At 37.3% G+C, this 72,089-nt stretch overlaps 1 long non-coding RNA gene across 1 annotated transcript in view; it reads left to right on the top strand.

Moving 5' to 3' along the window:
- Positions 1 to 71,771: 71,771 nt before the first annotated feature.
- The window catches only part of LOC113342318, a 1,326-nt gene continuing 1,008 nt past the window's right edge, over positions 71,772 to 72,089 (top strand). Inside the window, exon 1 of the long non-coding RNA XR_003356603.1 lies at positions 71,772 to 72,089. This exon is cut by the window's right edge and continues 22 nt beyond it. This is a non-coding gene — a long non-coding RNA (uncharacterized LOC113342318).

Consider the following 72,089-nt stretch of genomic DNA (forward strand, 5'->3'; position numbering starts at 1 on the left):
ACAGAAGGAGCTGTGTAATTATCTCAAAACTATTACTGACAAGATGTCAGAGAAAACTCAAGAGAAGGGAAAGGAGAAGGAGAAATCCTCAGACGACGATCCTGAAGTAATTCCAATCCATACAGTAGAAGACGACGAAGTACGCAAAACTGCTGCAGATAACTCATCAGCGAAGGGATCATCAAACTTCATGACTCGCGAGGATCTGGAGTGCCTCTTGGAGAACCGTGGAAAAGACAAGACATCGCATGTCCATCGTCATCAACCTCCTTATCCTGCCGCTACGTAGAGGATTCCACTCCCCAAAGGTTACGTTTCTCCAACTTTCACCTTGTATGATGGAATTGGCAATGCTCGGGAACATGTCTCTCGTTTTCTCGAAGCCCTGGGAGAACATGAACATAATCATGTCGTTCGTCTCAAGGAATTCTCAAAATCTATGAAAGGCAGGGCATACACCTGGCATAACAACATCGCACCAGGGAATACCAACTATTGGGGAGAAATGGTTAATGCATTTTACAGGAAATACTTATTCGTGTCAGAACAAGTCACCCTCTCCGACCTTGGAAGAATGTTTCAGAGGGTCAGTGAAAATCCCAATGTTTATGTGAAAAGGTTTAGAGTCCAAGCCCTGGATTGTCATGACCCAAACGTAACGGAGCAACAATTGGCGGACTTGTGCATCAATGCCATGCTCCCGGTCTATAGGGCCTTGCTGGAGAATTTTCAATTCCAAACTTTCTCAGAGCTTCACGAAGCTGCGAAAAGGTCGGCAACCACTGCAACCCGCTCTTTTGGAAAGAACAAAGTCTACAAAGACTGAGGATTCAAAAGACACTCGAGGAAGCAGGCGTTTGGTCAACAAGCAGTACAACCTGCAACCTTCAACAAATGCTGTCGCAAAAGGGAGTAAGTGAAAAGCAGAACCACAGCACAAGCAGACTTCCTCCACCCCTTTAAAGGCACACAAGAAGGAGAATTCGAAAGTCCATCCTCAGCATACGGAAGATCCAGAAGCACCTGATTTTCCCTGTTCAATGAAAGAAGTTAATGAACTACTCGATGCCTGGATCCAAGATGGTGCAATCAAATTGCCTTATGTCAAGAAGGAACCAACTGAAGAAGCCATGGAAAATCCTTGGTATTGCCGCTTCCATAGATACGTCAGCCATCCCACAAGTGATTGCAAAATTTTGAAGCGCATATTCAAAGAAAAGGTCGAATCAGGAGAGATCAACCTGGGGACTGAGGGAGTACACAAAAAACCCCTCCCAGTCAGAACTTTTACCATCTCTGAACCTCCTATCAATGAAGTGGTCCAATATATGATCGAACATGTCTGTGAGTTGTTGTATCTTTCGAAATCTCAAAGGAAAGACATGTTTGCTGCACTGAATCACATCGTGTCCGGAAAACGTCTGCTGACCCAAGAGGCCACCACCGAACCTTCAACCACCGACAAAGAAATGTATGACCGGGGACTGCTCACCAAAGTGCACATTAAAGGAAATGAGTTCAAGAGGGCGTTCGTCGATGTTGGTACCGCTGTCAACATCATCCCTTTGAAACTCTTAGAGTTGATGGTATTACTCGACAGGAAGCCACCCACGCTCCCATAGCAATCAGGGACCACGAAGGAATATCCAGATACGCATACGTCTTCATCATTCTCAAAGTTACGGAAAGATTGATCTGCACTAAGGACAAGTTTTTCATAATCCGGGAAGACCCTAGATACGACATGGTCCTTGGAAGAACTTGGATTCATGCTGGAAGGATAATGATGCCTTCAACACATCCTGTCATCGACAAGGATTCCGAGTCGGAAGACGAAGCAGAGGACGCACCACCGTTTGGGCATCAGGAAGAAGTAAAAACTCTGATGGGACTTACACAGGAACTTGGAGAAAATCCGCACACCTTTGTCATAAGGTTTCGAGCTCAGGAAAGTCTTATTCCTCCTCATGCTCCAATATTACCAATGTTCAGATACGCTACTATGGTTCAGGGACTTCTCCCCATGAACAATTTAGCAGTCATCAAAAGTTACGAGTGGGTAACTTTACCTCAGCAATATTACACCCAATGGTTGGGTTCAGAACTTCTTCAAATCGGTCACTCCATCTAGAGGTTTATTGTTGAAGACCTGGATAAGCATGATCAACACTATGTTGGATACTCTCTTCCGCGCGAGTGTCCATATGTGCCACAATCGTGGAATTCCATCAAACAGGGAATTCCGAATCAGCGGAAGATATTCAAGGAACGATCGACCAAGCATAACAAGTTTCATGAAGGGGACCTGGTTCTCAAAGCAGTTCAACGCGGTCTTCATTATACAAGGAACTCCAATTGGGAAGGACCATTCATGGTCGCTAAGTCTGTGGCCGGAGGATACTACAAATTGATCAACACAGATGGCAGAACCCTGCCAGTAATTCACGAAAATTGGCTCCAGGCGTTTATCTGAAATTATTAGACATTTGAGGTATTGGGCGTTCGAAGCATTCATGGAGTTTGGATTTAACATTTAGGATTTTATCTCATTTGTATTTCAATTCCTCAAAAACGTTTGCAATACTTGCAAGTAGTATTTGAATTCAGCAATCTATCAAAATTCAGTTCATATTTCGTAAAAGAAAATCTCTATCAAATCTACAAAAAAATCCTTAACCATCAGTCAATCCAAAACCATCTAAATATCAAAACCCAAGTATAAACCTCACATCTCTCAGAAGTTCAGAAGTTCAAGAGATAATCAAAGGAAATCAGCAAGAAAAGGCTTTCGCTCATCAGCATCCTTCAAGATTTGCAAAGCCGCCCTGTCCTTGTTCAACTCCTCGGTCATCTTGGAAATCTTGTCCTCCTTCTCCTTCACAGCATCATTGGGAAAGGGTCTGTTCTTCTCACATGAATCCTTGATAACGTTTATTTGCTTGAGAAGCCATTTCACGTTGAGGCCAAGTCTCTCTGAATTCTCCAAGTTAAACTCCCAATCAAAGAGTATATCTGAAGTCACAATATTCCTAAGTCTGGCACGCATATCACTCACGACACGCAAGATAACGCCTACTTGCATGGTTAAATCATAAGCACGCCCAGGATTCCTGTCAACGATCATGTGGCCAAACTTCTTCCATATTATCTCGTACAAGCGTGCATATCCAATGGGAATGTTGAATCCACCGATCAGTTCATGATTTGGGAGTGAAGTGTCAAATGGAGGATCAAAAGCATCCTTCAGTTGGATATTCATACACTATTATACGGTTCTCAGTCACTGGAGCGGCTTCCACAACCAAAGCAATAATTCCTTCGGTATTCTCCGTTGCTGTCTCGGTTTCTCCTATCACTGAGGCAACAACCATCTGGGTTTCTATAACATCAGTAGCGACCTTCTCATGGCCTTGAAGTTCAGGGATGGTTGTCTCTTCATCAATAACTCCAGAATGGTTAGAGTTATCATCGTTGGCTCCAGTGTCCTCAACTTCGGTATTTAGCACCTAATACGAAGATTACATGAGGTTAGAGTCACGAATCCAAAGGATATTATGAAAAACAGTATACCAGCAAGGCAACATCATCAAGGTTCATCATAATACATTCAAGGCACGCGCAAATAACATAAAAGTCATGAAAACACGTTTTACGATGAGTCCGTCTGAAGAAACTGAACTCTGCTCTGTACTAAGAGACGAACTGGGAGCAATCTACAAGGAATTTGAGGATGGTTCACATACCATTATCTTCGTATGGATGTCCTCTACGACATGTAAAAATTTAATGACAATCCGATGAACGAGCAAGTAGATGTGGCCAAAATATCAAGTGATGCGCAATCTGAAAAAGTCCTGGAAGTCTCCTGGAAGTTTACTATTTCTCCTTTTTCAGGCCCTGAACGTGCTCAAAACTTAAAAAGCTTCTTTCATAAAGCTTGGAAATTTTCCGTACTTGAATTTTCACATGCAGATCATCAAAATACGATTCCGGACGAAGATTCTACGACATTTCTACTAAAAAGATGGGTTCCGAATTTTCTGACGACGAAATTTAACTGAGTTTTCATATACGCACATGGATTCACATTCATTCATTCAAAAATCAGCACTTTTATACTTACTTTAGGGGTATCCAAAGCATTCAAGGAGTTGGGATTGTCCGTGTCAACGATGGGAGGATCATTACTTCCATTCAGCTCCAAATCCTTAGCACCGCCTGTGTCTCTATTCTCAAGAGACGGTCGAGTGGCAGCACTTTCCATCTCCATAACGACATCCTTCTGAACATATTCTCAAACAATTAGTGTTTCATCAATAAAGCATCATAATCGAACATGTGAAGAGATACTTACAGCTTCTCCTTCATCGCTCAAGTCAGGAATTGCTTGCTCAAAGGCGGAGAACCGAAGACCATCAATACTTGATGGAGAAAAATTTTGCAACGGAATAACAATATCGGTTTCAAGATCCTAATAATATGGGCGAGAAAGAGTCACAACGAGGAAAATATTGGAAACTCACTAAAGCACCAATTGGGGACTTTACGGTATTAGGTAACAGCTTATAACCTTTATGCCTGCCTTCTCCGCCATGAATAACCGCCTCAGTCTCCGAGAAATCTACACCGATTCGAGGTCATATATTACGACCGTCCTGTGTTGAAATCCAGTAATATAATCAGAATACAGTTCTTATAATTTCGTGAAGATTATATGAAGAAACATACCTGAGAGAATCCTGGAGACGACTTTCGTTTATCACCAGAAAGATACTTCAATCTTGGTCGACTGGAAATCATCTCAGCCGAAGGAAGATCCTTGAATGGAGGTCTAGGAAATCTTACAAAGCCACGCAAACGCCCAAGTTTCTGATCCCATAATTCTACATAACCTGGGGGTTACATAGGCGAATCTATCAGAACCAGGAAACCAGTAGCTACTCCCTTCCACGTGAGTATGATCCAAATGAGTCTTGAGTTGCTCAACTGATGGCTTCCTTCTCCGTATGGTTGGAACACACTGATCCATACCCATTTGTCGAGCTGCTCTATCAATATTATACTCCTCCACTGAAAGCTCTCCAAACGTGGCTGATAGCAAATGACTAGGGGTGCAACTCAACATGAAAGATCTTTCGCCATCACTCAGATGCGCACCAGACGTCAAACTCGTGCTTTCTCCAGTATTGAAAGTCATCGGCTGAGAAACATAATCAGGGACTGACGCCCACGGGCGAAAATTGAACTCATATTCTTCATCTAACACATCAATGAAGCGTATTTTAGAACGAGGCTGCTTTGTGGACCAATGCATGATCCTAGCATTATCTTTCTCAGGGAAAGTATGGCGCGCATCAGTATTCGGTCCTTGCAGAACATTACGTGGAATAGGTGCATAATTCTTAATGTGCTCCCACATCAAAGCTTGAAGAAACATCGTGTTGGCATAAAACTCAATCTTCATAGAGCTGTTCGACACACTGGAGTCTATAATCAAGGAGTCCAGGTTGTAATACAAGGAGCCTAAGAATAAACTACCTAGCGGAAGTTGCCCACCTTGAGCCATCTTAATAGCAAAGGGAATCACAAAAGGCTTCAACAAGTTTCCACTATCTTCAAAAACGTCTCTGGACAACCATAAACATAAGAAAGCAGCAATGGGTAACATACCGTCGATGGGTTTATCAGAAACCTCGTCTTTGGGACACCAGTGTGTCAACCAGGAAGCATAACATCCTTTACTACCAGCCTTATTCGCTTTCTCCATTACAGCTGTCAAGACATGAGAAACGGCGGTCTCCTCATCTGAAAGATCCCCAGGAAGATTGACCGTGATTGGGAGATGCATCAGAGCTGCCACGTCTTCCAAGGTAATGGTAAACTCTCCCCAGCTACATATGAAAGTGTGAGTGGGAATGCACCAGCGAGCAAACAGAGCCACAATACCACTTGCATCATGATAAATGAACAACTCTCCAGAAGCTTGAATAGCTCTCGTCACCTGCGCCTGGTCGAGCATAGTCCTCACATGAGGAAAACCCAACATATGCCTCGCCCAGCCGGCAAATTTCTCCAAAGGTCGTCGAGAAAGCTCAAACTCTATGATTGATGAGGTGAAGATCCCTCGTTCAAGACAAAATTGAATCACTGTCTTAGGATTTACCAATTTTTTCTGAGTAGCAGTTCTGGGATTTACCAAAAGACGATACACTGGGGATTTCAAATGTTGCTCAACTCCTGGAATATCTTTTTCAAAGAATGCATCATCTATGTTCGGGACATTCTTAATCCCAGGGGTTTCGTCTTCGTCTCCCCCAACAGAAGTTTCATCCATGCATGTCTCATCTCTAGAGATATCATCATCAACGCACATCTCTTCCCTCGAGGCGTCGTCACCTTGGGAATTGGTCATCTTTGCTGAGTAGCTGAAAAGGTTCACACTACATTCTACTTCAGTATGCCGTCCAGAAATAAATCAAGGAAATACAAGCAAAAATGGTAACTCTTAACTCTTACCTTTTATACTTCCACTAACAATAGTGATAGTAATGCTAGAGTTAACACCTCAAAATCGTCCGTCTCTTCGAAAACTGCAAAAACGAACGAAACTTTATTTAATTTCCGAAACTGATTTTTCATGAAATCACGGACACAATTTTCATAATGTGAACATTCAAAAAACTGACCTATGAAGTTTATAACAATAAAATATTTCATCATAAATGTATTGTCAATCTTCGAAGGTTCCTCAAAACCCACGTTTTGATTTTTCGAAACAACAATTAATGCCAAATTGCTCACATAAAATCTCAAGGATTTTATCTAATGAGAGCAAATGCATGCAAAAACAATATATCATCATATTTTGCACAATATATGTCACGGCTGCATATATATAAAATAAATAATAAATAATATATTTTCCTTCGTATCGTCGTTATTTGTCTTTAAAACGAAGGTTTATTTCGAAATATTGTGAAAGCTCACAATTTACACATATGATAAAGTTTTATATGTACATGAAAGATCATAAACAAAATTTTATCACTGGACACATGTTCATAATATATATTTTCCTTCGTATCGTAGTTATTTGTCTTTAAAACGAAGGTTTATTTCAAAATATTGTGAAAGCTCACAATTTATACATATGATAAAGTTTTGTATTTACATGAAAGATCATAAACAAAATTTTATCACTGGACACATGTTCATAATATATATTTTCCTTCGTGTCGTCGTTATTTGTCTTTAAAACGAAGGTTTATGTCGATTTCGTGAAAATTCAATTCTTTTATGATAAAACCTTGGTACACATGAAAGCTCATAAACTAAGTTTTATCACTGGACCTAGGTTCATACAAAAAAAAAATCTCTTCTAAATCAGGGATTATTGTTAGTTTTCAAAACTAACGATCAAACGAACATACGTTTTCGAAACGAGGTTTTTTCATAAAAAACTCACACCAAAACGTACACAAATATATGATTTCAACATGATCAGTCCATGAAATTCATGCAAGCATCAGCAAACATCAAAAAAAAAAAAAAAAAAATTACCTGGTCGGTCGGCCGGAAAATGGCCGGACTTCGGCGGCGGCTCCGACGTCAGGAAATTTTCCTCCTCCCCTGCGAACGAGCGTGAAGATGATGAAGGGATCAAAGCACTGGCCGTGAAGAAAAAAAGGATTAATTCCTTTTATATCAATTTTATTTCCAAAACCTAATTTTCTAAGGATTTCCTTATTGGGCCCGGCACGCAAATCCTAAACGACCATGGTACCATCGTCCAAACCAGTGGTTCAACACCAATTTATGCTCATCAAACGACGCTCCAATCATGACATTGAATCCTTCACCAAGTCGTGGTTTTCTCATGCTCTCTAAATCCGGTAATGTCTCAACTTACGACAAAGTTCAATTACTGGTATTATTATTTATGGCCGGAAAATCACCATTTAATGCTGACTAAGGAACACATCTTTCCTCAGTAAGCAGGGGACTTAATGTAGATGGTGGATTTTCGACAAGGGGTAAAATCGTAAGCTCATAATTATACGAAACTCTGATCCAGCAATCAGACGTGAGTATTGAGACACGGGTCTCTCATTGGATTCTCAACGGAGAGTACTTTCTCTCAGAGTACATGTAGATATGTAGTCTCACGACTGGACAACGACATATCTCATGAATAATGAACACTTTCAGTGATTATTTCTATATAGTATCACGAGATGGACGGCTCCTAGACAGCTTGCTCTGCTAGTATAGAGCGATAACGTCTTCAGGAACAAACAACAAGTTTACCCTGACTATATAAAGGATATGACCTACCGAAAATCTCATATCGGGATAACTAATGCTCCTAGACAGCTTGCTCTGCTAGTATGGAACCACAAAGTTAATTATTCCTAATTAAGATTAAGTCTGCCGTGACATTCACTACTGAATTCCCAGAATAATCTATTATTGCTCCTATTCCATGGTCGAATCCACGACTGGTCCCATGGAATGGCAATAACAATTTCTCCTATTCCATGGTCGAATCCACGACTGGTCCCATGGAATGGCAATAAACAATTGTTCTGATTCTATGATCGAATCCACGGCTTGATCTCATAGAATAACAATAACCATGTTATCTCATTACTCCTATTTCATGATCGAATCCACAACTGGTCTCATAAATGGTAATAGATAAAACTTAATTACTCGGATTCTATGGTCGAATCTACGATCCCATGGAATGGTAATGCTCACTTTATTATTCTGAATTCATAGTCGAATCCTCAGCTGATCTTATGAATTAATAATAAACATCTTATTACTCAGTTTTGTGAATTACTCTCCATAGAAATCCACAATTAGTAATAAATAATCAACAACCGGGCGTCTGAGCTACCTCTAAGTAAGCCCCGATTCAAATGGTGAAGGTGTATTCAACGACGATACACTAACAATCACCGCACGAACGAGTATTTCAAAATACAACGAAACGATGAACCTATGCAAAATAGGGAAGAAAATAATAAATAATTAAAAATATTGACCAGGGTGCTGGGAGCACGGACACACGACCGACCGACCGTGTAGTGGTCAATCCCACGCCAGTTTTATATTTTTAATGCAGTTTTATTATTTTCCATGATTTGATGAAAATTCTCTCATTTTATCAAATCTCCTTCGTCTCGAGGAAACTCCTCGGCTTCATGGTGTTTTCATAAACCCATGAAAATAATATAAAATTAAAAAAAAATAGTATGGGGCGTGACCATTGGCCAACCGGCCATGTCTTGGTCCCATCCGGCCCCACACATTATGGTTCCTCATTATTTTATTATTATTATTATTATTATTTCTCTGATTTCATGAAAAAACTCCTTGATTTCATGGTATTTTGCAAAAATTAGGAAATAAATAATATAAAATTATGAAAAACTCGCGGGACCGGTCCCTAGCCGGCCGGCCATGCCTAGCCGGTCCCACACGCCCCTTTATTTTATTATTATTTATTTTATTTTCCTTGAATTTATCAAATTCCTTGATTTCATGGTATTTCTCTGAAATTAGGAAAAATTCTCTCAAATCATGAAAAATACATTAAAAATATATATAAAATTATGAAAACACGTGAGATCGGGCCCTAGCCGGCCAGCCATGCCTCCCACGGCCCCACACACCCTTGTTTTTATTATTTTAATATTTTTGCTTCCTTGAACTCATGAAAACTCCTTCACTTCAGGGAAACTCCCTAAATTCATCAAAACTCTTTAAATCCATGATATTTTCATAAAATCATGAAAAATATTATAAAATTAAGGGAAAGGCACCACGGGACCGTGGTCACGACTGGCCGACCATACCTTGGTTTCACGGTCCCATGCCTCCTCATTCCTTTATTTTATAATTGTTTTCCATCATCTCATGGTGTTTTCCTCAATTTCAGCGAAACCCTAATTTTGGCATATTTTCTCGAATGTACGCTCAACTACACGTCAGAAAATATCAAAATTCTCAGAACTGAGACACGGACATCTTGGGGACACGAGAATGTTATCTTTATCGACCAATATTGGCTCTTTGGCTTACAGAAGCCGGTCCCATCAATTTTCACAGTTTTGACCTAATTTGCACAATTGCACGTATTAGGACCAAGACTCTTCCAAATACTTTGGATTTTCATGAAGTGATCATCAGGCGGTCACGTGACTACCCAGGGCCGGTTTCATGACCCCATGGTCGGTCCCTCACTCCGTCATAATTAATTAGGTTTTCTCACCTAAGGCTCAGACGAGCATTTTCGAATAAATGATTAAACTAGCATTTAATCATTCTTTCACCAACAAATCGTCAACTCTTCAGGAGTTCTTTGTATTTTCTCACGTGAGCATATGGAAACTACATGGTTGATCCACGGTCCCATATAGTCGTTCCCTCCTTCATCCCATGGTTAAACTTCTGACGAACCATGAATTGATCATCAATTGATCAAATTAGGGTTTCTGAATCCAAGGATCATCATTCCAGATTCCAACCTTAATAATTTTACGACGACCTCATGGTCATTAATTTTATTAATTATGCTCGGTTCCAAATCCAGTATTCTAATTAATATTTTTGGTACGCTGCCAATAATCCATCAGATGAGCAACACATGCTCAGACGATCATATATTCAACAATTCATCACATGATCAACACTCGCTCAGATGATAAATATTTGCTCAAACCAAGGAATATTGGTTCAACAATCAATATTCAACGATCCATCGAATGAGCAATACTCGCTCACTTCATCGTAAGAACTATACCTCTGTCTCATGACATGTTCAATTCATGAGTTTCAGAACATCATGTTCAACTCAGCAACTACATGGACTCATCGTCCCATCAAACCATAAAGTCATCAATTGACTAACATACCACGAGACGTCAATCGTGTCACTTTGGGGGAATATCACTTAGGGTTTTGGTCTGGCGGTCTACGACACGTGTGTTCAAACACATGATGGAATGTGAGCAAGTCGTGCAATCAGTTGAAGGAATTGACGAGGTAGTGGGTGGAAAATCGACCAAGTCTCCACACGTTGAGCAACTGGTTTCAAACACGATCTCCACTTCCCCAATCCTTGATTCCATCGAATGTCACACTTCATGGGGTCATGGTGTCTAAAATTCCAGCAATATAAAATAAGTCTCTGAATCATGATTGAAGGATCGGCATCAACAGTATCATCAATCTCACGTCTCATCAACTCATCAATTGAGCAACTACTCTTAATTGATCAATTTCAATCATTCAGAGCTTATCATATTCAGAATTCATACACCCACAATCTTTGATTACCATTGATTCCACACATTTCCCAGCTTCCCTCCTACAGATCAACCCATCCTCTCTTGTGACCGAATTTACTCTGGAACGGTCATTGTCTTGATTTAGGCCGGAGTACTACAGATTGATCTCTCGAATCTAAAGCACCCGCTTTGCAGCGGTGCATCTGTGTGAGGTTTAACATTTCGCTCGGTTCGAGGAGTCTCCTCCGTACGGTCGTCTCCTCAATTCCTTAAAAACCATCAAATCATTTTTCCCCATCTACAATATCACAGGTTGTCCGTAAGTTCAATCAATTAGACAATCCAACCTTTGGTTGTTGATATAAATTGATTGACACTTGGATATTGGTTTTTGATACCGTCCAAGTTATTTCTTATATTCAATCAGGCTCGCAAATTCCTATTTGTTTTATTGCGGATTGAATTGAGAAATTGAGATATAACTCTTTGATATACTTTTCTTAAGATTGAGTTTGACTGTGTAGTTGATTCTCTTGAAAATATATTGGAGTTAGTCCTTACAGATTGCTAAGCGAAATATTTGGTGTGGTTGTTAGACCCCCGCTTTTTCGGAAACCTTTTAAGTCATGAGTTGAGCAGAACTCTTATATCGACCCAGATACTCCTTGGAATGTGACAACATCTTTTGATGAGATTGTTTCCTTGATTCTGATTTTTACAGAAGATCACAAACAAAACAATATGATCTAAAATCATTTGTTTGTGTGCTTTTAAGCTGATCTTTGCTACCTTCAGAGAAATAATCCTTGTCACAATAAATGACAGCTTTTCTTGATTGGATATTAGTCATAGGATTATGATTTGAAACACATCTTTTGATTCTTGTAAGTGGTTAAACTATTAGAATCCATATGTTGTTTATTAATTAAGATATTCTGAGAGATAGAATCACATATCCTTGTCTTAACTTATAAATCTTTTCTGACTTTAGGATCATTGTCAGAATTTTCAGATTCAGTTTCAAGAGAAAATGGACAGTATTTTCATCTTGACATAGACTAGATGTGATTATCATCATGTTAGGAGGTTCATGAATTTCAAAAAAAAATATTTGAGGCACAGCTTCTTCATGACCTAATTTTTATCAAAGAATCTTTGATAATCCTTTCGACAGATGGATAATGTATATTATCTTTTAGATTATATTTTTCATCAAGCTTTATGAAAAATTTAATCCCATCACTGTCATCTGAATCTGACTTGTGTGTCACAGGTGTTTGTTTTCTTATTAACACATTGTGGTTAATATTTCCTGAGTTATGTTCAACCAGTGAACTAACAATATTGAGTTGTTTATCAGGATTTGAAAAAATTGACTTTCTGAAGTATATCATCTTCTTGCTCTATGTTAACTGAATCAGTCATTAGATTCAATTCTTATAGGTTGGATCGCACCAAACACAAATTTTTAGATCTTTTAGTGTTTGTGTTAGAGCACTGCTCGGTCGAACTCGCATGCGTTGCTATCTCAAGCGTGTTTGTCAATGTTAGTGATTAAAAATATAAGTCTTGATTTCTAGTCTATTATAGCAAAGTCTCGGACTAGGAAAGAAAGTGTAGTTGAGCTCAAGAACTCCATGGCGATCATCATAAAAGATGAAGAACTACTCAAGGAACTGGTGGAACGTCATCGACTAAAAGGTATGTGGACACTTGAACTTATCTATCACTCAAAATTCTATCTACTTTATCTCCTATCTTGAGACAAAAGTCGTTTTGCTATATAGACTTTGATTATACACATTTGCTATTTCGAGCCGAGTTTATCTCGCTTATCTATTTCTCGAAATATGTGTTGGTAAGCTTTCGCTTTGGCCAAGTTCATCTTTACCTAGTGATGGAAGTCATGTTATGTTTCAATCACTTGAAAATGGCTTTGACGAAAAATGGTTTGTGAATAACAACTATATAACGTCCTCTAAGAATGTTTCAATGATTGAAATGAGAGTTTAGATTATATAACCAATGTTGGATATAAACATTGTGTGGTAACACATACATGTATAAGTCCTTATTCCTTGAACCAAAGTATACGTACTTTGCTACTCAGGAAAATCGGAACAGAGTCCGCGAACCCAGTCCGCGTACTGTCGTAGGTTCTCTTCCCGAGAAAATATGTTGGAGTTTGTAAACTATTTACAAACTTATTCCGGGTACTTAAGTCCGTGTACCTAGTCCGCGTACTTAGGTTGGTTATATTCTAAAAATGATTATTCGTGAACTTATACTTATATTAACTAAGGAATGCAAGTTTACAAACCGTGGCTATAAAGTTCATGAATCGATTCGAGTGAATCAAATCGTTTTTGCTTCGATTGTGTCTTGTATACTTCTATAAGATCTAAGTAATTGAATGACTCTCTAACTAGTTCATTTGAGTCATTTGAACTAGTTACGGTGAAGAAAAATATTGTTGATATGAAAGTGCTCATATGGCTAACCATTTGATTAACTACTGTTGAACCAACAAATATACATGTTTGGGTACGGTTACACAAACCTAAAACGTACATTTCATTTGTGTGTAACAAGCTAAGTTTTTGAACTAACGGTTGAAAGATATTAGCTTGAATCTAATCAGGTTTTCATCTAATGGTTAATATTGAATGCTTTGTTACTAAGCTAACATTGATTGCAAACCCTGATTTGAAAGACTATATAAAGGAGAACTCTAGCAACTGGGAAACCTAATCCCCACACCTCCTGTGTGATACTAGTTGTATAAGCTAGAGTCTATTCTCCTTTAACCTTAGGTTTCTATCGAGACCCTGTAGGTTAACGACTTGAAGACTTCATTGGGATTGTGAAGCGAGACCGATACTACTTTCTTGTAGTTGTGTGATCTGATCTTGATGTTTCTATCGTATTGAGTACAACCGTAACGATTGGCTTGAGATTGATATCTCCGATAGGCAAGATATAAAAGTAATCACAAACATCTTCGTCTCATCGTTTGTGATTCCACAATATATTCTTTCGCCGCGTCGATTAAGATTATTGTGAGGTAATTGATAATACTAGGTGGTTCTTCGGGAATATAAGTCCGGGTTATTAATTGGTTCCTGTCCACCTTGATTTATCAAATGACGGAATAAAGATCATAGATATTTCTGTGGGAGACATATTTATCTATTACAATAGAATTTTTTGTATGATACATATTTGTTTATTAAAGTCTTCGACTTTGGGTCGTAGCAACTCTTAGTTGTGGGTGAGATCAGCTAAGGGAATCAAGTGCGTAGTATCCTGCTGGGATCAGAGACGTAAGGAGCACAACTGTACCTTGGATCAGTGTGAGATTGATTGGGATTCAACTACAGTCCATACCGAAGTTAGTTTGTAGTAGGCTAGTGTCTGTAGTGTCTTCAGACAATGTGTGTTCAATTTGGACTAGGTCCCGGGGTTTTCTGCATTTGCGGTTTCCTCGCTAACAAAACTTCTGGTATCTGTGTTATTTCTTTTCCGCATTATATTTTGTTATATAATTTAAATATCACAGGTTGTGCGTTAGATCAATCAATTAGAGTATCCAACCTTTGGTTGTTGATTTACATTGATTGACACTTGGATATTGGTCTTTGGTACCATCCAAGTTATCTCTCTTGTATTTAATTAGACTCACAGATTTATATTTGCTTGAGTAAGAACTAAATCCAAAGATCGAGATATTATAACTCTTTGATATACTTTATTAAGATTGAGTCTAGTTGATTCTCTTGAAAGTATATTGGAGTTAGTCCATACATATTGCTAATCGAAATATTTGGTGTGGTTGTTGTACCCCCGCTTTTTAAATTGGTATCAGAGCAGACAAATACGTTTAAAGACCTTATAAGTCTGTGTTTGTAGCGATCTGACTCTATGGACAGGAATTCTATCTCCATAAACGTACCACCAGTCTTCGATGGATCAAACTTCGTATTATGGAAAATTACTATGCGTGCTTTTCTTCAAGCTCGTGATTTTCAAACATGGGTACGTGTTGTTAATGGCTATGATCCTCCGGTTAATACAGAAGGAGATGTATCTATACCGAAGGATATATGTAGATATAGTCCAGAATAAATTCTTGCTGCAAAGCATAATTCTGACGGATTGAATGCTATCATACATACCATTACCCCAGACCTTCAGCACCATGTGACTATGTACACAAATTCTAAAGAATCCTGGGATATCTTAGAAACCGTATTTGAAGGAAATACCAATGAGAAAGAAGCTGTGCTTCAAAACCATAGTTCTGATTGGAAAAACCTTCGTATGGCAGATGAAGAAACGTTTGATGAGTTTAATCACAAAGTGTCTGAAATTGTTAATGCACCTTTTGCATTGGGTAAGACTATTCCTGAAAAGGACATTGTGATGAAAATTCTCAGATCGCTACCATCTAGATACGATTCTAAGAAGCAGCCATCGTTGAAGGAAATAATCTCGCAACGCTTTCTATAAATACTATGGTTGGGAAGCTAAAGATCCTTGATCATGATCATACATCCAAGGCTAGTAAGGATGTTGCTTTCAAAGAACTAAAGAACACTAAATTACTTGATAAAAGTAAAAGTGTTTATATCTCTGAAGATGATCTTTCTGAGGATGATTCATCAGATGAAGATCTTGACAAGTCAGTCTCGTTGATCACAAGACAGTTTAGGGATCTTCTTTTGAACAGAAGTAAACGGTTTTCGAGAGATAAATCCAAGTCGTCAGATAAACCTCATAATCGTGTTCCTCCTAAAAATAGGGATATTGATGAAACTGATTACGAGGATATGCCTCAGTGCTTTAAGTGTAAAGGTTTTGGTCATTTTGCAAATGAGTGTCCAAATCGAAATAAATACACTGGGAACAAAGGTCTTGCTGCAACTCTTGATGAAATGTCTGACAACTATGATTCTATTGAAGACGAAAAATCAAGCGTTGCACTTATTTGTGAAAATATTGATTTTGATAATTGTAGCAATACACACATCAATCTTGATATTCTTTCAGAAGAAAACCCAACCAATCTGGAAGATAAAATTGACCCCTTCTTTGGAAACTCTGTGTATGATGTTTCAAGTTCCACTATGTGTCTAGCTGCTTGCACATCTCAGATGCCTGAATTATATTCAAGATTGACATGCTCATATTGTTCACTCAAAGGTCATGAACTATCAAAGTGTTACAAATACAAACTGAAAAGACGAGGTTACCCAAATACACCACAATCATTTATTTTGATCACAACCTATACAAGACCCACTGTGTATAAACCACTTGGAGCAACAATCACTCAAGGAATATTTCAACACAATGTCCGAACTGGCCTAACACGTGAATAATTATATCTAGGAAAGTGGAGAAATTCAATACACTTTGTGTGATCGACTATGGATATGAAATCGAGACAATACAACAGCAAAGTGTTCACTTGATAATAGTAAAACCTTATAAGATAAATATCAAGTGCCTAGTTAACACAAGTGTAATTACTTTAATTATAATATAAAAACAATTATAATGCGGAAATAAAGTAAAGCATACACCAGAATTTTGTTAACGAGGAAAACTACAATCTTGTAGAAAAACCCCGGGACCTAGTCCACATTTCAATACTCAATGAATTAAGACGCTACAAAAAGTAAACCTGCAACTTCGTGTAGAGTATACTAAGTAAACTAAAATCCTAGTTACTCATCTTCAGCAGTATTCTTTTTTTGATAATATCTAGCAGAACCGAAGTTCTCAATAGATATTTGAAACCCAATATCCTAGCAGAACAGAAGTTCTCTTTAGGACTAGATCTAGTGTATCTTCTTAATGATTCACAACAACTTGTTTTTCAAATCTTCAAAGTCTTCAATCTTCGATTTAATCTTCAAAGTAACAACCTGCAAAAACAAACTTGATTCCTTATTAATTTGTCGCACAGAGCGGAGTCTGTTAATAATGGCAAATCAATGAATCTATCTTAGGGATCTAGAAAGACTTAGATCCATAGAAACGTTGACCTTTGATCTAGTTTGAGTGAGCCTTATATCAGAAGAGAAGGTTCTCAAGAATAAACAAACTAGGTGCAATCAAAGATTCAACAACCGTTACTCAAACAAATCAATCGAAAACAAAAGACAAACTGCAATTATCTAGTTTCCCACCAACGGTACAAATTGAGCTTCTAAATCCCAAAGAAGACTTTAAACTGAGCGGCCGTAAGAGATTTCGCCTAATTAGGTTACTCTCATCTCCGAATAGGCGGCTTCACCAGTAACAGTACAACAGAGGAAGTTTACTGTCACGAAGGATTAGTTTGCCCGAAATGCAAACTTCAAGTATGTATAGACAAAGAAGTTTGGACACCAAGGAATTTCCAAAACCGAAAATATTCTCAAGATATTCATTAAAGCACAAATTCGGTTTTCATAATTCCTGGAAATGCTCTGTCCAAAAATAATGATCGAAATCTCTCGAAAAATCTAATTAGTAAATGCACATTACTAATTCTTATATTTCCCTACAAAATGAAATTAATAACCTTAATTAAAAGATTCTTAACTTATTTATGTTTCGATCCTGGGATTCTCTTCCCTTAGCCGTTAAGGAATATCTTTGAACAATTAAATAAATAAACATTCACATCACGTGTTCAAAGTATGTCGACATCCTTACTTTGTAAATTCTTTTTCACACTTACAACCTTGAAACCGATTTGCCACACTTCCAAACAAGTTTAGAATTGGTTCATCTGACTTTCAAGAACTATGTGATTGATCAAACCAACATTCAATCACAATTATGGGTTTAATGGTTCTACCAAACCAAGTTTCGGTTCTACCTCCATGTGAGTATTGTGCATAGTCACACTAGCTTACCAAAATTCGGTTGACTAGGTACTAGGATCGGTTCCCCCACGTATATATGGTACCTAACTTATATGTGTTGCACATGTCCATAGGATCGGTTCCCCTTTCTGCTATAAACCTTGTTGCACCCCATACAAGGATCAATTCCCTTTTGTGATGTACTGCACCTCTTACTAGGATCGGGTCCCCTTTCCCATATTTGGTCAGAAAAAACACAAACCCGATCATACCATCTCAGGTGATTACTTAAGATCGGTTTCACTAATAAAAGTCATACCAATACATAAGTCAGGCCTTTGTGAATAGTTCTACCAAGAACACAAACAAGTTGTGAGCGGTTATACTCAACCACACATATTGGTTGTTCATAAAGTATGCAATGAATAACAAAACCGATAACACCTGGCAATTTCTTTTTCGGTTCACAAACAAGTTTATGGACTTACTTCCTTAGAACACATGTAAACATTGTTCCCTAGGATGAACTCCTCACCTCATACCCATACGTAATCACAATAGCATTCAAATGATTATGGCGATGTCTTATCTACAAAGTTTAATGGTTAAGTAATAAACCTCGTATTGTATTTCTTAATACTATGTATAACTAGAGTGTAATCATGCTTTGAAGTTTTGTTTTCAATATACACGACTTTAAAGATACAAGATAGATATGGAACAAGTAAAGTCATAGTTACTAACCTCAAGCTGAAGGATAATGTCTTTGTTGTCTTTAATCCATCTTCAGATCTTTGTGAGTAACTGGAGCACAAAACTTCTATCATTTCTAGTCTAATTTATCGAAGTTGACTGGAGTTTTACATAATAACGGCTCAAGTTTTGGAACTAAATATAACAACCAATCTTGACATACCAACACTTGATGGGTTCAACCGAGCAGTGCTCTAACAATCTCCCCCTTTTTCAATTTAGTTACAAAACTCTATTACATATGGAGATAAACGAATTACAAAAATAACTCATTCTACATACGCTAAATTCACATTTCAATAGAACAATAACCTGGAGATATTCAAACCTTGAAAATGCCGTTGTTGACATTATAATAACAGAGATAATACTCCCCCTAAGGAAGATAGATATATATTCAATCCGCACGTCTTTGTTTTACCAATTGATATGACATGTTACTCCCCCTTAGTCTGTGCTTTCACTCTTTCGTTAGATAAATGTTCAAGCACCAGTGTTCTTTTTCTTAGCGATACCAATCAATTTAAAATCAATCCCAATATCACTTGTTTACTCCATATTATTTCTCCCCTTTTTGTCACAAAAATGACAAAGAAACGAAAAAATAAAGGATAACACGAAAAGAATCTTACAAATCTCAAAATAGACTTGCAACCTGTAGAGTTAGGCGCGAGGGTTCCACACATCATGTTCTGATAACCGCAATTAAAACTGAAACTACAAGTAGTTTTATTTTGATATGTTACCAAGGAAACAATTATCCGAAACAATTTTTCCAATTTAGTTTAGCAAAACAAAAATCAACTAGTCACTTTAGTCCCTTTGCTAAACCGACTGTTAAAAGGCGACCGCTTAATTCGATAAGACCAAAATAAAGATAACTCTATTTTTCTCATCAGGTTCTAATTATCCATAAACTTAGACCTTTCAATTTTAAACAAGAAAAGTACTAGGTTAGTTAACTAGCATATCTTGTTAAGGCATTCGATTAGACTTGAATAACCGAAACCTTACTTCGATAAGTCTAACTAAGATCATAATTAACTTAGTTTCTCTTATTCGGAATCGAATTGGACTAAAAAATTATCCCGTACACCTTTTATTTCGTTAAGCCATAAACAATTTATACAAACCAACATAAATCAACTTGCATAATTAGTTACCTCAACCGAAAGCAATTGAAACAACATAGACATTAAAAGTACCGCAATTGCACCGAAATTTTGTAAGCCTAAACAATTGATACCACACAATAAAGCAAGATAACAATAGTTTTTCTTAACCGGAAACAATTGAATCACATACACATCCATACACACATCATGGAATAAAACATCAATTGTACAGAAATTTTGTTAAGCAAAAGCAATAAATATATGCAACTAAAAACATGCTTTTCTTAAACAGGAAAACGATTAACTAACAAATTCATTACCTCAAGCTCCGCATCCTCTTCTCGTTATTGTTTTGTCATCCTTTCGCAAAGACATAAGAAAAGCAAAAGCAACCTTTACCAGAGAAAGGTTGAACTGGTTTTAACTATTACGTGCCAATAGTAATAAGCTAATACCAAAAACTCATATGTATTCTATATACACAACTTGTAAAAAATAAATTGATAATAGTATAATCGTGAATCACATATGGGATTAATTGTCATCATCATTTTATGATTATTTGATTAAGCAACCCAAAAGGTTAGATATGAAACTCGCTAAATCAAAAGTCACAAAATCATAAAAACGTAACCGTTATGAGACTTAATTATCTCATATAACGATGACAACATGGAGCTACATTCATTTGATCAAGAACGTTTATCACAATATTCTGAATGTCATGAGTATTGAAACTTATCATTCAAGTCTCATCATTGTGGCTATCCTTTGATACCTTCCTGGTTGTCTTTAGAAAAGACTTTGGAATCCATTTAGAAATGGGTTTTACAAGAGCAGCTTTGTTCTTCCTATTATTTCTTTCTGAAATCCAAGATGAATCTCTTGAGGAAACATTAGGGTAACTGAAATTTTGAAAACTCTGAGGGTTAGCCTTTCTCCAATTTGGAACATCAGATCTGGTCTTTACAAGTTATCTCTTCTTTTATTGTTTGAGCGATAATGAGAAAACTTTGTAGAAGCCTGACCAGCAAACTTTGAACTATCATTACAATAATTGTTTTGCTCATTTTTAGGAAAATGATGTCCTGATTTAGCACGAGAAGCATTATTGAGTTCATCCAATTTTGCGGAAACAAGTGCATCTATGGCTTTCTTATTCCTTTTACGAAATCTGCACCCCCTTTCCAAATGTCCTTTGTTTCCACAATAAGAGCAATGCTTAGTAACATACAAAATATGAGTTTTAGTGTTACCTTGTTGTGGATCCACCTGTATTGGAGTTTGACCGAATTTACGTTTTCCATCTTTTGCTGAAGATGAAGGTGCTAAAAATTTTTCTTTTAAGGAAGAGCAATCTTTTGTGGCAACTTTTGAAGCAATTTCTTCAGCAGAGTCTTTAGGCTTTACAAACTTTGTCTCCTTTTTAGCATTCAAAGTTTGTTTACCTTTGTAGCCCAGTCCTCGCATGTCACGAGGAACTCTATTTGACTTCAACATTGAGTCAAGTTGTTTTGTGCTACTATCGAACTTTTTCAAGTCCGCTTTTAGACCCATATTCTCTTTTTCCAATGTTTTTATTTTTTCGAGAGAATTATCTAAATCAACCTTAAATTTATCAATTTGAACTTTATAATCTAAAGAAATTTTAGATTCGGTAGAATTACTTACCTCAGTTTTCTTTAGGTTCTCCAACTCTGTATATAAATTCCTTTCTCGATCATGACCTTCTTCGATTTTCTCTCTGTAACATTTAATGCATTCAAGATAATTACAAGCACCAATAATCTCTATATCGTTCTCCAATTCATCAAGTTCCCTTTTCAATCTTTCATTCTCTTCACGAAGATCACAGTTGAGTGTCTTTGGCTCTGGAGATGCTCGATCATCACCCTTTTCAATTTGATTTCTGTATTCTTCCAAGACTTCAAGATAAGTTTGACCATTGCGTAAACGTTCTATATCCTTATATAGAATATCAAGTTCCCTTTTAAGACTTTCATTCTCTTTGCAAAGTTTATCACATTCAAGTGTCTTTGATTCTAAAGTTACTCCAGAATCCTTTTCAGGTGTGCATTCAACAGTTGCATGAAAAGATTTGTTCTCTTGATCCTTGGAACAATTAGAGCTATCACAATTATTTTTTTCTTTATTCTCTTCACACTTCTGTGATTTTTGAGAAGGAGAAGAATTCCTTTTCTTTTGTCTTAATAACTTTCTAAATCTCGTGCAGTCGTATCAACACTGCAATTCTTAGTTTTTGTATCTGAAGAACAAGTCTTAGTTACAGATTTAAGGGTAATACCCTCTTCATTCTTGAATTGGTATTCAAGGTCAAAGATCTTTAATTTACCAACTAGAGCGCTTCTAGATAGTGTGGAAAGATCATTAGCTTCCATGATGGCATGCTTTTTAGATTCGTATCTTGGTGGTAAAGACCTTAGAATTTTACACACAATATCTTTATCTGAAATATACTTCCCTAAATCATAAGAGGCATTCACAATTTCAGAAAGTTTTTGATCAAACTCATCAAAGGTATCATCTTCATCCATATGAAAATTTTCCCATCTAGAAGATAGGGTTTGAAGCTTAACTTCTTTTTCAGAGGCATTCCCTTCAAATATGATATTAAGAATATCCCAAGCCTCCTTTGATGTTTTACACTTGGTTACATGATGATGGAGGTCTCGAGTTACAGCATGTATAATGGCGTTTAATCCATAAGAATTTGGCTTCGAAAGCAATTTTTCTTCATTAGTGAATTATTTCAATTCCTTTAGTCTAAACTCAGTGGCTGAGTTATTGACCAGTACTTTTGGGTGTACATACCCATCAATAACTAAAACCCAAGTGTTAAAGTTATGAGCTTGAAGAAAAGACTGCATAGCCATTTTCCACCATAGATAGTTTGAGCCATCAAACCCTGTAGGTACGTTAACCGAACCAATAATCATTTGTATCACAAATTTATAGGTTGGATCATACCAAACACAAATTGTTAGATATTTTCGTGTTTGCCTGCTCTGATACCAATTGAAAAGACGAGGGTTCCACACACCATGTTCTGATAACCGCTATCAAAACCGAAACTACAAGTAGTTTTATTTTGATATGTTACCAAGGAAACAATTGTCCTAAACAGTTTTTCCAATTTTGTTTAGCAAAACAAAAATCAACTAGTCACTTTAGTCTCTTTGCTAAACCGATTGTTCAAAAACAACCGCTTAATTCGATAAGACCAAAATAAAGATAACTCTATTTTTCTCATCAGGTTCTAATTATTCATAAACTTAGACATTTCAATTTTAAACAAGACAAGTACTAGGTTAGTTAACTAGCATTTATTGTTAAGGCATTCAATTAGATTTGAATAACCGAAACCTTACTTCGATAAGTCTAAGTAAGATCAGAATTAACTTAGTTTCTCTTATCCGGAATCGAATTGGACTAAACAACTCATCCCATACACCTTTTATTTCGTTAAGCCATAAATAATTCATACAAACCAACATAAATCAACTTGCATAATTATTCACCTCAACCAGAAGCAATTGAAACAACATAGACATTAAAAGTACCGCATTTGCACCGAAATTTTGTAAGCCTAAACAATTGATACCACACAATAAAGCAAGATAACAATAGTTTTTCTTAACCGGAAACAATTGAATCACACACACATCCATACACACATCATGGAATAAAACATCAATTGTACCGAAATTTTGTTAAGCAAAAGCAATAAATATATGCAAATAAAAACATGCTTTTCTTAAACAGGAAAACGATTAACTAACAAATTCGTTACCTCAAGCTCCGCATCCTCTTCTCTTCAATGTTTTGTCATCCTTTCACAAAGACATAAGAAAAGCAAAAACAACCTTTACCAGAGAAAGGTTGAAGTGGTTTTAACTATTACGTGCCAATAGTAATAAGCTAATACCAAAAACTCATATGTATACTATATACACAACTTGTAAAAAATAAATTGATAATAGTATAATCGTGAATCACATATGGGATTAATTGTCATCATCATTTTATGATTATTTGATTAAGCAACCCAAAAGGTTAGATATGAAACTCGCTAAATCAAAAGTCACAAAATCATAAAAAGGTAACCGTTATCAGACCTAATTATCTCATATAACGATGAAAACATGGAGCTACATTCATTTGATCAAGAATGTTTAGCATAATATTATGAATGTCATAAGTATTGAAACTTATCATTCGAGTGTCATCATTGTGACTATCCCTTGATACCTTCCTGGTTGTCTTTAGAGAAGACTTTGAAATCCATTTAGAAATGGGTTTTACAGGAGCAACTTTGTTCTTCCTATTATTTCTTCCTGAAATCCAAGATGAATCTCTTGAGGAAAACTTAGGGTAACTGAAATTTTGAAAACTCTGAGAGTTAGCCTTTCTCCAATTTGGAACATCAGATCTGGTCTTTACAAAGTTATCTCTTCTTTTATTGTTTGAGCGATAATGAGAAAACTTTGTAGAAGCCTGACCAGCAAACTTTGAACTATCATTACAATAACTGTTTTGCTCATTTCTAGGACAATGATGTCCTGATTTAGCACGAGAAACGTTATTGAGTTCAGCCAATTTTGCGGAAACACGTGCATCTATGGATTTCTTATTCCTTTTACGGAATCTGCACCCGCTTTCCAAATGTCCTTTGTTTCCACAATAAGAGCAATGCTTTAACATACGAAATATGAGTTTTAGTGTTACCTTGTTGGGGATCCACCTGTATTGGAGTTTGACCGAATTTACGCTTTCCATCTTTTGCTGAAGATGAAGGTGCTATTAATTTTTATTTTAAGGAAGAGCAATCTCTTGTGGCAACTTTTGAAGCAATTTCTTCAGCAGAGTCTTTAGGCTTTACAAACTTTGTCTCCTTTTTAGCATTCAAAGTTTGTTTACCTTTGTAGCCCAATCCTCGCATGTCACGAAGAACTCTATTTGACTTCAACATTGAGTCAAGTTGTTTTGTGCTACTATCGAACTTTTTCAAGTCTGCTTTTAGACCCATATTCTCTTTTTCCAATGTTTTTATTTTTTCGAGAGCATTATCTAAATGAACCTTAAATTTATCAATTTGAACTTAATAATCTAAAGATATTTTAGATTCGGTAGAATTACTTACCTCAGTTTTCTTTAGGTTCTCCAACTCTGTATATAGTTTCCTTTCTCGATCATGACCTTCTTCGATTTTCTCTCTGTAACATTTAATGCATTCAAGATAATTACCAGCACCAATAATCTCTATATCGTTCTCCAATTCATCAAGTTCCCTTTTCAATCTTTCATTCTCTTCACGAAGATCACAGTTGAGTGTCTTTGGCTCTGGAGCTGCTCGATTATCACCCTTTTCAATTTGTTTTCTGTATTCTTCCAAGACTTCAAGATAAGTTTGACCATTGCTTAAACGTTCTATATCCTTATATAGAATATCAAGTTCCCTTTTAAGACTTTCATTCTCTTTGCAAAGTTTATCACATTCAAGTGTCTTTGATTCTAAAGTTACTCCAAAATCCTTTTCAGGTGTGCATTCAACAATTGCATGAAAAGATTTGTTCTCTTGATCCTTGGAACAATTAGAGCTATCAGAATTATTTTTTTCTTTTTCTCTACACACTTCTATGAGTTTTGAGAAGGAGAAGAATTCCTTTTCTTTTGTCATAATAACTTTCTAAATTCTCGTGCAGTCGTATCAACACTGCAATTCTTAGTTTTTTTATCTGAAGAACAAGTCTTAGTTACAGCTTTAAGGTTAATACCCTCTTCATTCTTGAATTGGTATTCAAGGTCAAAGATCTTTAATTTACCAACTAGAGCGCTTCTAGATAGTGTGGAAAGATCATTAGCTTCCATGATGGCATGCTTTTTAGATTCGTATCTTGGTGTTAAAGACCTTAGAATTTTACACACAATATCTTTATCTGAAATAGACTTCCCTAAATCATAAGAGGCATTCACAATTTCAGAAAGTTTTTGATCAAACTCATCAAAGGTATCATCTTCATCCATATGAAGATTTTCCCATTTAGAAGATAGGGTTTGAAGCTTAACTTCTTTTTCAGAGGCATTCCCTTCAAATATGATATTAAGAATATCCCAAGCCTCCTTTGATGTTTTACACTTGGTTACATGATGATGGAGGTCTCGAGTTACAGCATGTATAATGGCGTTTAATCCATAAGAATTTGGCTTCGAAAGCAATTTTTCTTCATTAGTGAATTATTTCAATTCCTTTAGTCTAAACTCAGTGGCTGAGTTATTGACCAGTACTTTTGGGTGTACATACCCATCAATAACTAAAACCCAAGTGTTAAAGTTATGAGCTTGAAGAAAAGACTGCATAGCCATTTTCCACCATAGATAGTTTGAGCCATCAAACCCTGGAGGTACGTTAACCGAACCAATAATCATTTGTATCACAACTTTATAGGTTGGATCATACCAAACACAAATTGTTAGATATTTTCGTGTTTGCCTGCTCTGATACCAATTGAAAAGACGAGGGTCCCCAAATACACCACAATCGTTTATTTTGATCACAACCTATACAAAACCCACTGTGTATAAACCTCTTGGAGCAACAATCACTCAAGGAATATTTCAACACAATGTCCACTTGAAATAGGGTTAGTCCGAAATGGCCTAACACGTGAATAATTATATCAGACAAGTGGAGAAATCCAATACACTTTGTGTGATCGTCTATGGATATGAAATCGAGACAATACAACAACAAAGTGTTCACTTGATAATAGTAAAACCTTATACGATAAATATCAAGTGCCTAGTTAACATACAAGTGTAATTACTTTAATTATAATATAAAAACAATTATAATGCGGAAATAAAGTAAAGCACACACCAGAATTTTGTTAACGAGGAAAACTACAATCTTGTAGAAAACCCCGAGACCTAGTCCAGATTTGAATACTCAATGAATTAAGACGCTACAAAAAGTAAACCTGCAACTTCATGTAGACTATACTAAGTAAACTAAAATCCTAGTTACTCAGCTTCAACAATATTCTTGTTTTGATAATATCTAGCAGAACCGAAGTTCTCAATAGATATTTGAAACCCAATATCCTAGCAGAACAGACGTTCTCTTTAGGACTATATCTTGTATATCTTCTTAATGATTCACAACAACTTCTTCTTCAAATCTTCAAAGTCTCAATCTTCGATTTAATCTTCAAAGCAACAACAACCTGCAAAAACAAACTTGATTCCTTATTGATTTGTCGCACAGAACGGAGTCTGTTAACAATGGCAAATCAATGAATCTATCTTACGGATCTAGAAATACTTAGATCCGTAGAAACGTTGATATTTGATCTAGTTTAAGTGAGCCTTATATCAGAAGAGAAGGTTCTCAAGAATAAACAAACTAGGTGCAATCAAAGATTCAACAACCGTTAGTCAATCAAATCAATCGAAAACAAAAGATAAACTGCAATTATCTAGTTTCCCACCAACGGTACTAATAGAGATTCTCAATCCCAAATAAGACTTTAAACTGAGCAGCCATAAGAGATTTCGCCTAATTAGGTTACTCTCCTCTCCGAATAGGCGGCTTCACTACTAACAGTACAACCGAGGAAGTTTACTGTCACGAAGGATTAGTTTGACCGAAATGCAAAGTTCAAGTATTTATAGACAAGGAAGTTTGGATACCAAGGAATTTCCAAAACCGAAAATATTCTCAAGATATTTATTAAAGCACAAATTGGGTTTTCATAATTCCTGGAAATGCTCTGTCCAAAATTAATGATCGAAATCTCTAGGAAAATGTAATTAGTAAATGCATATTACTAATTCTTATATTTCCCTACAAAATAACCTTAATTAAAAGATTCTTAACTTACTTATGTTTCGATCCTGGATTCTCTTCCCTTAGCCGTTAAAGAATATCTTTGAACAATTAAGGAAATAAACATTCACAACACATGTTCAAAGTATGTCGACATCCTTACTTTCTAAGTTCTCTTTCACACTTACAACCTTGAAACCGATTTGCCATACTTCCAAACAAGTTTAGAATTGGTTCATCTGACTTTCAAGAAGTATGTGATTGATCAAACCAACATTCAATCACAATCATGGGTTTAACGGTTCTTCCAAAACAAGTTTCGGTTCTACCTCGATGTGAGTATTGTGCATAGTCACACTAGCTTTCCAAAATTCAGTTGATTAGGTATATCTAACTTATATGTGTTGCACATTTCCATAGGATCGGTTCCCCTTTTCCTAAAAACGTGTTGCACATGTCCATAGGATCGGTTCCCCTTTCTGCTATAAACCTTGCTGCACATCGTACAAGGATCGGTTCCCTTTTGTGATGTACTGCACCTCTTACTAGGAAATGTTCCCCTTTCCCATATTTGGTCAGACAAAACACAAACCCGATCATACCATCTCAGGTGATTACTTAAGATCGATTTCACTAATAAAAGTCATACCAATAGATAAGTCAGGCCTTTGTGAATAGTTCTACCAAGAACACAAACAAGTTGTGAGCGGTTATACTCAATCACACATATTGGTTGTTCATATGATATGCAATGAATAAAAAAACCAATAACACCTGACAATTTGTTTTTCGGTTCACAAACAAGTTTATGAACTTACTTCCTTAGAACACATGTAAACATTGTTCCCTAGGATAAAATCCTCACCTCATACCCATACATAATCACAATAGCATTCAAATGATTATGGCGATGTCTTATCTACAAAGTTTAATGGTTAAGCAATAAACCTCGTATTGTATTCCTTGATACTATGTCTAACTAGAGTGTAATCATGTTTTGCAGTTTTGTTTTCAATACACACGACTTGAAAGACACAAGATAGATATGGAACAAGTCAAGTCATAGTTACTAACCTCAAGCTGAAGGATGATTTCTATGTTGTCTTCAATCCATCTTCAGATCTTTGTGAGTAACTGGAACACAAAACTTCTATCATTTCTAGTCTAACCTATCTAAGTTGACTGGAGTTTACATAATAACGACTCGAGTTTTGGAACTAAATATGACAACCAATCTTGACATACCAACGCTTGGTGGGTTCAACCGAGCAGTGCTCTAACAATCTCCCCCTTTGTCAATTTAGTGACAAAACTCTATTACATATGGAGATAAACGAATTACAAAAATAACTCTACATATGCTAAATTCACATTTCAATAGCACAATAACCTGGAGATATTCAAACCTTAGAAATGTCGCTGTTGACATTATAATAACGAAACTAATACTCCCCCTAAGGAAGATAGGTAGATATTCAAACCACACGTCTTTGTTATACCAATTTATATGACATGTTACTCCCCCTTAGTCTGTACTTTCACTCTTTCATTAGATAGACGTTCAAGCACCAATGTTCTTTTCCTTAGCGATATCAATCAATATAAAATCAATCCCAGTATCACTTGTTTACTCCATATTATTTCTCCCCCTTTTTGTCACAAAAATGACAGAGAAACGAAAAATAAAGGACAACATGAAAAGAATCTTACAAATCTCAAAATAGACTTGGAACCTGTATAGTTAGGCACGAGGGTTCCACACACCATGTTATGATAACCGCTATCAAAACCGAAACTACAAGTAGTTTTATTTTGATATGTTACCAAGGAAACAATTGTCCTAAACAATTTTTCCAATTTTGTTTAGCAAAACAAAAATCAACTAGTCACTTTAGTCCCTTTGCTAAACCGATTGTTCAAAAACAACCGCTTAATTCGATAAGACCAAAATAAAGATAACTCTATTTTTCTCATCAGGTTCTAATTATCCATAAACTTAGACATCTCAATTTTAAACAATACAAGTACTAGGTTAGTTAACTAGCATTTATTGTTAAGGCATTCGATTATATTTGAATAACCGAAACCTTACTTCGATAAGTCTAAGTAAGATCAGAATTAACTTAGTTTCTCTTATCCGGAATCGAATTGGACTATACAACTCATCCCGTACACCTTTTATTTCGTTAAGCCATAAATAATTCATACAAACCAACATAAATCAACTTGCATAATTATTCACCTCAACCGGAAGCAATTGAAACAACATAGACATTAAAAGTACCGCAATTGCACCGAAATTTTGTAAGCCTAAACAATTGATACCACACAATAAATCAAGATAACAATAGTTTTTCTTAACCGGAACCAATTGAATCACATACACATCCATACACAAATAATGGAATAAAATATCAATTATACCGAAATTTTGTTAAGAAACAGCAATAAATATATGCAAATAAAACCATGCTTTTCTTAAACAGGAAAACAATTAACTAACAAATTCGTTACCTCAAGCTCCGCAGCTTCTTCTCTTCAATGTTTTGTCATCCTTTCGCAAAGACATAAGAATAACAAAAGCAACGTTTACCAGAGAAAGGTTGAAGTGGTTTTAATTATTACGTGCCAATAGTAATAAGCTAATACCAAAAACTCATATGTATACTATATACACAACTTATAAAAAATAAATTGATAATAGTATAATCGCGACTCACATATGGGATTAATTGTCATCATCCTTTTATGATTATTTGATTAAGCAACCCAAAAGGTTAGATATGAAACTCGCTAAATCAAAAGTCACAAAATCATAAAAAGGTAACCGTTATCAGACCTAATTATCTCATATAACGATGAAAACATGGAGCTACATTCATTTGATCAAGAATGTTTAGCATAATATTCTGAATGTCATAAGTATTGAAACTTATCATTCGAGTGTCATCATTGTGACTATCCCTTGATACCTTCCTGGTTGTCTTTAGAGAAGACTTTGAAATCCATTTAGAAATGGGTTTTACATGAGCAACTTTTTTCTTCCTATTATTTCTTCCTGAAATCCAAGATGAATCTCTTGAGGAAACATTAGGGTAACTGGAATTTTGAAAACTTTGAGAGTTAGCCTTTCTCTAATTTGGAACATCAGATCTGGTCTTTACAAGATATGGGTCTATTCATTCTTTTATCAATACATGCATATCGATTTACGAAAGACTTTACTTTTGACAAGATATGGGATAGTCAAAGTTCGCGGACGTAAACGCACATATCCCATAACAATATTGCAATATATAAAACCATAAAGATTAATATTTCAAAAATCATCTTCCAAACAAATTTAGAATTTAAACCAACAAATCTTAAAATCAAGAAGATGAAAATGTTGGACATAGCTATGTGTAATCACAATAATGACTATTCCAAACTCTAGTTATTCTTCTAACAAAAACAAGAAAATAGAAGATTTACTAGGCAAACAAACTCCTATAGAGAACATGATCTGAAAAGCACTAGATCTGGTTAGCAACCAGAGATTGAACATGGACGAGCTCATCAGTTGCTTTCTTCAGTTCGTTTTTCAAAAACTCAAGATTCCTTTTTGCGATTCCGAGTTGTTCACGTACGACTTCAAAATCTTGAAGAAGATTTCCTACCAGTTGTGATGATACCTGAACTGGTAGTTTGTTTTCACGATCAATGGCATGAAGGCATGTTATGAAAACAGGATTCTCATGAAATTCGATAGTCTTCCCTTTCTTGACTTCATCATCTTCGTTTCCTCCATTCATTGTGCACACAAAAACCTTTGACCTATCAGAACAGTGTAACACGTGATGATACCCAAGTATATAAATAAGTTCCATGGAAAACCCTAGGAGAACTTGTACAAATTCGTGTGGGCCAGAAGTTCGTGGACTGGTGGTCACGGCCTTAAGATGTGACCAAAACGAAGGAGAATGAAGTTCGAGTGTCAAGACTAATAGTTGAGAACCAACTATATGGAGGAAGTACGCGCAAACTGGAAATATTCTCAAGGACGAAAGATCCTGATTATCTACAAGAGAAAAGCTGGAGCGAAGCTCAACAGATTTTAAAGATCAACAACAAGAGAGGAAGAGAATACTTACAACCTTTACAACACTACTCAAGAAAAATTTCTTGAGAACAAAGAGCATCCTTCTTAAATTAAAAGAGGGATGCTTTAGTGAGTAGTCATGGTGTGTTAAGATGAGCATTTTGCTCATCAATTTTGACTTCTTATTTTTCTCCTTCAGAAGGATTTAGAGACAAATCACATGACATAGTTGAAGGAGTTTTATTAAGAGAGGAACAAGGAGTACCTGAGTCAATCGCTTTCCATGTTTTTTTGATGCCCCGTTTGAGTCTGTTTATGCTTATTTTAAGTTATGAGACTCGATTATTGATATGTAAGCAATCTGGAGCTGAACTCTTGAATTTGCGGCCTTCTTCAGGGTGTGAAAAAAAACTTGACCTTTCTTTCTTTCTCCTATGTCTTTTCCTCTTTTCAGAGTTATTTAAGAAGTCAGTTACTCTTCTGCCGTTCTTCCTTCTACCATTTTTCGTTTCAAAGGCACGATTGATAAAAAACTTATCATAGTAGTTTTCTTGATTGTCGAAAGTTCCCTTTACTCCAACAATGTGAGAGACAGGTTTGATGACTTCTTCAGACATCCATGCAAGCATGTTGTGAAGTTTTTCATTCCTTCAACGAAAACGACATCTTCGCTCAGAATGTCATTTATTTCCACAGTAATAGAAGTTAAAGGAATTATTCTTAACCGTTCTCGTGTGAGTAGATTTGGAAGAAGTAGAATCCTTGTTTTTAGCCACATTACAAGCTGCGAAAGTTTTTTCACATGAAGAATTATCAACAACTTTAACAAAATTGATCTTACTAGATTTTGGAGCGTCTATTCCTTTATAGCCCAGACCACGTGTATCACGATGTTCTTTACATGTTCCAATCATAGAAGAAAATTTTGTAGAGCTAGAATTGAATCTTATCAGACTCTCTTCCAGTGTTTTCACTTTATCAAGAGCAGCTGCAAGGTCAGTCTCCAAGGATTTTTCTATGGAAAGAAGACTGAGTTCCTTGTCATCAAACATTTTTGTTGAGAGTCACATCTTGCTTCAGCTTCTGCAAGTCTTTCTTTCAACACAGAGAGATTTCGGAGAAGATTATCACATTCAAACCTTTTTGTGCGTACATATTCCTCACGATATTTAACGATAGATTTTAGGAGATTATATGCACCATCATATCCTTTAAAGAGTTTTCTCAATTTTCTGTTTTATTGACAAAGAGGAGTCATGTACTTACTCAAGCAAGTTGTTGACTTTTTTTATTTTAGAGCATGGTCAAACAGCTTGATATATTGAGAGACTTCCACATTGATACTTTGTCCCTCTTCTGAATCACTGTCATCTGACAGTTCATCCAACTTCTCATCAGGAAATTTTTCCCAGTCGAATGCAAATTCAGTCAAGGAACAGGAGATAGAGTTTTTCTCAGGAGTTTCAGGACTTTGAAGCTCACCCGATAGTCTCCGAACTGATGTTGCGTCATCAGAGATAATACGCTTGTCCATATAGTCAGATTGCCACAAACACAGACTTTTGAGGTCTTAAACGTGTTTCTGTGCTCTGATACCAATTGAAAAAGTGGGGGTACAACAACCACCCAATATTTCTCTTAGCAATCTGTATGGACAAACTCCAATATACTTTCTAGAGAATCAACTAGACAGTCAGACTCAATCTAGATAAAAAGTATATCAAAGACTTTATATCTCAATCTCTCGATTTGATATATACTCAAGCAAATATAAATCTGCGAGTCTTTATCAAATACTAGAGAGATAACTTGGATGGTACCAAAGACCAATATCCAAGTGTCAATCAATTTAAATCAACAACCAAAAGGTCGGATATTCTAATTGATTGAACAACGCATAACCTGTGATATTTCAATTATATAACAAAATATAATGCGGAAAAGAAATAACACAGACACCAGAATTTTGTTAACGAGGAAACCGCAAATGCAGAAAACCCCCGGGACTTAGTCCAGATTGAACACACACTGTATTAAGCCGCTACATACACTAGCCTACTCCAAATTAACTTCGGTCTGGACTATAGTCGAACCCCAATCAATCTCACACTGATCCAGGGTACAGGGTACAGTTATGCTCCTACGTCTTTGATCCAAGCATGATACTACGAACTTGATTCCCTTAGATGATCTCACCCACAACTAAGAGTTTCTACGAACCAAAGTCGAAGACTTCAATAAACAAATCTGTATCACACAGAAAAGTCCACGGTAATAGATAAGTCCGTCTCCCACGAATATACCTACGAGTTTTGTTCCGTGTTTTGATAAATCAAGGTGAACATGAACTAATTGATAAACCGGACTTATATTCCCGAAGAACAACCTAGTATTATCAATCACCTCACAATAATCCTAATCGACGCAGCGAAAAAAGATATTGTGGAATCACAAACGATGAGACGAAGTGTTTGTGATTTCTTTTATATCTTGCCTATCAGAGATATTAATCTCAATCCAATTATTACAATTTTACTCGGACGATAGAAACAACAAGATCAGATCACACAACTACGAGAAAGTAGTATCGGTCTGGCTTCACAATCCCAATGAAGTCTTTAAGTCGTTAACCCTATTTGAGAAAAGAAAACCAGAGGTTAAAGGATAATTGAATATAGCTTACAACTAGTATCACACGTAAGGTGTGGGGATTAATTTTCCAAGATGCTAAAGTTCTCCCTTATATAGTCTTTCAAATCAGGGTTTGCAATCAATGTTAGCTTGGTAACAAAGCATTCAATATTCACCATTAGATAAAAACCTGATTTAGATTCAAGCTAATATCTTTCAACCTTTAGATTGAAAACTAGCTTGTTACACACAAATGAAATGCACGTTTCTAGGCTTGTGTAACCGTACCCAAACTTGTACATTTGTTGGTTCAACAATAGTCAACCAAATGGTTAGCCATATGATCACTTTCATATCAACCATATTCTCATTCACCATAACTAGTTCAAGTGACTCAAATGAACTAGTTAGAGAGTTGTTCAATTGCAAGGAAATCTTATGTAACTACACAAGACACAATTGAAGCAAAAACGATTTGATTCACTCGAATCGGTTCATGAACTATATGTCCACGGTTTGCAATTTGCATTCCTTAGTTTATATAAGAATAAGTTCACAAACATCGTTTTTAGATATAACCTACTCAAGTTCGCGGAATGGGTTCGCGGACTTAAGTTCACTGACGGAGTTCACAAACTCCAGCAGAAATTCTCGGGTCGAGAACTTCCGCCAGTTCGCGGACTTGGCTCACGCCACATTCCATTTATCATAATCAACAAAGTTCGAAAACTTCGGTTCAAGGAATAAGGACTTATACATATATGTGTTTCCATAATAATGCTTATATCCTCCAATGTTTATATTATCTAAACTCTCATTTCAATCATTGGAACATTCTTAGAGGACGTTGATATTTTATAGTTGTTATTCACAAACTATTTTTCGTCAAAGTAAGCAATTTCCAAAGTGATTGAAACTTGTCATGACTTTCGTCACTAGGTAAATATGAACTTGGTTAAAGAGAAAGCTTATCAACACATATTTCGAGAATTAAATAGGCGAGATAAACTCGGCTCAAAATAGCAAATGTGGATAATCTAAGTCTATATAGCAAAATGACTTTTGTCTCAATATAGGAGATAAATAGACTTTTGAGTGATAGATAAGTTCAAGTCTCCACATACCTTTTATTCGATGAAGATCCACCGGTTCCTTGAGTATTCCTTCGTCTTGTATGATGATTTCCATGGAGTTCTTGAGCTAAACTACACTTTCTATCCTAGTCTGAGACCTTAGCTATAGTAGACTAGAAATCAAGACTTATAGTTTTGATCACTAACATTGACAAACATGCTTGAGATAGCAACGCATGCGAGTTTGACCGAGCAATGCTCTAACATCCTTTTTAACATTCAAAGTTTGTTTATCTTTGTAGCCCAGTCCTCGCATGTCACCAGGAACTCTATTTGACTTCAACATTGAGTCAAGTTGTTTAGTGTGCTATCGAACTTTTTCAAGTCCTCTTTTAGACCCATATTCTCTTTTTCCAATGTTTTTATTTCTTCGAGAGAATTATCTAAATCAACCTTAAATTTATCAATTTGAACTTTATAATCTAAAGAAATTTCAGATTCGGTAGAATTACTTTCCTCAGTGTTCTTTAGGTTCTCCAACTCTGTATATAGTTTCCTTTCTCGATCATAACCTTCTTCGATTTGCTCTCTGTAAAATTTTATGCATTTAAGATAATTACCATCACCAATAATCTCTATATCGTTCTCCAATTCATCAAGTTCCCTTTTCAATATTTCATTCTCTTCACGAAGATCACAGTTGAGTGTCTTTGGCTCTGGAGCTGCTCGATCATCACCTTTTCCAATTTGTTTCATGTGTTCTTCCAAGACTTCAAGATAAGTTTGACCATTGCTTACACGTTCTATATCATTATATAGAATATCAAGTTCTCTTTTAAGACTTTTATTCTCTTTGCAAAGTTTATCACATTCAAGTGTCTTTGATTCTAAAGTTACTTCAGAATCCTTTTCAGGTGTGCATTCCACAGTTGCATTAAAATATTTGTTCTCTTGATCCTTGGAACAATTAGAGCTATCATAATTATTTTGTTCTTTATTCTCTACACACTTCTGTGATTTTTGATAAGGAGAAGAATTCATTTTCTTTTGTCTTAATAACTTTCTAAATTCTCGTGCAGTCATATCAACACCGCAATTCTCAGTTTTTGTATCTCAAGAACAAGTCTTAGTTACAGCTTTAAGGGTAATACCCTCTTCATTCTTGAATTGGTATTCAAGGTCAAAGATCTTTAATTTACCAACTAGAACGCTTCTAGATAGTGTGGAAAGATCATTAGCTTCCATGATGGCATGCTTTTTAGATTCGTATCTTGGTGGTAAAGACTTTAGAATTTTACACCCAATATCTTTATCTGAAATAGTTTTTACTAAAGTGTAAGAGGCGTTCACTATTTCAGAAAGTTTTTGATCAAACTCATCAAAGGTATCGTCTTCATCGATACGAAGATTTTCCCATCTAGATGATAGGGTTTGAAGCCTAGCTTCTTTTTCAGAGGCATTCCCTTCAAATACGATATTAAGAATATCCCAAGCCTCCTTTGATATTTTACACTTGGTTACATGATGATGGAGGTCTCGAGTTACAGCATGTATAATGGCGTTTAATCCATAAGAATTTTGCTTCAAAAGCAATTTTTCTTCATTAGTGAATTCTTTCAATTCCTTTAGTCTATACTCAGCGGTTGAGTTGTTGACCAGTACTTTTGGGTGTACATACCCATCAATAACTAAAACCCAAGTGTTAAAGTCATGAGCTTGAAGAAAAGACTGCATAACCATTTTCCACCATAGATAGTTTGAGTCATCAAACCCTGGGGGTACGTTAACCGAATCAATTATCATTTGATTCACAACTTTATAGGTTGGATCACACCAAACACAGATTGTTAAATATTTTCGTGTTTGCCTGCTCTGATACCAATTGAAAAGACGAGGGTACCAAAATACGCCACAATCTTTTGATCACAACCTATACAAGACCCATTGTGTATAGACCTCTTGAAGCAATAATCACTCAAGGAATATATCAACACAATGTCCACTTGAAATAGGGTTAGTCCGAACTGGCCTAACACGTGAATAATTATATTAGACAAGTGGAGAAATCCAATACACTTTATGTGATCGTCCATGGATATGGAATCGAGACAATACAACAACAAAGTGTTCACTTGATAATAATAAAACCTTATAAGATAAATATCAAGTGCCTAGTTAACATACAAGTGTAATTACTTTAATTATAATATAAAAGCAATTATAATGCGGAAATAAAGTAAAGCACACGCCAGAATTTTGTTAACGAGGAAAACTACAATCTTGTAGAAAAACCCCGTGAGCTAGTCCAGATTTGAATACTCAATGAATTAAGACGCTACAAAAATTAAACCTGCAACTTCGTGTAAACTATACTAAGTAAACTAAAATCCTAGTTACTCAGCTTCAGCAGTATTCTTGTTTTGATAATATCTAGCAGAACCGAAGTTCTCAATAGATATTTGAAACCCAATATCCTATCAGAACAGACGTTCTCTTTAGGACTAGTTCACAACAACTTCTTCTTCAAATCTTCAAAGTCTCCAATCTTCGATTTAATCTTCAAAGTAACAACCTGCAAAAACAAACTTGATTCCTTATTGATTTGTCGCATAGAGCGGAGTCTGTTAACAATGGCAAATCAATGAATTTATCTTACAGATCTAGAAAGACTTAGATCCGTAGAAACGTTGATCTTTGATCTAGTTTGATTGAGCCTTATATCAGAAGAGAAGGTTCTCAAGAATAAACAAACTAGGTGCAATCAAAGATTCAACAACTGTTAGTCAATAAAATCAATCGAAAGCAAAAGATAAACTGCAATTATCTAGTTTCCCACCAGCGGTACTAATAGAGCTTCTCAATCCCAAAGAAGACTTTAAACTAGGGGTGCACGTACCCTACTTATACCCGCCAATCCTACCCTACCCGCCAGTGTTTTAACCGTATCCTATCCTACCCACTATTTGGCGGGTAGGGTAACGGGTAAAGATTTTCTTAACCACCGTTAGATGGGAAGGGTGACGGGTAAATCTCGAAATTATCCTACCCTACCCGCCTATTTATCTAACAGCCGTTAGTAGCCGTTGATTTTTCTATTATTGGTCATCTCTGTCGTTGGTTTTTTATTAATCAACTCAACCTAAAAACTAAATTCATTTTCGTTTCATCTCTTCATACTTCTCCTCTCTACACAGAAACTCCCAGAACCCAAGATTCAAAATCCAGTTTGTTTCTCAATAATTAGAAATCAAAGTTAGAAATCGAAGAGGAACCTCACTCTCATATCGAAGATCGAAACTCACTGTCACAATTCATTCATCGTCCTAACCGAAATCAAAATGTATGTATCAGTAGAAATATAAAGTAACCATTTCCATCGAGTATCTTTTTTACCTCCAAACACAAGAGTTTCAGGCTTACAGCTAAATTTTAGCTTTGGGGTTTGTCAATTTTGGGTGCGAGAGGTAAGGATATCCCTTAGTGGTTTTGTTTTTAAAAATTTCTTCTGCCCTTAATTCAATTGGTTAGTTATTTGATCAAGGTGTTGTAGATTGATTTCATTTTTTCAATTTATAACTTGGGTAGGTCGTAATTACCATGATTGCATGTTTTCTTAATTTTTTTTAGGGAAATTAAATTAGGGTTCCTTATTTTTACATGAATTATGGGTTTCTTTGTTTTCTTGAAATGACCTAGTGTTGCCTCTGTTGTTCTTCTTGTACTGTTTTTTCATTAGGGTATGACTGATTTATGTGATTCTGTGCATACCCATCTTGAGATTTGATAAGAAGTAGCCATGAGTATGTTAGGTTTCGGTTCAAGTTTTTGATTTTTTCAATTCCATTCTCAAAATATGTGATGTTGAGTTGAGTTATTGTATAGTTAAAATTACTTAAGCTAATTGTGTTCAGTGTCTCTCACTGGTTGTCAAATCTTGGTTGTAAAACCTTTAATGGATAAAATGCAAGTGTTATATGTTTCTGTCTAGTATTGTACGGACTTTTGCTTTGGATAAGGCTGTTTTGGTTTGGTGGTCGATGGATGAAAATGTGCATACAGCTAGGAAGGCTTGGAAAAACACATTTTGTTGATTAAGGATTTTGTTCATCAATGTAATGGTTTATGTGCTATAATAGATCCAAAATATCAGTTATTTTGACTGGGGCGGGAAGCTTATAAGGATTCATTTACTCTTCCATGTGGTTGTTCTTATACTAACCATTGTCGACCATAGTGAACTGATGTGCGACATTAGAATTTACACCTTTCTTTGTAATTAGCATTTATATTCTTGAATGCTTTTTAATTAGGATTACGGGTCTGCTGTCAGTTCAGCGGGTCCTGCAAACAAACGTTGGGGGTTCTCTTTCGAACCCAGGGTGAGTCTCTCTACAAGATAGGATCATTCATAGAGCTGTAAATGTATTCTGATGTAAGCACTGATACGTCGTTCAGTAGTACGAGGTATCTTCTTTTTTCACTTTAAATTGGCAATTTTTGTAAATGTTCAACATGCTTGGATCCTGATTCGACCCAATTGTGCCATAGGGAAAAACTTGGGACATACTGAATCTTGACTCAACAGTTTACTTTAATTTTTATTTTTATTGCAAAACTATATTGCAAGGTTGTCTCTATTTTACTTTAATTTTTATTTTTTGTCATCTTTGTAAATGATATAGTCTCTTGGTTTAGGTGATGGGAAGCAAGACAAAGATTTTTATCGTTTTGGAGTCAGTCACCGGAGGGGAGCTCTTTGAAAAAGTTGCAATTTATCCATGAAGTCCCATGTACCATCATTAGACGCATGGAGTCTAAGCGTTATGATGGGAACACAAGGTCTAAGCGTTGAATTTAGATATATAGGTTCTCGACACGGTGCCGGCAGGGGTGTCTTGAACCAGCAAAAACACATCAGTATGTGTGTAAATTAATTTACCACAGAGACTTGAAGGTTGATTTTTTGGAATGTGTTAATTTTGTAGAAATTAGGAAACTACAGATCTACAAGATATGATCATTCATAAAGCTGTAAATGTATTCTGATGTAAGTAATTGTATGTACACAATCCTTTTGGTGATACTGTGCATGTGAAGGAGGTAAATGCAAGGACACTAGTTCATTTAGGATATAGGTCTCACAGTGCAGAAGCAGTTTGTAAATTTAACTCTTTTCAAGGCTGTTATCAGAGATTAAGCGTCAAGAGTAACAAACTTGGTGTGCTGCTAATGGGATTAAGACCACATAGTAAATGGGAAATCAATCCTCACAGTACTAGTTTTATGCGCCTTAATTACACATTGCTCTGTAATTAGCATTTATATTCCTGGGTTTTTATTGCAATTTCTTGTACTGCATATTAAAGATATGAAATTTAATGTCGTTGGTTTTAGTTTGTGCAGGCTTAGTGTGAGTAAACATGGTTGAGATTACAAAAGAGATATCAACAAGACCTCATATTCCCTCTCAAGATGCATCTCAATCTGTGCAACGAAGGGCCAGTACTGTTGCATCTCCACCACCTCCACCTCCACCTCCACCATCTTCTCAACCTGAGGTCAGAGAAAGTAAGAAGCGGAAGAGGACATCTTTGGTATGGGGGCATTTTACGAGGAGTTTTGATGAAGATGGTATTAAATGGGGGAAGTGTAACCATTATGAAGGCATGATGCTTTTGTTTGTTCATTTTTCCCTAGTTAGATTGGCAGTACCATTGGGTACATATTTAGATAGGATGACTCTTATTTGTTGTGTTCTTGCAAGATTTCATTTTTGTTTTTTGGGAAGCATTTTTTGTATATATAGTCAAGGTAGTAACTAGTAACCAGAAAATCCAGAATATAGAAAAAAAAAAAACGGTTATACCCGCCACCCTATCGTACCCGACCCGCCAATTAATGGGTCGGGTAGGATCATACCCGTTTAGTGGCGGGTAAAAAATTTCTTACCCGCCAGTCAGCGGGTAGGGTGGCGAAATAGGCCACATCCTACCCACCCTACCCGTTGTGCAACCCTACTTTAAACTTAGCGGCCGTAAGCGATTTCTCCTAATTAGGTGTTTGTGGGTGAAAACCGTTTCTGCTGATTTTGGTAATTTCGGGTGTGTGGATGAGAAACGAATCTAAACCCTAAACAATGCACTGCACGGGAGTACTTTTGATTCGAGAGATCAATCTGTACAATCCTGGCCTAAACCAAGAAATGGTCGTTCCAGGCTTGCTTCGGTCACAAAGTGAAGGAGAAGGGTTGGTTTTAGGGAGGGAAGCGAAGAGAGTGTTGAGACAGAATCGTTGATTCTGAAGGTGTGGTTGTTTATGACTTGTATCTGAAAGTAGATTTGGCTAGCAGAATGGAAAGCTACCAGGTGATTTCTAGATACTGTATTGTTACCGACCCAAACTTGTTGTTTGGTGAAAATAGATGAAGCCTATTTATACAAGTCATATTGAAACGTACCCTGGTCTCGTAGGAAGTGGAAACGATTGAGTGGTGGAAGAATAGAGTAACGTGTAACCGTCAGTCATTATGCTTCCATGATGAAGGAAGTGAATTCGTTTACACCGTTACTTTTTACCACCACTAATTGTCCTGCTTCATGACACTTTCTTGTAACGGGCGCATTGCACGCCACACGTTGTAAACCGCCAGACCAATACCCTGATGAGCATCCCCCAGTTTGTGACATGTTGGATGTCTCGAGTGTTCTCATTATCTAAAACTTACCACGGGTTTGTCAGTTCAGTGGTGAACTTCGATGGCTGAGATCGCATCTCATGCAGGAGGGTAGCCGTTGATTATGACTACCTTGTGTTGGCGCCTAATAATGGCGCGGTGGCGTTTTGGTGTACGCCAGTGGAAATGTGGCATGGCTCGTGCATTCCAATGACACGGTGATGCAAGTGGCACCTGGAGTAGCCATGGCCACTAGATTTAGGCAGCTGGTCGCCTGAAACTTGCCACAAGTCTGTCAGTTCGGTGACGAACTTGGATGGATGAGATTGCATCTCATGAGGAAGGATGGACATTGATTATGGACACATCCTGTTGCATAGCGAAGTGGCGCCATTGACATAGTGACGCCTGGCAGAGCCGTGGCATAGCGGCATGCCAGTGGCGTAGCCGTGGCAGCTGTTTTGGCATATTGGTGTTAGACCCAAATATAGCTTCTGGAAACATTGGCCATGTTGCTAAGTTAATCTTGAGGCCTTAGGAGAGTCACTGGACTCAGTTGGCGTGGCAACTTTTAGACAAATTAGGGTTTGGCGCATTGAAACTCTATTTAGCACGTGTGGCATGACTGCGGCGTGGCTGGCATAGTTAGCACATGCCAGTGGCACGAAGTAGTGTATGGCATATCCATGACCGCTATACTTTGGCACCTCGGTGTTGGACCCATATGTGGTGTGGCAACATTGGCCATGTTGCCACATCAATCCCAACACTCTGGAAAATGTTATTTGTCTTTAGTTGGCATAGTAACTTTGCCCAAATTAGGGTTTGGCATGTCGAAACCCTAATTAGTGTGGTATGCGGCCGCGGCATGGCGATACTTTTTGTGTAAATGGCGTCATAGCTATGCCAAAGGAACTATGGCAAGGCCATAGTACAGAAACAACTACAGGAGTAGGGATTGCCGTGGGTGGCTATGATATGGCGCCAATCCTAGGGTTTCTTGGGTCCCACACGGCTCGTAGCATCTTGTGGGGTCGAAGTGGCATAATTTGTGCCACGACTGGGAATTAGGGATTTGGTTAATGCAGAGTCGTGCTTTTGACTAAAAAACCCTAACTTAAGTTTTTAATGGCGTTGGCCACGAACATGAGGTAGGTTAGCACATAGGGCGCTATTTATGGCATGTTGGTGCGGCGGAGTGGCATGTTGGCATGCCTCTCATTTTATTGGCGCAACATGGCACGTTTGGCATGTTGGTGCGGTTTTTGGAAAGGCAATTGGCTTTGTGACCATCTGGCGCATTTTCCCCTTTTTAACACTGTGGCAAGTTTAGAGCAACCTGATTGGTTAATATAAGAGTGCCGGCCAAGCATGGGCGTGGCTACACTTCTGGTGTGAGTGTGGCGGCTTTAGAGCGACCTGATCGGTCGATGGGAAATGGGGCCAGCTAGTATGGGCCAGTCACAACTTATGTGCATGTGGCGGGTTTAAGGCGAACTGATTGGTCGAGGGAAATATGGCCGGTTTAGGATGGGGCGTGGCCAATGGAAAGTGGCGCCAGCTGGCCTAAGGCATGGCCACGTCTTCCTTTACTGCTGCGGCTCCCTGTTTTCTGATTCTGGGCAAGGTTTTGCACCTACTAATCCATGGCGGATTAATTACCTAGTTTGCCTAGGCTTACTTTTGTAGATGGGGAAAAAATCCTTTGAAACATCCTTCCGATATCAGAGTGGGTAATTTGCTCTGAAACGAAGAAATACTTCCTAAAGAAAGCATTAACCATTTCTTCCCAACCGTTGATAGTTCCTGGTGCGATGTTGTTGTACCAGGTGTATGCTCTCCCTTTCAAGGATTTTGAAAATTCTTTGAGGCGAACAACATGGTTATGCTCATGTTCACCCAAAGCTTCCAGGAACCGAGAAACATGTTCCCGAGCATTGCCGGTTCCGTCGTACAAAGTAAAGGTTGGAGAGATATAACCTTTTGGAAGAGAAATCCTCTGCGTAGAAGCAGGGTATGGAGGCTGGTGACGATGGACATGCGATGTTTTGTCTTTTCCACGGTTCTCCAAGAGGTGCTCCAGATCCTCGCGAGTGATGAAATTCGATGATCCCTTCGCTGATGAGTTGTCTGTAGCAGTTTTGTGGACTTCGTTGTCTTCTATTGTATGGATTGGAATTACATCAGGATCGTCGTCTGAGGATTCCTCCTTCTCCTTTCCCTTCTCTTGAGTTTTCTCTGACATCTTGTCAGAAAGAGTTTTGAGATAATTACACAGCTCCTTCTGTGTAGCAGCCATGTCAGTCTGATTCTTTGCATGAGTCTCATGCTCTTTGATAAGATCAGCAATAGTAGGTGGTGGATCTCCTCTGACTTCTTCAGGGTGTCGTCCGGATAGTGGATGACCTTCGACGTGAGGAGGAGTAATGTCACCACCATCAGTGTTGGAGGTCGGAATTGTCTCCGGGATATTCTGATTGTTGTTGTTGCTAGTGCTAGCACGGTTTGTGTTAGGATTCGTAACTGAACCTAACCTGAGATCAACCATCTTGTGAAATTGTGAGATTGTAACCGAGAGAATGATCTCCCAGTGTGGTCGCCAATCTGTAGATGGGGAAAAACGATTTGCTGGTTTTTAAGGAATTGAGGAGACGACTGTACGGAGGAGACTCCTCGAACCGAGCGAAATGTTAAACCTCACACAGATGCACCGCTGCAAAGGGGGTGCTTTAGATTCGAGAGATCAATCTGTAGTACTCCGGCCTAAATCAAGACAATGACCGTTCCAAAATAAATTCGGTCACAAGAGAGGATGATGGGTTGATCTGTAGGAGGGAAGCTGAGAAATGTGTGGAATCAATGGTAATCAAAGATTGTGGGTGTGTGAATTCTGAATATGATAAGCTCTGAATGATTGAAATTGCTCAATTGAGAGTAGTTGCTCAATTGATGAGTTAATGATCTCGTGTTGTCGGTGAGACGTGAGATTGATGATGTTCTCTTCGTATATCATTCAATCATGATTCAGAGACTTATTTATATTGCTGGAATTGTATACACCATGATCCCATGAAGTGTGACAGTTGATGAATCAAGGAGTGGGGAAGTGGAGATCTTGTTTGAAACCAGTTGCTCAACGTGTGGAGACTTGGTCGATTTTCCACTCACTACCTCGTGAATTCCTTCAACTGATTGCATGACTTGCTCACATTCCATCGTATGTTTGGACACACGTGCCGTTGACCGCAAGACCAAAACCCTAAGTGATATCCTCCCAAGTGACACGATTGACGTCTCGTGGTTTGTTAGTCAATTGATGACTTCGTGGTTTGATGGGAGGAGTTGAACATGATGTTCTGAAACTCAGGAATTGAACATGTCATGAGACAGAGGTATAATTCTTACGATAAAGTGAGAAAGTATTGCTCATTCGACGGATCGTTGAATATTGATTGTTGAACCAATATTCCTTGGTTTGAGCAAACATTTATCATCTGAGCAAGTGTTGCTCATCTGATGGATTATTGGCAGCGTGACCAAAATATTAATTAAAGTACTGGTTATTGAACCAAAATAAGATTAATGACCATGAGGTCGTCGTAAAATTATTAAGGTTGGAATCTGGAATGATGATCCTTGGATTCAGAAACCCTAATTTGATCAATTGATGATCGATTCATGGTTCGTCAGAAGTTTAACCATGGGACAAAGGAGGGTGCGACTACATGGGACCGTGGATCAACCATGTAGTGTACATATGATCATGTGAAAAAATACAAAGAACTCCTGAAGAGTTGACGATTTGTTGGTGAAAGAATGAATAAATGCTGGGTTAATCATTTATTCGAAAATGCTCGTCTGAGCCTTAGGTGAGAAAACCTAATTAATTATGACGGAGTGAGGGAACGACCATGGGGTCATGAAACCGGCCCTGGGTAGTCACGTGATCGCCTGATGATCACTTCATGAAAATCCAAAGTGTTGGAAGAGTTTTGGACCTAATACGTGCAATTGTGCAAATTAGGACAAAACTATGAAAATTGATGGGACCGGCTTCCGTGAGCCAAAGAGCTAATATTGGTCGGTAAAGATAGCGTGATCGGTGTCCCCAACGCGTCCGCGTCTCATTCCTGAGAATTTTGATATTTTCTGGCGTGCAATTGAGCATCCATTCGAGAAAGTATGCCAAAATTAGGGTTTCGACGAAACTGAGGAAAACACCATGAGATGATGTAAAATAATTATAAAATAAGGAATGAGGAGGCGTGGGACCGCCCGTGGTCAAGGCATGGTCGGACGGTCGTGACGACGGTCCCGTGGTGCCTTTTCCTTAATTTTATAATATTTTGATGATTTTATGAAAAATTCATGATTTTTGAGAAATTCGATGAATTTAGGGAGTTTCCATGAATTGAAGGAGTTTTCATGAGTTCATGGAAGCAAAATATTAAAATAATAAAAACACGGGCGTGTTGGACCATGGAGGCATGGCCGGCCGGCTATGGACCGATCCCACGAGTTTTTCATAATTTTTTAATATTTTTAGGTATTTTTGATGATTTGAGAGAATTTTTCCTAATTTGAGAGAAATACCATAAAATCAAGGAATTTGATGAATTCAAGGAAAAATAGGAAAAATAATAATAAAATAATAAAGCAAAGGGCGTGTGGGACCGGCTAGGGCATGGCCGGCTGGCTAGTGGCCCGGTCCCACAAGTTTTCATAATTTTATTTTATTATTATATGATGATTTGTGCAAAAAATACCATGAAATCAAGGAGTTTTTTCATGAAATTAGAGAAATAATAATAATAATAATAATAAAAAAATAAAATAAGAAATCGTGGGGTGTGGGGACGGCTGGGACCAAGGCATGGACGGTTGGCCAATGGTCACGCCCCACACTCCTTTCCTTAGTTTTATATTATTTGTTATGGACTTATGGAAGTACCATGAAACCGAGGAGCTTCCTCGAGACGAAGATTTGATCAGATGAGAGAATTTTCATCAAATCATGGAAAATAATAAAAATATATTAAAAATATAAAACTGGCGTGGAACTGACCACGACACGGTCGGTAGGTCGTGTGTCCATGTTCCCAGCACCTTGGTCAATATTTTTAATTATTTATTATTTTCTTCCCTATTTTGATAGGTTCATCGTTTCGTCGTATTTTGAAATACTCGTTCGTGCGGTGATTGTTAATGTATCGTCGTTAAATACACTTTCACCATTTGAATCGGGGCTTACTTAGAGGTAGCTCAGACGCCCGATTGTTGATTATTTACTACTAATTGTGGAATTCGGTGGAGGATAATTCACAAAACTGAGTAATAAGATGTTTATTATTAATTCATAAGATCAGCTGAGGATTCGACTACGAATTCAGAATAATAAAATGAGCATTACCATTCCATGGGATCGTAGATTCGACCATAAAATCAGAGTAATTAAGATTTATCTATTACCATTTATGAGACCAGTTGTGGATTCGATCATGAAATCGGAGTAATGAGATAATATAGTTATTGCTATTCTATGAGATCAAGCCGTGGATTCGATCATAGAATCAGAACAATTGTTTATTGACATTCCATGGGACCAGTCGTGGATTCGACCATGGAATAGGAGTAATTGTTATTGCCATTCCATTGGACCAGTCGTGGATTCGACCATGGAATATGAGCAACAATAGATTATTCTGGGAATTCAGTAGTGAATGTCACGACATAATTAATCTTAATTAGGAATAATTAACTTTGTGGCTCTATACTAGCAGAGCAAGATGTCTAAGAGCATTAATTATCCCGATATGAGCTTGTCGGTAAGTCATATCCTTTATATAGTCAGGGTAAACTCGTTCTTTGTTCCTGAAGACGTTATCGCTCTATACTAGCAGAGCAAGCTGTCTAGGAGACGTCCATCTCGTGATACTATATAGAAATAATCACTGAAAGTGTTCAGTATTCATGAGATATGCCGTTGTCCAGTCGTGAGACTACATATCTACATGTACTCTGAGAGAAAGTACTCTCCGTTGAGAATTCGATGAGAGACCCATGTCTCAATACTCACGTATGATTGCTGGATCAGATCTTCGTATAATTATGAGTTTACGATTTTATCCCTTATCGAAAATCCACCATCTACATTAAGTCCCATGCTTACTGAGGAAAGCTGTGTTCCTCAGTCAGCAATAAATGGTGATTTTCCGGCCATAAATAATAATACCAGTAATTGAACTTAGTCGTAAGTTGAGACGTTACCGGATTTTGATAGTACGAGCAAACCATGACTTGAAGGAAGATCCCATTGGCATGATAGAGCGTCGTTTGGTGAGCATAAATTGGTGTTGAACCACTGATTTGGACGACGATTCCTTGGTCGTTTAGGATTCGCGGGCCGGGCCCAATAAGGGAATCCTTGTTTTAGGAATAGACGCTCGTTCGTTCGTTAGTTTAGGGAACAAACAAAATAGACATGAGTCTAATGACATAAAATTTTGTTTATGATCTTTCAAGAAAACCAAAATTTTATTTTTTAAATATGTGAGATTTCACAAAGTGGAATAAACTCTCGTTTCAAAGGTGGATGCTCGTACGAGAGAAAAGTTTTTTTTTTTTGAATAGACGTGCGTCTATTAATAATAAAATTTTGTTTATGAGCTTTCATGAAAAACTTTTATCTCGAGCTTTCAGAAATCTTTGAGAATATATTCTAGCTTCAAAGACAGATGCTCGTTCGAGGGAGTAAAATATATAGATATATCTTTCAAATTTACATGAGTTTCACGTCAAATATTTATATATTTTGTAAAACCATGTTTTAGTTTTGAACAACTGTTGAAAGTAAACATGGTTAAATAATGTATGTATGTGAGTTTTCACAATTGTAGAATGGACGTCTGTCCAGTTTTTGAAAACCAGTGGATGTTAAGATTCACGTGAGTTGTTCACGGTTTTATGAAAATCAAGTCATGATTTTGAATAATGAATTTTGGTCGTCCTTGCAGGTTTGACGGAACGAGCGGGTTTTCAAAATTATGATGTTATAATCACTATAGCTAGTGAAATTGTAAATAGGTGAGAGTTGGATTGTTACCATTTTTGACGCTGATGTGAGCACCTTTGTTATGATTTAATTTCACTGCTTTGATGAAATTTGCACCTCTGAATGACATTCTGAAGTAGATATATCATATGGATACCGGAGCTACTTTGCAGAGATGTCAAATGGTGGTTATGAGACTCCTTTAGTTGATGAAGAGGAAGAAGTGGTGACTAAGAGTTCTCCAAATGCGAATGAATTCTTCTTGGTTCAATATAAACCCAAAAAACGTCACCCAGGTTCGAGCACTGTAAAGTCCCTTGTCTCTTTGGTGAGTCGTTAGCGCTCCTTACATCAAGACCTTTTCTTGTCCGTGCAATTATGATCTCGAAACCAATATTTGTTATCCCGTTGCAGAACTTTCCTCCATCAAGTATTAACGGTCTTCGATTCTCTGCGGATGGTCAAACGGTTTCTGACTCGAGTGTGGAAGAAGATGCTGAAGTAAGTATTTCTCCATATAACAAATTATGATATTATGTAGATAAAATGTTCATTGTTGAGAATATATCCAGGAGGATGTCTTCATGGAAGTAAAGAGTGCTGATACTCGGTCATCCTCTGAGAATAGAGATGGAGGAAATTCCAAAGGTTCGGAACCGAATCGAAGTAATGAGCCTCTTGATGTTGACACGGGCAATCCCAATTCCTTGAATGCTTCGGATACCTCCCAAGTAAGTAAATATCTTGTAACCTCTTCATAGAAGTATGAAATTTCTGATTTGTGAGTGAATGAATGAGAATCCATGTGAATATGCACGTAATTGCAGCGAAATATGTCGTCAGAAAATTTCAGGCTTCAGCTTTTAATGAAAACACCGTAAAATCTTCGTCCGGAATCGTATTTTCAATGTCTGCATATGTATCCTCAATCCCAGGAAATTTCTAAGCTTTAGCAACGAAGATTTTTAAGGTTTGAGCATGTTAAGGTCCTGAAAAAGTCGAAATAATAAACTTCCAGGAGACTTTCAGAACTTTTCCAGATGGTATGTTGCTCGATGGTTTTGTCACATCTCCTTGATCGTTCATCGGATTGTTATGAAATTTTGATACATTGTAGAGGACATCCATACGAAGATAATGGTATATAACCCATCTTCAGATTCCTTGTATATTGCTCCCAGTTCACCTTTTAGTACAGGGCAGAGTGCAGTTTCTCCTGACGAGGTTGTCGTAAAACGTATTTTCACGACTTTCATGCTATTGGTTCATATCTCAGGTTCATGATAATGAACTTTAATGATGTTGCACTGCTTGCATACTGAATTTTATAATCTCACTTGGTTTCATGTTTATATTGCTCTAACCTCATGTAATCTTCGTATCAGGTGCCAAATACCGAAGTTGAGGATATTGAAACCAATAAGGATAACTCGAGCTGGTCTGAAGTTGTTGATGAAGAGACAACCATACCTGCACTTCAAGGCCATGAGAAGGTTGTAACTGAAGTTATGGAAACTTCGATTGTTGTTGCTTCAGTGATAGAAGAAACCGAGCCACCAGGAGAGAATACTGAAGAAACTGTTGCCCTGATTGTAGAAGCTTCCTCAGTAACTGAGAATCGTGTAGTGGTGTATGAATACCCAAGTGCAGGGGTTGTTTTGGTCCTCCATGCATCACTCCCATACCAAAAACTAGTTGGTGGAGGATTTCAATGCTATTGATTCATTTGAGATCAGGACCCTTGATTGACACATGAGCATGGTGCTTGATTGCCATCTTGTTTCTGTCAGTCGTGGAAACATTACTTTTGAAACCCTGGTCATGGGACCATAACTAAGGTTTCTCTCAAGAGGGGATCATGTAATGACCATGATTTCATGTCCCGGTGGTAGCATTCCGTTTATGATGAGTGATTAGCACTGGAGAGCCCAGCACCACGAGTGTTGGGCTGTGAAATTGATCGTCATGATCGGTGGACCGTCAGCCCCCAGTATTTTGTTGAACCTCTCTCTTTCGTTTTCCCTTCTTCTGACAAGACCTAGATAGAGGACCCGGGTAGAAAAATTGATGTAAAGAGCTAGGTGGTCGAAATTGGAGGTACCTTGATGAAGAACTTAGCGAAAAGACTTGGTAGACACCGATCGACTGTAGAAGTTATGAATCCCGTCTAAAAATTGTTGCTTGCATGTTGTACGCTCTGGAAGCTGTAGGAACCTCATACGACGTCAGAATTTGATGCTTGACCCCAACTTTTGAAGCTAAGAGACTGAGTTCTATCATGAGACAAGAATCACCCAATTTGGAGTTGCAGAGGTCATCCAATGATGCGTGCACATTGGTAATTTGTAATCCCGGACAAATATCTCAGATTTCGTAGACTTGACGGTGAAGGCCAAATCTTTCAGCTCGTATGTCCAATTGATGCGCCCTTTTGGTATGTTGTAGAAGAGACATAAACGAACATCTTTCGTTGAGGAAGCATTGTCCCATTCCTCACCCATTGGTACGTTTTTGCAAACCCATGGACCGGAGCACGTCGTATCTCATTTGTAGAGGCAATGAGAACATCTTGTAGGAGACTTTGGATTATGCCCACCAGTCGTGCCACATTTGGGAAGACTTTCATGTGAGCATGTTATCAGGTATACACATCTTGATATGAATCATTGGTTCTTAGAGAAGTCTGTTTCATGTGTAACACTTCAGAGAATGATTAGTTGATGAAGCCCTGAGGATGTTGCTCTTGAGACCGTTGTTGGCGCTGAGACTATGAATGATTACGCTCCAGAGATCCTTGTCGATGCTGAGATCATGGATGGAGTTCTTCTAGAGATTATTGTTAATGTTGATACCATGGTTGAAGTTGCTCCAAAGACCGAAAAGGCTAGAGCCATGATTATAGATATAACCTCTGCTTCTTCAGTGGTCCTTTTATATTCACGAACTAGTTGATGAATTGAGCGTCCGTAAGATGAAGGTGTACTGAGAGTTCAACCTGAATGCTCACTTTGATCGTGCTGGTGTTGAATCAATGTGTCATTGTTGAGATGTTTGTGCCGACGCTAAGCTGTACTCTTTGATTGGGAGTACAATTTGATGGATTCTTAGATGCTTGAGCGTTGAAGCGTATATTCCTTAAGCATCGAATGTCTTAGGGGTTTGATCATCTCGGCCCTGGAATATCTTCTGTTGATTCAACATCCCTTTCGTTGCGGTAGTGGCATTCGACACTTGTGCAGACATCAGAGCTTTCTGATTTTGTGGAACACGTGGTCTTGCAAGAAAAAAGCCAAAAGTATGTTTTGCAGACATCATCTCAGTAATGAATGTTTCAGTGCTTGTTTCGGAGAAACGTCAGATTCGACCACTTGGTAAAATACTAATGCGGTGAGGCTACCATTAATAACGTCTTGTAGAGTTGCTAGCATAATTAAGTCCCCATGCTAGGGTAGCATGTGAGGAAATAAATAACATAGACATGAAATGAGACTTGCCTGAGTGCGGAACCTCTTGATGAATGTCTATGCATCTTTTGCAGGTTCTTGCTTCAACCTCGTCGAAATTCCTCAAAGTATTCTGATGATGGAATGTCCGTCAAATATTATGGATTAGAACTTTCTTCGTTGGAGAGATGTGTAACCAAATACGCTTTGTAAGTACCCATTTTTTCAGCGTGGATCCATGCTCGTCTGAAGGACATGTCATATCCTGGATCTTCCTGATTATGTGAAACTTGGTTTCTGTCCAGGTTGAACTTATGTTCACTTTGAGAATGATGTAGCCATAAGTATTTCCGAGTGCTCCTTCAAGGTCTCTGATTGAGATGGAGCATGAGTACCTTCATGTTCGAGTGATGCATGTGGATCCGATGGTTTTCGGTGGAATGTTGTTGATGGCGGTGTCAGTATCGATCAACGTTCTTCCAAATTCGTTTCTTCTGAGATTGATTGTGGTAAGAAGTCCCCAGTCGTACATCTATTGTTCTGTGGCTGGAGACTCAAGAAATATTTTCGTAATGGACTTCTTGACACGATGTGGTTCAGTACTGTGAACATGTCTCTCCTTTATGCCTTCGACAGATAACGCAATTCACGTTCGACCAAGGATTGAACTGCCGCTTTGATAGGTTGTTCAGAGAGTGTAAAGATTCTGACTGGGAGAGGATTCTTGTGTACTCCTTCAGTCCCCAGTTGAAGCTATTGTGGATCAACCTTCTCTTTGAAAATGTGCTTCAAAACTCGGCAGTCGCTTGTGGGATGATTGACGAACCTGTGGAAGTCACCTCTTTAATGGAAAAAGGAAAGTCAGGTGCTTCTTGATCAGGAATTCTTGTGCGTTGGTCAGAGGCTTGTGCATCTTGCTTATCCTTCCTTTGTGCTTTTGAAGGAGCTGAGGTATACTTGCGCGGCGGTTTGGATTTCCGTTTGCTCCCTTCTGCAACAGTGTTTGTGGAAGGCTGGAGGTTTTACTGCTTCTTGATCAGACGTCCGCTACCTCGAGTGTCTCGCGGTTCCTGCATTTGTAGATTTTGTTCTTTCTAGTAAAGCAGGCGCAGTAGTTGACGATCTCTTCGAGTCCGTGAAGCTCTGAGAAATTCTGGAATCGAAGATTTTCCAGTAGAGCTCTGTAAACCGGGAGCATGCCATTGATGCAAAAATCTACTAGATGCTGCTCCGTGACATTTGGATCATGACAATCCAAGGCTTGGACTCTGAACCTTTTCACATAATCGTTAGGATGTTCATTGTTCCTTTGAAACATCCTTCCGAGATCAGAGTGGGTAATTTGCTATGAAACGAAGAAATACTTCCTATAGAAAGCATTAACCATTTTTCCCCAACCGTTGATAGTTCCTGGTGCGATGTTGTTGTACCAGGTGTATGATCTCCCTTTCAAGGATTTTTAAAATTCTTTGAGGCGAACAACATGGTTATGCTCATGTTCACCCAAAGCTTCCAGGAACCGAGAAACATGTTCCCGAGCATTGCCGGTTCCGTCGTACAAAGTAAAGGTTGGAGAGATATAACCTTTTGGAAGACAAATCCTATGCATAGCAGCAGGGTATGAAGGCTGGTGACGATGGACATGCGATGTTTTGTCTTTTCCACGGTTCTCCAAGATGTGCTCCAGATCCTCGCGAGTGATGAAATTCGATGATCCCTTCGCTGATGAGTTGTCTGCAGTAGTTTTGCGGACTTCGTCGTCTTCTACTGTATGGATTGAAATTACTTCAGGATCGTCGTCTGAGGATTTCTCCTTCTTCTTTACCTTCTCTTGAGTTTTTCTGACATCTTGTCAGTAAGAGTTTTGAGATAATTACACAGCTCCTTCTGTGTAGCAGCCCTGTCAGTCTGATTCCTTGCAAGAGTCTCCTGCGCTTTGATAAGATCAGCAACGGTAGGTGGTGGATCTCCTCTGACTTCTTCAGGGTGTCGTCCGGACAGTGGATGACCTTCGACGTGAGGAGGAGTAATGTCACCACCATCAATGTTGGAGGTCGGAATTGTCTCCGGGATATTCTGATTGTTGTTGTTGCTAGTGCTAGCACGGTTTGTGTTAAGATTCGTAACTGAACCTAACCTGAGATCAACCATCTTGTGAAATTGTGAGATTGCAACCGAGAGAATGATCTCCCACTGTGGCCGCCAATCTGTAGATGGGGAAAAACGATTTGTTGGTTTTTAAAGAATTAAGGAGACGACCGTACGGAGGATACTCCTCGAACCGAGCGAAATGTTAAACCTCACACAGATGCACCGCTGCAAAGGGGGTGCTTTAGATTCAAGAGATCAATCTGTAGTACTCCGGCCTAAATCAAGACAATGACCGTTCCAGAATAAATTCGGTCACAAGAGAGGATGATGGGTTGATCTGTAGGAGGGAAGCTGAGAAATGTGTGGAATCAATAGTAATCAAATATTGTGGGTGTGTGAATTCTGAATATGATAATCTCTGAATGATTGAAATTTCTCAATTGAGAGTAGTTGCTCAATTGATGAGTTGATGATCTCGTGTTGTCGATGAGACGTGAGATTGATGATGTTCTCTTCGTATATCTTTCAATCATGATTCAGAGACTAATTTATATTGCTGGAATTGTAGACACCATGATCCCATGAAGTGTGACAGTTGATGAATCAAGGAGTGGGGAAGTGGAGCTCGTGTTTGAAACCAATTGCTCAACGTGTGGAGACTTGGTCGATTTTCCACTCACTACCTTGTGAATTCTTTCAACTGATTGCACGACTTGCTCACATTCCATTGTGTGTTTGAACACACGTGCCGTAGACCGCCAGACCAAAACCCTAAGTGATATCCCCCCAAGTGACACGATTGACGTCTCGTGGTTTGTTAGTCAATTGATGACTTCGTGGTTTGATGGGACGATGAGTCCATGTAGTTGCTGAGTTGAACATGATGTTCTGAAACTCATGAATTGAACATGTCATGAGACATAGGTATAGTTCTTACGTTGAAGTGAGCAAGTATTGCTCATTCGATGGATCGTTGAATATTGATTATGGAACCAATATTCCTTGGTTTGAGCAAATATTTATCATCTGAGCAAGTGTTGCTCATCTGATGGATTATTAGCAGCGTGACCAAAATATTAATTAAAGTACTGGTTATTGAACCGAGCATAATTAATAAGATTAATGAACATGAGGTCGTCGTAAAATTATTAAGGTTGGAATCTGGAATGATAATCCTTGGATTCAGAAACCCTAAATTGATCAATTGATGATCAATTCATGGTTCGTCAGAAGTTTAACCATGGGACAAAGGAGGGAGCGATTACAAGGGACCGTGGATCAACCATGTAGTGTCCATATGCTCATGTGAGCAAATACAAGAACTCCTGAAGAGTTGACGATTTGTTGGTGAAAGAATGATTAAATGCTGGTTTAATCATTTATTCGAAAATGCTCGTCTGAGTCTTAGGTGAGAAAACCTAATCAATTATGACGGAGTGAGGGGCCGACCATGGGGTCATGAAACCGGCCCTGGGTGTCACGTGCTCGCCTGATGATCACTTCATGAAAATCCAAAGTGTTGGAAGAGTTTTGGACCTAATACGTGCACTTGTGCAAATTAGGTCAAAACTATGAAAATTGATGGGACCGGCTTCCGTGAGCCAAAGAGCTAATCTTGGTAGGTCAAGATAGCGTGCTCGTGTCCCCAAGGCGTCCGCGTCTCATTCCTGAGAATTTTAATATTTTATGGCGTGCAATTGAGCATCCATTCGAGAAAATATGCCAAAATTAGGGTTTCGACGAAACTGAGGAAAACACCATGAGATGATGAAAAATAATTATAAATAAGGAATGAGGAGGCGTGGGACCGCCGTGGTCAAGGCATGGTCGGCCGGTCGTGACCACGGTCCCGTGGTGCCTTTTTCTTAATATTATAATATTTTGATGATTTTATGAAAAATTCATGAATTTTGAGAAATTTGATGAATTTAGGGAGTTTCCATGAATTGATGGAGTTTTCATGAGTTCATGGAAGAAAAATATTAAAATAATAAAAACACGGGCGTGTGGGACCATGGAGGCATGGCCGGCCGGCTATGGACCGGTCCCACGAGTTTTTCATAATTTTTTAATATTTTTAGGTATTTTTGATGATTTGAGGGAATTTTTCCTAATTTGAGAGAAATACCATAAAATCAAGGAATTTGATGAATTCAAGGAAAAATAGGATAAATAATAATAAAATAATAAAGAAAAGGCCATGTGGGACCGGCTAGGGAATGGCCGGCCGGCTAGTGGTCCGGTCCCACAAGTTTTCAATATTATATTTTATTTTATTATTATATGATGATTTGTGCAAAAAATACCATGAAATCAAGGAGTTTTTTCATGAAATTAGAGAAATAATACTAATAATAATAATAAAATAATAAGAAACCGTGGGGTGTGGGGCCGGTTGGCCAATGGTCACGCCCCACACTCCTTTCCTTAATTTTATATTAATTGTTATGGATTTATGGAAGTACCATGAAACCGAGGAGCTTCCTCGACGAAGGAGATTTGATCAGATGAGAGAATTTTCATCAAATCATGGAAAATAATAAAAATGTATTAAAAATATAAAACTGGCGTGGAACTGACCACGACACGGTCAGTAGGTCGTGTGTCCGTGTTCCCAGCACCTTGGTCAATATTTTGAATTATTTATTATTTTCTTCCCTATTTTGCATAGGTTCATCGTTTCATCGTATTTTGAAATACTCGTTCATGCGGTGGCTTTTAGTATATCGTCGTTGAATACACTTTCACCATTTGAATCGGGGCTTACTTAGAGGTAGATCAGACGCCCAGTTGTTGATTATTTATTACTAATTGTGGAATTCGGTGGAGGATAATTCACAAAACTGAGTAATAAGATGTTTATTATTAATTCATAAGATCAGCTGAGGATTCGACTACGAATTCAGAATAATAAAGTGAGCATTACCATTCCATGGGATCGTAGATTTGACCATAAAATCAGAGTAATTAAGATTTATCTATTACCATTTATGAGACCAGTTGTGGATTCGATCATGAAATCGGAGTAATGAGATAATATAGTTATTGCTATTCTATGATATCAAGCCGTGGATTCGATCATAGAATCAGAACAATTGTTTATTGCCATTCCATGGGACCAGTCGTGGATTCGACCATGGAATATGAGCAATTGTTATTGCCATTCCATGGGACCAGTCGTGGATTCGACCATGGAATATGAGCAATAATAGATTATTCTGGGAATTCAGTAGTGAATGTCACGGCAGAATTAATCTTAATTGGGAATAATTAACTTTGTGGCTCTATACTAGCAGAGAAGCTGTCTAGGAGCATTAATTATCCCGATATGAGCTTGTCGGTAAGTCATATCCTTTATATAGTCAGGGTAAACTCGTTGTTTGTTCACTCAAACTAGTTCAGAGTTTGTCTATTCTTGAGAACCTTCTCTTCTGATATAAGATTCACTCAAACTAGTTCAGAGTTTCGACAGGGATCTTTAGAATGTTGTTAGTTCTAAAGACGATCTTGTGATAATCCATTGTTAACAGACTCCGTTCTGTGCATGATTGATCACAAGAGATTCAAGTGATTGTGTGCAGGTTTTTATTGAAGATTTAAGAAGATTTGAAGACAAAGAAGATATTGAAGATCTGACTTGGGTTTTATAATCTTTGGTGTGCACAATACTTGTTTCGGTAAAAGAGGATCCAATTAATAATCGGTTTATCCTTGTGGTAGATTGGATTAATTAATTGAGTATATCGGCATCAACACGGTTCTTCAGATTAAAGGTGTTGTTGGCTTAATCTTAAACGATTACCTTAGGGTGATTGAACATAAGATAGATCTAGACCTGACGAAGGAGTTTATGTTGAGATAAACGGAAGAGACTTTGTCCGACTCATATCACTTGTTTGAATAGAGTTGATACCAAACAAATTTCATGTTCCTTTACTGTTTGGAATACGAACCAAAGGGATTGTTCCAAGTACGTGACATATTAACAAGTCGGAGGTGTGGGAATACAGACGGAACTAAGTGAACTATAGGGTTAGTTACTTGGTCTCAACTATACGAAGTTAGGTGTAATTTTGTGTAGTGGCTTAATCCTGAGAGTATTCAATTATGGACTAGGTCCCGGGGTTTTTCTACATTTGCGGTTTCCTCATTAACAAAATCTTGTTGTGTCATTCACTTTTATTTTCTGCATTATAATTTTTTTATTATAATTACAGTAAATTACACAAACGTTAATTCCTATTTACTTGATAAGCAATCCTATTGTGTTTGGTTAAGTCTGAACCTTTGTATCAAGTAAACATACTTCGTTGTTGTATTGTCTCGATCTCGTATCCATAGACGATCACACGAAGTGTGAACCGATTAGTTGTATTGTCTCGACTCAGTCCATAGACAATCACTTTCGGAGAAAGGACTTATAGGTAGGAAAAGTTTTAGCTTGAGGTATATTTGGGTACCCTCGCCTTTTCAGGCTCAATAAATATGCCAGTGGAGAGGTTAACACTCATGGCTTCGTTTCCTTACAGAGTGACGTCACATCAGATGCAAGGTTTTACAATTTTAACCCTAAGCTAAAAACCACCATCAACATTAGGTTACTCTCCTCTCCGAATAGGCGGCCTTACCAGTAACAATACAACAAAGGAAGTTTACTGTCACGAAGGATTAGTTTGCCCGAAATGAAAACTTCAAGTATTTATAGACAAGGAAGTTTGGACACCAAGGAATTTCCAAAACCGAAAATATTCTCAAGATATTCATTAAAGCACAAATTCGGTTTTCATATTTCTTGGAAATGCTCTGTCCAAAAATAATGATCGAAATATCTCGGAAAATCTAATTAGTAAATGCACATTATTAATTCTTATATTTCTCTACCAAATGGAATTAATAACCTTAATTAAAAGATTCTTAACTTACTTATATTTCGATCCTAGGATTCTCTTCCCTTAGCCATTAAGGAATATCTTTGAACAATTAAGGAAATAAACATTCACAACACGTGTTCAAAGTATGTCGACATCCTTACTTTGTAAGTTCTCTTTCGCACTTACAACCTTGAAACCGATTTGCCACACTTCCAAACAAGTTTAGAATTGGTTCATCTGACTTTCAAGAACTATGTGATTGATCAAAGCAACATTCAATCACAATCATGGGTTTAACGGTTCTACCAAAACAAGTTTCGGTTCTACCTCCATGTGAGTACTGTGCATAGTCACACTAGCTTTCCAAAATTCGGTTGACTAGGTACTAGGATCAGTTCCCCACATATATATGGTATCTAACTTATATGTGTTGCACATGTCCATAGGATCGGTTCCCCTTTGCCTAAAAACGTGTTGCACATGTCCGTAGGATCGGTTCCTCTTTCTTCTATAAACCTTGTTGCACCCCATACAAGGATCGGTTCCCTTTTTTGATGTACTGCACCTCTTACTAGGATCGGTTCCCCTTTCCCATATTTGGTTGTACAAAAAACAAACCCGATCATACCATCTCAAGTGATTACTTAAGATCGGTTTCACTAATAAAAGTCATACCAATACATAAGTCAGGCCTTTGTGAATAGTTCTACCAAGAACACAAACAAGTTGTGAGCGGTTATACTCAATCACACATATTGGTTGTTCATAAGATATGCAATGAATAACAAAACCAATAACACCTGGCAATTTCTTTTTCGGTTCACAAACAAGTTTATGAACTTACTTCCTTAGAACACATGTAAACATTGTTCCCTAGGATGAAATTCTCACCTCATACCCATGCATAATCACAATAGCATTCAAATGATTACGGCGATGTCTTATCTACAAAGTTTAATGGTTAAGCAATAAACCTCGTATTGTATTCCTTAATACTATGTCTAACTAGAGTGTAATCATGCTTTGAAGTTTTGCTTTCAATATACACGACTTGAAAGACACAAGATAGATATGGAACAATGTTAAGTGCATACTTTGCATATATTTAGTGTCGAATCCATGCTAGTAATTGCTTAGTTTCTTGCGAATTACTGTATATTAAGTTAATTTTGTTTTATTTGTGTTTCCTTAGGTGAATCATCCGAAAGAAGTGAATTTTCACTTAATTGTGCAATAAAAGAAGTTAGCTAAAAGCATAAAAGGGCCAAATACCACGTGGAACTCGTTCAAACCTAGGAGTTCTTGCTATCATCTCGAAGAGGACAAAAAGACGAGGTCAATGGCGAAAGAATCGAGTCATTCCGACGTCGTATGAAGAATCTAGAAGCATTTGAAGCAAGCCAAAGTTGTCGAAACGTGGAGAACCTACAAGACTGAACTGTCAGTACTGCAAAACTGACAGTTGAAAGGCGATTTCTAAAGGCACCCAGTCTTATTGCTCAGGGCACCACCATCTTCTTCATGTATTATCGCAATTCAGAGAACTCAAGTAGGAAGCTAGGAACGGATGCTGTTATCACCGGTGATTGATGGAGCTGTAGAAGACTCGGTGATGGCTGGCAGGGTGCTGCTGGCAATATTGAAGAGAGTTTAGTGATGGCCTGAGTTCGTGGTCTTTATGGAGATGATACAAATGAATCGGCAATGAAGATGGAGCTCGAGAAGCAAATGAAAGATGGAGATTGAAAGCTGCTGCCATTATCGAAAGAAGAAGGAGCAGTTTGTAACGAAAATGTTTCCCGAGTCTGGATGGAGGATAGGAATAGAAGCCGTGTTCGTTGGCAGTGATGATGGACTGTACAGGATACGAGCTGCTGCTGGAAGTAATGGAATGACGGAAGTTGAAGAGTCCCATTGACTGATGGTTGCTGTTAACGAATTTGGAGCTCAGGTGAGAAAGACTCGAGCATGACTGATGATCGAAATAATGCTGGCGCTGCATGATGGAATGGAGGAATGACGTTGACCTGTTGGCATTTTCGGTGATTGAAGAGTTAAAGCAGCTCAGAGAATATGAGTTTGATCGGTGCTGTATTCGACGTGCTGCCATAGTGATGAAGAGAGAGTCTCAAGATGACAAAGAGGATCTCGAACAAGTTACTGCTTCCATTGACAATTGCAGTGGATGTTTGCATAAGATTACAGGGAATGGAAGGTTTTGGTTGGACTAGCATGGCCATGTTAACGAACTGTGACGAGGGTTTGTTGATTCGCAGCTGTTCGAAGGAGAAGCAGAGTTGCTGCTCAGGTGATGAATGATGGTGAACTGCCATGGTGATGACGAGCTCGAGTATGTAAGGGACAGAGAGAAACAATAATGCTGGCAGACGAGAAAGGAAGATGAAAAGAGAGGTCGTTGTTGCCATGAGAAAAAGAAGTTTGCTGTCAGTGGAGCTAGCTCGAGAATGAAGTGTGCTGCTATTAACAAATGGCAGTGACGGCAATTGGTGAAGAAGTTGACTGCAGTTTTGGAGCTCGAGAAGAAGTTAGGTAACGGATTTAATCGGGATATATGGATCATGGCTGAAATTTGTGGAGATTTTGAAGCTCGGTTAACCACAGGAGACAGAGGTTCATGGCAGTGATGACGAGAGAAACTCAGGAGAGTTTTCGGCTGTAAAGTTTCAGCCGTAAAACTCTTTAGAAAAGTGGAAAAACATCCAGGAGGAGTTGTGTATGGGAATCCTAGCCGTGATAGAAAGAAGAAAGTTGAGAAAACGTCCAGGAGAGTTTACGGCTAGAAGTCCCGGCTGTTATTGAAGAGAAGATTTTGAGTAAAAACATACATGAGAAGTTACGTATAGGATATCCCATCCGTGATAGAAAGGAAAAAAATAGGCTGTCAGTTTCGGAAGACTGACAAGCCAAATGAAGCTAAAAAGTTGGATTGGGCTGGGCTTTACTATTCATGCGAAGCCCATGAAAGCTGATGGACGTGAGTTAGGCTGTTTTACACAACTATGGCAGCGACTTAATTTGGGATTTTGGCGAGAATTGGCAACCTTTGACACAAGACTCGTGCACGAGGCTTCTACTACTTGGATACCTATATAAGAGACTTCTTTTAATATTTTTTGGGATTATTTTTAATCTTTTATCAAGCTATTGGAGAGGAGAGCTCCAGAGAAGAAAATTTAGGGTTTGGAGCTATTTCCACCACTGTAAATATTTCTTTACCATTTTACATATGAAACTCATGGGTTTTGTTAGTACCATGAATAGATAAACTTCTTAGTGATTGGGGATAAATTCTAAGTTCTAGACATGATTTGAGTTATTATATAAATCTATTTTGAAGTTCTTTACATGATTATTGATTGTTTATACTAATTAGATATTTATGATTGATTGATATATTGTTTAGGTGGCCAACTGAATTAATTTGTTGATTCAATCAAATGCTAGTATTGAGTTAAGAGATATGTAATATTCGAATAATTCATAAAAAAGTAGAAAACACAAGACCTTGCAAAGGGATTCTGTGTAGCGATTGTGTGTATAAACAACACTAGAAAGTGGACCTTGAGCTAAGAGTCTAACTACTAGGATCAATCTATAATTAACAAAAGATAAAGCATTCGGACAAATTACACCTTGGGTGAGCTACTACTAGGTGGTTTAGATGAATAGAATCTGGTATTGGAGAGCTTATGTACCCAGTGATATAAGGAATTTAGAGGATAGCACTGAGCTAGCTGTTATTCCACGGTTGGTAATAATCTGTGATTAATTGTATTAATGGATGAGTATAATAACTTGATGACGGTTTAGTAACGAAGAAGGATTCCCTGATCATATTTTTCTCCATTTCTTGCAAACTTAATTACTTTCTTTGCTTTATTATTTATTTAGCTTTTAAAATCTAAAACCAAACCCCCCATTGTAACACTTTTGACAACTAAATCTCCCTGCTTTTCGTAGGAACGAACTTGACTTCCATTATATTATTTTTAATTGAATGAAAATAAGATATTAATTTGATTGCACCTACGACACGCATCAAACAAGTCAAGTCATAGTTACTAACCTCAAGATGAAGGATAATGTATTTGTTGTCTTCAATCCATCGTCAGATCTTTGTGAGTAACTGGAGCACAAAACTTCTATCATTTCTAGTTTAACCTATCGAAGTTGACTGGAGTTTACATAATATTGACTCGAGTTTTGGAACTTAATATGACAACCAATCTTGACATACCAACGCTTTGTGGGTTCAACCGGGCAATGCTCTAACACAAACACAAATTGAGACATGTCAACAAACTTCAACGAAGAGCAAATCGATTAGCAAACAAGCTTAAACTCGCTCAGAATACCGCTGAGGTATGTAAGATTTTATCTTCGTCTAAGAAGTTAGTTTCCAAGGATAAAACAAGACAATTAGAGAAGAAAATATGGTCAAATCGTTTTGATAGACAAAGGTCTGTGGATTCCTCTCAAGAGGAACATGGTGGACAAATTGTTGTTCACCGCAACACAACTTGATTGTGTTGATTTGTAAATCTTGTCTCATGTGCCTGATCAAAAGAGACAAGATTGTGTACCTCTCAGGATTTATAAAAAGTTTGGTTTCTTCTTTTCTTAGTTTTGATTTTTTTTTTTGGAATTCCCTATCTATCAATAAAGGAGGGTCATTCTCGACAATTCTACTCTCTTTAGGGTTCAGAATTGTGCGTGCACGAACCTGTTAAAGGTTAACCCCACATTCCTTTTTCCTTCCCTGAAACTTCTTTTATCTTAAGACTACGTGTTGAGATTGTGATTTCCTCTCACAAACCCATACGTTTATGGATACTCCAAGCGTCTTCTGATGGAAAAGATGTTGATATGATTTTCAAGCCATCAATCATGAAGGAAATAAAAAAATCTCCCTTGCGTCCAACTTTGAAAAGAAAAAAAAGGAATGTGAGGAAGTCAAGAGCTGTTCCTTCAAATTCTCAGAAGTTTTCTGATGTTCTTGAAGTGTTAAAGGAGACGCAAAAGGAGATTCAACAAATAAATGCTTTTGTGTTTAAGACTCATGAGATTCAGAAGTCCCTGGTTCGACACCAATCAAGAAGGTTTATTGATATTAACTCCTATCTTCATGAACCTTATGTCCAAATGAATGTTGACGATAAGGATTTCGGGGACGATAAATAATTCTTCAAAGGTCTTAACATCTAGTAAATCTTCTTTTTTGTTTTGTTTAGAAGAATAACTAGAGTTTGAAATAGCCATTATTGTGATTATACATAGCTATGTCCAATGTTTTCATCTTCATGTTTCTAGGTTTATTTGTTTAAATTCTAAAAAATTGTTTGGGAGATGATTTTTTTTTGCAGTATTAATCTTTATGGTTTTATATATTGCAATTTGTTATGGATATGTGTGTTTGTATCTGTGAACTATGATTGTCCCATACCTTGCCAAAAGTTAAGTCTTTCATATGTCGATATGCATGTATTGATAAGAGAATGAATGAACTTTTGACATTATAAAAGTTTGAAGCCTATTATGTCATTATGCAAATATTGATGGAAGATAGGATGAACTTGTGTTTACAAGGATTATGTCTATTGTATGTCATTGTGCAAATAGTGATGGAAAATAGAATGAATCCTTGTCTATAGCGCAATATTGATCTTCCTGATCCATATTTTATGTATATATACTGTGAGGCTCCGTAAGTTCTCTTATGTTGAGCAATTCCGATTAGATTAATTATGGGTTCTCTTGTGGTTAATCTAATTGAGTATTTTTGGATTCAAATTCATATTCGTATGTGATTTTTTATGTCCAAAGAAATACTTTTTTTCTTATGAAATTAAGGTCGCTCTTGTTGTTCTTTCGGGAATGACATATTATGAGGGAGAGTTCTTAATTGATCTTGTGCTTGATTGCCAAATCTTTGTGGGGTGTGGGGCTGTGGAATATTATAAGAGTTATCTTGTATTTTTATAAACTCCTTGATGAAAGCATTTAGCTTCGGCTATATGATTGCATCTAAATAACTTGATATGTGCTTTCTTTTGGTCATGAAATGTCTCTATGGAAATTTTCACTAGGATCCCGTTTTCGTACCTTTGCCAATTTTATTGACAAAAAGGGGGAGAATTAATGTGTAGTTCATACTACAAATACATATGGTTTTCGGATCATTATGTATGGGGGAGTGGTTTCCATGAGAGATGGAGTATTGACTAAGGGGGAGTGATACATATCACCATAGTATTGTTGTCGAACTTGTGATACAATTGAACTTTGATGTTGTATAATAATACTATGACACTGTATAACAATGATTGAGAATTCTTGTTTTCCCATTGTTATAGCTACGGATTTTCAGCAACGATGATGCTAAACTTACAACCTTTGGAATCATTGGAGAACTTCGAAGTGACGAAGATTTCGAGTAATGTTGAAGATTAGGCATGTGGAAGAAGAGCTACAAAATTTTATTTATCTATTTTTGTATTCCATATGTATTGATAGTTTTGTCACTAAAATTGACAAATGGGGAGAGTGTTAGAGCACTGCTCGGTCGAACTCGCATGTGTTGTTATCTCAAGCATGTTTGTCAATGTGAGTGATCAAAACTATAAGTCTTGATTTCTAGTCTACTACAGCTAAGTCTCAGACTAGGAAAGAAAGTTGAGCTCAAGAACTCCATGGTGATCATCATACAAGACGAAGAACTACTCAAGGAACTGGTGAGATGTCATCGACTAAAAGGTATGTGGATACTTGAACTTATCTATCACTTAAAAGTCTATATGCTATATCTCCTATCTTGAGACAAAAGTCGCTTTGCTATATAGGCTTTGATTATACACATTTGCTATTTTGAGTCCAGTTTATCTCGCTTATCTATTTCTCGAAATATGTGTTAGTAAGCTTTCGCTTTGGAAAAGTTCATCTTTACCTAGTGACGAAAGTCATGTTATGTTTCAATCACTTGAAAATGGCTTTGACGAAAAATGGTTTGTGAATAACAACTATATAACGTCATCTAAGAATGTTTAAATGATTGAAATGAGAGTTTAGATTATATAACCAATGTTGGATATAACCATTGTGTGGTAACACATACATGTATAAGTCCTTATTCCTTGAACCAAAGTATGCATACTTTGCTGCTCAGGAAAATCGGAACAGAGTCCGTGAACCCAGTCCGCGTACTGTCGGAGGTTCTCTTCCCGAGAAAATCTGTTGGAGTTTGTAAACTATTTACAAACTTATTCCAGGTACTTAAGTCCGCATACCTAGTCCGCGTACTTAGGTTGGTTATATTCTAAAAACGATTATTCGTGAACTTATACTTATATTAACTAAGGAATGCAAGTTTGCAAACCGTGGCTATAAAGTTCATGAATCGATTCGAGTGAATCAAATCGTTTTTGCTTCGATTATGTCTTGTATACTTCTATAAGATCTAAGCAATTGAACAACTCTCTAACTAGTTCATTTGAGTCATTTGAACTAGTTATGGCGAAGAAGAATATGGTTGATATAAAAGTGCTCATATGGATAACCATTTGGTTAACTACTGTTGAACCAACAAATGTACATGTTTGGGTACGGTTACACAAACCTAAAACGTATATTTCATTTGTGTGTAACAAGCTAAGTTTTCGATCTAACGGTTGAAAGATATTAGCTTGAATCTAATCAGGTTTTCTTCTGAAGGTGAATATTAAATTCTTTGTTACTAAGATAACATTGATTGCAAACCTTGATTTGAAAGACTGTATAAATGAGAACTCTAGCAACTGGGAAACCTAATCCCCACACCTCCTGTGTGATACTAGTTGTATAAGCTAGAGTCGATTCTCTTTTAACCTTAGGTTTCTACCGAGACCCTGTAGGTTAACGACTTGAAGACTTCATTGGGATTGTGAAGCCAGACCGATACTACTTTCTTGTAGTTGTGTGATCTGATCTTGTTGTTTCTATCGTATTGAGTACAATTGTAACGATTGGCTTGAGATTGATATCTCTGATAGGCAAGATATAAAAGTAATCACAAACATCTTCGTCTCATCGTTTTTTATTCCATAATATCTTCTTTCGCCGCGTCGATTAAGATTATTGTGAGGTGATTGATAATACTAGGATGTTCTTCGGGAATATAAGTCCGGGTTTTCAATTGGTTCCTATTCACCTTGATTTATCAAAAGACGGAACAAAAATCGTAGGTATTCCTGTGGGAGAGAGATTTATCTATTATCGTAGACTTTTTTGTGTGGTACAAATTTGTTTATTAAAGTCTTCGACTTTGGGTCGTAGCAACTCTTAGTTGTGGGTGAGATCAGCTAAGGGAATCAAGTGCGTAGTATCCTGCTGGGATCAGAGACGTAAGGAGCACAACTGTACCATGGATCAGTGTGAGATTGATTGGGGTTCAGCTACAGTCCAGACCGAAGTTATTTTGTAGTAGGCTAGTGTCTGTAGCGGCTTAATACAGTGTGTGTTCAATCTGGTGTCTGTGTTATTTCTTCTCCGCATTATATTTTGTTATATAATTGAAATATTACAAGTTGTGCGTTAGAGAAATCAATTAGAATATCCAACCTTTGGTTGTTGATTTACATTGATTGACACTTGGATATTGGTCTTTGGTACCATCTAAGTTATCTCTCTTGTATTTAATTAGACTCGCAGATTTCTATTTGCTTAAGTAAGAATTAAATCGAGAGATCGAGATATTATAACTCTTTGATATACTTTATTAAGATTGAATCTAGTTGATTCTCTTGAAAGTATATGGAGTTAGTCCATACAGATTGCTAATCGACATATTGGGTGTGGTTGTTGTACCCCCGCTTTTTTGGTTTGCTCTCTCTGATACCCATTCAAAATACGAGGGTACCCAAATACACCACAATCTTTTTGTTTCAACCTATAAGTCCTCTTACCAAGTGTGATTTTCTATGGAAAGAGTCGAGACAATACAACAACTTCAGTATTTACACTTTGTGTGATTGTCTATGGCTACGAGATCGAGACAATACGACTATCAAAGTGTGATACTTGATAATAGGTTCGGACTTAACCAAACTCTATTGGATCACTATCAAGTATATCGGAGTTAACGTAAAGTGAAATTTACTTTAAATTATATAAACAAATATAATTGCGAAAAACAAAGTAAATCACACAGCAAGATTTTGTTAATGAGGAAAACTGCAAGTGCAGAAACCCCGGGACCTAGTCTAGAATGAAATACTCTCAGAATTAAGCCGCTATATAAAATCTACACCAACTTTGTATAGTTGAGACCAAGAAACTACCCCTATTTCACTTAGTTTCCTCAGTATACCTGCACTTCCGACTTCGAAGGTCACGCACTGGTACAATTCCTTTGGATCGTATTCCAAACAGCAAAGAAATAACAAATCTGTTTGGTAACAACTCTATTGATTCTTCCCAAGATAAAGATATCTCAAGTCATACGCAAAGGCTCTTCCGTTTAATCTAATAAACTCCTTTGCCGGGTTAGATCAATCTATCCAATAATTACCAAAGAAGTTAAGTTTAGATTAACAATCAATCAGTATAGATCTCGACGAAAAACTATAAAGCGATGCCGATCTCACACAATTAATCAATCGAATAAATTCGAATCTAGTTGGATCCCAGCCGATCAAGGTTTGTGCACACACAAAGATATGAGAACTAATAAAGATCTTATCCGTCTTCAAATCTTATTTAATCTTCAGTAATAACCTGCACAGCACCACTTGAATCTCTTGTGATCAATCACACACAGAACGGAGTCTATTAAAAATGGATTATCACAAGATGTCTTTAGATCTAAAAACAGTTATAAAGATCACGTCGATACTTCGATTTAGTTTGAGTGAATCTTATATCAGAAAAAAGATTCTCAAGAATAAACAATTTAGGTGCAATCAAAGTTTCACCACCGTTAGTCAATCAAATCAATCAAAAACTAATAACACTGTAATTATCTAGTTTCTCACCAACGGTACTCATAGAGCTTCTTTATCCCACATAAGTCTTTAAACGGGTGGTCGTAAGAGATGTCACCTAATTAAGATACTTTCCTCTCCGAATAGACGGCTCCACCAGAAACAACAAGAAATGAAGTTTGCCTGGCTCTTAGGATAGTTTGCGCAAGATTAGGTATTTATAGACCAAGGATTTTTGGGCATCAAGGAATTTCTAAAACCGAAAATATTCTCAAGATTTGCAAAAAATGGCAAAATTCGGTTTTCCTAATTCCAATAAATGCTTATCCAAAATTTCCGAAATCTCTCAATAGAAAATCTCCAATTATTAAATGCACATTACTAATTTTTATTCTCTAGAGATATGCATTTAATTGCTGGTATTTAAAGCATATAAAACCAAAAACCTTAATTAAAAGATTCTCAATTTATTTCGGCACATGATCTCCTTGAGTACTAAGGAATATCTTTGAACAATAAATGATAGGAGTTATTATTTGTGTTCAAAGTACGTTGACATCTTTTCACTGTAAATCCTTATTCATATTTAAATGGATTTACATTCTTTGAATCAGTTGTACCACACTTCCAAACAAGTTTAGAATTGGTTGACCTGTATTCCAAGATAACTATGTGATTGATCAAATAAAATCACATACATGGGTTCAATCGGTTCTACCAATCACTAGGATCGGTTATACCTTAATATGGAAATACTTGTGATCGGTCACACAAGTTACCAGGACCGGTTACACCAGTTACTAGGATCGGTTGCATATTTCCATGGTATTGCTTGTGATCGGTCACACCAGCTACCAGGACCGGTTACCAATTACACAACACTCTGTGATCGGTCACACCAATTACTAGGATCAGTTACACCAATTACTAGGATAGGTCACACCAATTACAAATATCGATCATACCATCTCATCGTGATTACTTAGGATCGGTTACACCAATTAATAAAAAATAGTTATACCAAATCATAAGTCAGGCATTGTAATTAGTTATACCAAGATACATAACATAGTTACGATCGGTTCTACCATCTCACACATATTGGTCATCCAAAGATTTGCAATGAAAAGTCGGACCAATAAGCCTAATGATTTCCCTTTCGATTCAAGAAACAAGTTCATGAATGTACTTCCATTAAACGAATGTAAAACATTGTTTCTTGGGATGAAATCTTCACCATAACCCATTCACATAATCATAACAGTATATAGAAGATTATGTCGATGCCATATGTACGAAGTTCGAAAGATAAGTGTTATACTTCGTAGTCTAATTCTCTAATACTATGATCATACAATTATGACCATGTCACATCACTAGAGTATTATACAGTATGTACAGTATATACAGCTTCGCAGTTATGTTTTCAATATAGCACGACTTGAAAGATACGTTAGGAATGAAACAGTTCAAATCAATATTACTAACCTCAAGTGGAAGGATGATGTCGTCGTCGTTGTAGTTCACTACTTCTTCACATTCTTCAGGTCTTCGGAGTAATACTTGTATGTCTCAACATTCCTAGACTTTCTAGTCTAACCTAAACGAAAGTCAATTTGTTTTAACAGCAAGCGACTTTAGATAAGTTTTGACACACTAAAATATGACAACCAAACTTGCCATACAAACGCTTGGTGAGTTCAACCGAGCTATGCTCTAACAGCAAGCCATGCTAATCTGTAGGTCCTTCTAATTTGACCTGACTAACTAACACACTATATTATGATACGACTAACTAAACACAACCCCGAACATTATAGCTAGGCTGAATGAAATTTTGTGGAAGGATATTGATCGGCCAACCAAACAACCAACAAAAATCGTAAGAGGTATGCCAAGGTGATACCTAGTACTAGTTTAAATTCAAAAGAAATACTTGTTTGAGAATTAATTGAATTAGGTGTTTATACTTATCTTCTTGCATGTTACAAGGTGGTGGTGTGTCTATGAAAAGAAAACAGAGAGGAAGTGAAGGGGAGTGCATCAACTTAGTAGGAGAGGTAGAATATAAAGAGAATAGGTTATAAGAATAAGATAAAAAGGGTTAGAGAGAGATATGTTTAACCTTGAGATTAGAAAACAATGATTGATTAATTGTGTTTTGAGATGAATAAGTAAAGAAGAAAACAATGAGGTAGAGAGTTTATTTTCTAGCAGGAGAGAAAAGAAAACGAGAGTTTGGATTAAGAGAAAGATAGGATATATGATTTTGATGATGATTATGTTAAGAGAGATGGTGTTCTTGATGAAATAATGATGTGACGATCTTGATG

The sequence above is a fragment of the Papaver somniferum genome, unplaced genomic scaffold (genome assembly GCF_003573695.1).
Source record: "Papaver somniferum cultivar HN1 unplaced genomic scaffold, ASM357369v1 unplaced-scaffold_35, whole genome shotgun sequence".
NCBI classification, from domain to species: Eukaryota; Viridiplantae; Streptophyta; class Magnoliopsida; order Ranunculales; family Papaveraceae; genus Papaver; species Papaver somniferum.